The sequence below is a fragment of the Dipodomys merriami genome, unplaced genomic scaffold (genome assembly GCF_024711535.1).
Source record: "Dipodomys merriami isolate MVZ:Mamm:240054 unplaced genomic scaffold, mDipMer1.0.p SCAF_86, whole genome shotgun sequence".
Lineage (NCBI taxonomy): Eukaryota > Metazoa > Chordata > Mammalia > Rodentia > Heteromyidae > Dipodomys > Dipodomys merriami.
The window spans coordinates 1903811-1975899 of NW_027206468.1; the positions used below are offsets into that span (position 1 = coordinate 1903811).

The 72089-nt window shown below is 37.2% G+C and overlaps 1 long non-coding RNA gene and 1 pseudogene across 1 annotated transcript; both read left to right on the top strand.

The window, feature by feature from the left end:
- Positions 1–4168: 4168 nt before the first annotated feature.
- LOC138820317 (uncharacterized) lies at positions 4169–50674 on the top strand. Its single transcript, XR_011369831.1, has 4 exons — positions 4169–4243; positions 5787–5920; positions 24394–24482; positions 50326–50674. It is a non-coding gene; the product is annotated as an uncharacterized lncRNA (long non-coding RNA).
- On the top strand, positions 18296–18392 carry LOC138820322 (U6 spliceosomal RNA; annotated as a pseudogene).
- Positions 50675–72089: the final 21415 nt, after the last annotated feature.

The following is a 72089-nucleotide window of genomic DNA, read 5'->3' on the forward strand; positions in this document are numbered from 1 at the left end:
AGAGAGAGAGAGAGAGAGAAAGAAAGAAAGAAAGAAAGAAAGAAGAAGAAAGAAAGAAAGAAAGAAAGAAAGAAAGAAAGAAAGAAGAGAAAGAAAGAAAGAAAGAAAGAAAGAAAGAAAGAAAGAAAGAAAGAAAGAAAGAAAGAAAGAAAGAAAGAAAGAAAGAAAGAAAGAAAGAAAGAAAGAAAGAAGGAAAGAAAGGAAGGAAGGAAGGAAGGAAGGAAGGAAGGAAGGAAGGAAGGAAGGAAGGAAGGAAGGAAAGAAAGCTGATAGATGAATCTGTTTTTGACGTCAGAAGGAAAGAAGGGAACATTCCCAGTCATAAGGCTTTCTGCAGTGCGCCAGGACACCAGTATCGTCTTCACACAAATGCAGAGTAGGATGACTGTCTCTGTCCGACTTCTCAGGCATCCAAGAGCCCCAGAGTCAAGAGGGCAGAGACAGGTTCTAACTCAGGTGCTTGGAGACAGAAGATAAATGGCCCTGCCCCTCCTTGGACTGGGGATTTGCATTAATGATGTAGAGAATGAAGTAAGGAGAATGGACTGGGAGAGATAGAAGGGCCTTCAAACTTGACAAATTGAGAGTCAAAAACCTACTACCTAAGACCAGAGAGCAGGGTTTTCTACTCTGTTCCTCCCCTCTCCAGCCCTAGACTGGCTCTCTATTGGTAATCTAAAGATAGCCTGAGGCTCCCTTCACATGAGGAAGGAAGGTTAATTAGTCATTGTTTGAATAGAGTGAGAAAAGCCTGATCCTGCTGTAACTCTAACAAATGTTTCAGGTTGCCCCCATTGCTGGCTGTGCCTGGAATGAATGAAGTGGTTTTGCAGCTCACTTCCGTGATGAATGTGTATATTCTGCCTCCTAATCCTGGAGGCCTAGTTCTCTGTACCTAGCCTGGCTTTTGAAACTGTTTTCTGTCCTTCAAATACAGTGTTACACTGGAGTTCTTCCTGCTATCAGAGTTAGGGCTTGGATCCTGAGAACTTCATTTGAACCCTGATTGGGTCAATAATATTTCTTTCCTTCTTCTGTAGCTCAAGAACTCCAAGAACATTTAGAGTGCAAGTAACTTCTCATCACCAAGTGAAACAGGAATTTCTTAAGCATCTGACCTTTCAGAACAGGAAATCAGAATGTCCTAGACTTCCCTGCCTTGGCTGGTTTCACCCTATGAGAGACCTCAGCCTCCTGAGCAAGCTTGATGGGCGTGAGGTATTGGTTCTCTGCTAGGGTCAGAACTGTAATGACATTGAAAATACAAGTCAACTGCTTATCACAAAGTGCTTGGGGAGCATATTAAGACTTTCAACAATGTGCCTTTCAGAACCCTGTAGGACATAAGTTTATAATGCTAGAGTCTGAGAGGCTGGGCTTATGGATGTTCTACACTTGAACCTTGAGGTCTGACTCCAATTCTGGTGTACATCAGCATTCATTTTCCTAAAACTATTTTCATAAGTAGCAAATAGGAAAATTATTTTGATTATCCCTCAATCTTTTTCCAGTTGTGTGTCTCAAACTGAAGCCTGGGTGCTGTCTCTGAGCGCTTCAGCTCAAGGCAAACACTCTACCACTTGAGCCACAGTGCCACATGGGTTTTTTTGATGGTTCATTGGAGGTAAGAATCTAACAGGCTTTCCTTCCCTAGGCTGTCTTCAAACTGTGATCTTCAGATCTCAGCCTCCTGAGAAAGTAGGTTTCCAGAGCCACTGGAATCTGGAGTAATGTTTTTGCCAGACCTGGAGCTTGAAATTAGGGCCTGGATACTGTCTTTGAGCTTCGTTTTCTCAAGGCTAGCACTCTATCACTTGAGCCACACCACAGCTTCTGGCTTTTTCTGAGTATGTAGCACTGAGGATTCAAACCCTGGCATTCATGCATGCTGAGCAAGATCTCTACCACTAAGCCACATTTCCAGACCCAACCTTACGATTTTATCCCTCAACTTGCCTGTCCACCAGAAAAGGCTTCTGAGTATAAATCATCTAAACAAATCCGTATAGGAAGTTGTCCAAAGATAAATAAGATAAAACTCATACTGGGGACAGACTCTAACCATGTGATGACTTGACAAATGCCTCCATTTAATTATTATATTTCAAAACTTAATAAAGTATTAATGAAAATTAGTCAATGTACTGAATTATTGTGTATAATTTTATAATATATATACACAACATAATAAATATTATGTGTATAATAATACTAAATACAATAAACAATAAAATGAGTAAAATGAAAATTAAATACAAAATTAATAATAATAATCATAATATGAAATATACATACATATTTACCTATATATCTTTTTTTTTTTGTCGGTCGTGGGGCTTGAACTCTGGGCCTGAGCGCTGTCCCTCAGCTCTTCAGCTCAAGGCGAGCGCTCTACCACTTGAGCTACAGTGCCACTTCCGTTTTTCTGGTGGTTTATTGGAGATAGGAGTCTCACGGTCTCTCCTGCCCGGGCTGGCTTTGAACCGCGATCCTCAGATCTCAGCCTCCTGAGTAGCTAGGATTATAGGCGTGAGCCAACAGCGCCCGGCTTTTACCTATATATCTTATATTACACATGTACACAAATATTTTTTCTATTGCAGGGTCTTAATTCAGGCCCTGGGAACTCTAGCTTGAAAATTTTTTCCTCAAGGACAGGGATCTTAGCCTTCACCCAAGGTGCAAAAGAGTTACATGGACAGTGAGCTCAAATCCCAGCAATGGCAGAAATACTGGCCCCAGTTCCCAGACAGTGACTTAATATTTGTAACAGAAACAGTTATGTTTATTCAGTTACATAATGAACACTGAAAAAAAATCAGTATAGAATTTTGTACAGCTGTTCAGACATACATCCCTTAACCCCAAAGTGCTTTTTGAGCACTACATAATGGCCTCCATTTAATGAAGGTGATTGTTTAAATGCTTCATAAAGTATTAATTAATATCGACCAGTATCCTATTATGTAATTGTGTATAATTTTATCCTCGAATCATTCAAGTACTGCCCATTTAATCATGACATATATCACATTCCTTTGGTAATCATATGAATAGGAATGAATTTCATAGGATCTCCTGCCATTTGTTGGTGGCAGCCCAGGATTCAAGCTGTGGGCTCCAGCTCCTACCACTTAAACCTGAGGATAGGGAACTCACAGGTCTGTCTAAGATCATCAGCAAAACCAGGCATCAGTGGCTCTCAGCAGTCCTCCTTAAAACTTACAAGGCTGTGAAAGGAAGATCATGGTCAAAGTCACCCTAGGCAGGACAGTCCTTGAGACTCCTGTCCAACTTGTGCCATCAAAGACAGAAGTAAAGCCGTGTGGCTCAAGTGGTAGAGAGCTAGCCTTGATCAAAAACAACTCACAGATTGTGCCCTGATCCTGAGTTCAAGGTCTGGGAACAAACAGACATACACAACAATCTGTGCAGCCATCCGGCTAAAGTGGGTCACTCTCTTGTCCTCAACTGGATTGGACAGAGTTCCCTGGGAAAGGGGCTGCCGTCATTTTGACTCCACCCATTCTGCCTGCATCAGAAGATTCCAGCCACACCTCTATTGTTTCATGGTTCTTTCTGACCAATGGGATACAAGAATGGTGGCCACGCCCACATTCCTTGCTGCCCAGTAGCATCTTGATTCTCTGTTTGTTGACACCACTACCTCCCCTCCCACCCTGACCTCGCCTCCCCTGTGCCCCATAGTCTGGCCCACGCCCTGCCACAAATGTGCCCCAGGGGTGGGGGTGGGGGTTGACCCGAGGATGCCACCCCCATCCCCAGCGACTAGTGTCCAGGATACGGGGAGATGCAGGTTGGGTGAGGAGTGGGCGCCAAAGATCCCCTGGCCTGGAGCAGTGGGAGCCACACAGCAGCACATCTGCGCCCTTCCACTCCCTGGTGGGAGCCCAGTGGCTTTAGTCAGAGGTGGGGAGCAGCATGTCTACACCTGCCTTCTGGGTTTTTTTCCTTTTTTTCTTGGGATGGGAGGTGTTGGATGCAGAAGATAGACACCCTTGCTGTGTGAGCCCTTGTCTTCTGTGCTCAGTCAAACTTTCACCTGAAGACAGAGAGACAGAGAGAGAGAGAGAGAGAGACAGAGACAGAGACAGAGACAGAGACAGAGACAGAAACAGAGACAGAGACAGAGAGACAGAGACAGAGAGACAGAGAGACAGAGACAGACAGAGACAGAGACAGAGAGATAATCTTTTTCCTTGTACAGCCTGACTGTGCTCAGGTGAGTGATCCATTGGCAAATTGCAGGTACTGCATGCAGGAGTCTTCTGTCACCTGTCTGGATGTGTGTGTGTGTGTGTGTGTGTGTGTGTGTAGAATTGGGTTGTAACAAGGAGGCCGAATGCTTTGGTAACTTCTACCTGTTATCTTTGGGGCATGTATGGGCTTCACAGCTGAGGTCTGGGGGCCTGGAAGGGTGAGAGGCTTGAAGTGGACACAGCACAGTTAAATTACAAGAACAAGGGATCTGTGTGCAATGGAGCTGTGTACTCCCTTGGGCCTGGTTGGTGGCAGTGGGAGCTTGGGAGGATCTGGGAGTGTGGCCTGCAGGTGATGGCTTCCCAGGAGGACAGAGAGCATGGCCAACTCTTAGTACGGATATGAGTTCTGCTAGTATGGAGCGCAACAGCATAGGTCAGTCTCTGGGTCTTCTCATAATGATGTCTGATGGGCAAGGCCAACCCTATTTTAAATCTTGAGCTGTGATCTTCAGATCTCAGCATCCTGAGTACCTAGTATTATAGGCATGAGCCTCTGGCACTGGGACTCTGGTTCTTTTTGGTATATTAGGGTTTGACCTCATAGCCTTAGGCTTGCCAGTCAAGTCTTCTACCATGCGAGTCAAGCTTTTCTGTCTTGGGCATTTCTGAGATGGAGAATTAATATATGCTCATTCTGGGCTGGATCATGGTCCTCCGATCTGTGACAGGCCTGAGCCACGAGGCCTGTTCTTCTGTAGTTGGGATGGTAGATATGTAGCGACATGCTCAGTCATTGGTTTAGATGGATTGTTCCAAACTCAGTCCACGGCAGCCAATTCTTGACCAGAGGTGAATCTCTGGGTTGGGCCTCAACCATTGGACTTCAATCTCTTCATGGGACAGTTGTGAGGAAACAAGGGATTGATACAGAGGGATCTCTGGAGCAGGGACAGGCACAGAGGGAGGGGCCATCTGATACTGTTCTTGGCAATTCTGTGAGCATATGATAGGAAGATACCCGGAAAGATCTCAAATGGTGTGTGTTATTAACAGTGCAACAGTTATGGGATTATGAAACAAAACATGGCTCTCTTTCTTTATTACTCTATCCCCATGAGTAACGGGATCATTCACTTTGTTCAGTTTTGAAGCTGGGGAAACTGAGGCATAGAGAAGCCGGGTGACCTACTAATGACTCCCAGCTGACAGGAAGCTCAGCCTGACTTCTCTGCCATGCTCGCTAGGACAATGGGTGCTATTCAGTCCACTTCTTGTGGTGGGAAGTCCACTTCTTTTCAGTCATGAGACTTGAACTTTGGGCCTAGGGCAGCTCCCTGAGCTCCTCAGCTCAAAGCTACCACTCTACCACTTGAGTCACAGCACCACTTCCAGTTTTTTGGTGGTTCTTTGGAGATAAGAGTCTCACAGGTGTTCCTGCCCAGGCTGGCTATAAACCACATTCTTCATATCTCAGCTTCCATTGTACATAGGATTATAGGCCTGAGCCACCAGCACCTGGCTTAAGTGTAATTTTGACCTTCTTTTTTTCACTTTCTCTCTCAGGAACTGATTCAATGGGTGCTGGAGGAGGTGGTCCAGCAACCCCATGTGGCTGGAACCAAGGTGGTCCTCTCATTCTCGAGGTAGGCTGTGGGTCAGGAGCTGTCTCGCTCAGTCTGTTGTACCAGCTCCATGAGGTAAGTCCCTCTGTGCCCTGGCTACACTGTGACAGTTATCCATTGTCCATCTAGACTTACTGGACTCAAGTACTGTGTTCAATGCTCTTTTCTAGCAAAAATTCCTGGCTATAATTATGATACAGAGTTATAGAATGAAAATGTAATGCCATCTTAAGAAAGTCATTTAGGGTTCTGGGAATGTGGCTTCATGGTATGGTGATTGCCTAGCATGCATAAAACCCTGGGTTCAATTCCTCAGTACCACATAAATTGAAAAGGAAACACTGGAAGTGGTCCTGTGCCTCAAGTGGTGGAGGGTTAGCCTTGAGGGAAAAAAAACGCTGAAGAATAATTCCCAAGCACCGAGTTTCAGCCCCAGGACTGCCAAAACAACAGCAACAACAACAATGAACATTTAGTTAGTAAATGCGAAATAAAGAACCCATACTTGGAATATATAATTGCTCCTTCCATACTGATACCTGACAATAGTTCCTAATACATGTACTTTATCTATGTAAGGATACTGTGTTGAAAAAAATGTTTTGTTCATGAGTCATACCAATTAATGCTAGGAATGTGCTTAGATGTCAGGTGAAGATTAATTCTGGAAATTCAAATATTCCAGGCTTTTTAGTGGGGTCACTGCTAATCACAATGAGAAGGATATAGTGTAAGTGAGATTCAGAAACTATTTTGGCCAGTCATCTTACAAACAGGCAGAGGCTAATTAACAGTTGTGACAGAAGAGAAGGAATAACGCCAGATGGAAAGAATAAATGATAGTAACTAAAGTATAGTAGAAACCGTTCTAGGGAACCATTTTTGCTTATTAAAGAACTAGTTATCAACTAGGCTTATTCCTCATTGCCTTTGGCATTCAAAATCTCCTAGGCTAGTTCTTAATCTCTGTGTGATGAATGTATCTCCTTCTATGCTGATCTTTCATACCTGATCTCCTTTGCTTTCTAAAAATCTGTCTTGCTGTATTTATCTATGAACATTTCCTAATATTAAATACACCTACAAAGATGAAAGAGGATGCTAATGTAAGAGTCCCATAGCTCATGAGTCATTTATGTAACAAAATGGAAAAGGAGGACATATTTATTGCTACCTTAATTATTCTGAAAAGCTGCAATGTCACATCATATGGTTCATATTTCCATTCTTTGTCTACATAGTGACATTAAGTGCACATAAATGCAATTATGAGTGGGGTGCTGGTGGCTCATGCCTGTAATCCTAGCTACTCAGGATGTTGAGTCCAGAGGATTGTGGTTCAAAGCCAGCCTGGTCAGGAAAGTCCATGAAACCCTTATCTTCAATTAACCCCAGAAACCCGGAAGTTGTGCTGTAGCTAAAGTGGTAGAGTGCTCAAGTTGTGCTGAAGAGCTGAGAGACAGTGCCCAGGGTTAAGGTTCAATCCCCACAACCAACAAAAAAGTGCAAATATAGGTTTAAGTTTCCCCCAAAGGAATGATGAAATCAATTGTAATCTTCCCAAATGATTTAGTAGTGCACCTACTTTTACTGAGTTATTTGTTATGGCTTCTTTGCTAAACATATTCTCTTCTTTAAAAATTGTCAAATATTAGCTTTATAATAAACTTCATCTAATATTTCTAGGTTCAAAAGAGAAGTCCATAGAGTTGATGTCACTTAGCTTTCTTAGTGTCTTAGTTCAAAGCCAACCCAGGCAAGAGAGTCTGTCAAACACTTATCTGTAATTAAACACCAAAAAAGCCAGAAGTGGAGTTTTGGCTCAAGCAGTGGAGTACTAGGTTTGGGCCAGGTAGGAAAGAAAGACAACTGTTCAGGGACAGGGGCCAGTCTCTAAGTTCAAGCCCCAGAACCAGCACAAACTAAACAAACAAGCAAACCGAACAAACCCTGGGTATTTCTTTGGGACTCTCCTTAAAATAGTGGTGGTCTGAGAAGAGGCTGCTTTTGCTGATCATACTCACTGGATCCTGCTTTTTTGGAATTCTTATTGCTATGGAAAACTCAAGATCAGACTAAAGGAATTGAAAACTGATTCCTGCAACAAGAGAATCATCTCAGGAGTGAAACATCCATCCATAAGACACTTTAAAACCTCCAGGTCTTTGCTTCTTTGCAGTAGAACACTTTTAAAACAAAGTTATTTCCTTTTGTTCTATGCCTGCCTTCAAATGGCATATTGTTTCCTTTTGCAAAACTCTCAACCAGAAGTTTACAGACAAGTTTTATATGAGTAAAGGACACACTCACAAAAGTCAGGGACAGAATTTCCTTCCAGCCTTGGATTCTTTTCTTGTACAGTACAAAGGAAAGCAATAGTTAACTTGAACTTTGTCATTTCTCTATGTTAAATTCCTCTCCTGGGATCAGTTTCCACATCCAGTAACAGTTACTTCCACTTACTTCCAGTAACAATTTATGGTGCTGCTCCAGAAAAAAATGAATGTTTTCTGGCTTCATTGAAATAGCACAAAGACACTTTTGGACATGAGGTAACACGTGTTTCAGAGACAACTTAGTAAAGACAAATGCAATTTAAATTGCTTATAAATACATTATCCATGAGAATATTTTGTTCAAACTTCTCATGTGCTCTGTAAATTAAGGTGAATTTTAAATGGTAAGAAGGTTCTCAGATAATTTTTTGTGAGTCTATATGCTGTGCATTAATTTCCCAACTGTACATGAGTTAACCATAAAAGAAACAATAGCAATTATAGGAGAAAAAGAAGTTCTGTGTTTATGTATAAGTGTTCAATACAATATACAAGACTCTACAAATAAAAAATTGAAACAATAAAGCCAAGTCCCATATGTAGATTTATGGGAGTGATATAGAGAAAGCATTACCCCTAAGTGGAACGTGAAGCATGAGGCCACTCCCTTTCTAAATCACGCTTGCTAATCATGTAAATGTGCAAAAAGGAGAATGGAAGAATGATTCTTTTTCCAATGCAAGTCACATATGTGAGAACAGACTTAACTGGAAAAAAAGAGTCTATCTTGAGGGAACAGGAATTATACTAGCAATGAACCTGGTGGCTAAGATCACATTTCTTGTTCTTTCCTTTTCTTATATTCCTTTTTATTGTTGTTTTTCGTGGCACTTGAAATATGGGACTGGGCACTGTCCCTCTGAAATGCAGCTCAAGGCTAGTGCTCTTCCACTTGAGCTGCAGTGCCGCTTCCAGTTTTCTGGTAATTATTGGAGAAAAAGAGTCTCCAGGACTTTCCTACCCGTGCTGACATTAAAACCCAATCCTCAGATTTCACAACAACTTGGTTTATGATCACATTTCTAACAGTGTACACCCAGGATATGTATTGTATATGCTCATCTAACTTTATATGAATTCTTGAGTTAAAAATCTGGGCTACAGTTAGACTTTACACTCACAAAAGTGTTTGAAGTTTAAAAGTTGATACTCCTAGAAAATTAAAACCTAAGAATGTAAAGGAGTCTGGGAGGTTCAATTTGCATCCAGCTTGGACAGTATAGGATTTGAGACACTACCTATAATTAACCAGCCAAAGCTGGGATACCAGTCACGAGCAAGATTGCTGAATTACAGCTTTAAGTTTTTGCATACATGTATACATACAAACATACACATACACACAAAGGCACTTATAGGTGCACACAAAAATACACAAATGAAACAACTCTCAGAATATGTAGAAAAGTTAGAAAACAATAGAAAATTAGTCCTGAGTAAGACTAGAATCAAGTGATAATTTTTAATATTAGAAAGCCCTCAAGTGAACTTTCCCCCAGAAGTTGAGAATATTACATAGGTAGGGACCAGAGATAGTAAGAGAGTCAAGCAATCATTCTTAACGGGATAGGATACATAGTGGAATGAATCAGGGAAGCCTGCAGGTGCATCAAAAAATGTTCATATCCTGTGTCAAATGTTAAAACACCTTTGAAAATAGTACATAAACAGTCTGAGCAGTCAGTCTAGTGGATAAAATCATAGGAGAAGTTCAGAATTTCTACTCTGTTTCTAGATTAAATAAACAAACTATGCCAGGGCAATGTGATACAAGCCTGGAATTCTAGCACTCAGACAAGAGATAAGAGAGTGGAATTACATAATGATACCTTCCCTGGACCAGATAGAATAATTTTGTCTCAGTAAAACTAACCAAACAACAAGAAAGGAATACACAGTTAGAAGTTTGGCCTAATTTTTCATTATGTTTTGAGAAGTCAAGTTTCCTATTGAATGCACCTCATATATATCCTCACTTGTGTTTTAAATGCTCTCATCATTACAGAACATTCGTAGATGCAAAAAAGCTCATAATTCCCATCCCTCATTCTGTTGGATTCCAAATAAATGTTGAAGGATTACAAAAGCTTAAGACTGGAGAAATAGCAAAGTTCGTCTAATGTAGGATTTTGTAGACCTTGTTAAATTAGAATTTAGATTTAAAACATATTTTTTGGATTTGTTTGTAATTTCATATTCTATAGGATACTACAAAATTCTTTCAAAGTAGAGGAATTAATTGAAAAATTCACAAATAATTCTGGCATTCTATTTGCCTAGATATTCTTTCACGACAGTTATAATTAGAACATAGTTAATAGATAATTCGCAGAGTTCATGTATACCATGTTAATATGAATAATCTAGACAGAGTTGCCAAAAATGGATGACATTAATTTATACATTGAGAACAACCAATTTTTAAAGGTTTGGTTTAATATGGTATGAAGAGAGTAATTGTGTGACATCTTCTTTCTTCTACCTATATGTACCACAGGAAGCCATTTCCTTATTTACGTGCCTTTGTATACATGGAGAGAAATGCTAGCTTTGGGGTTTTTTTTTCAGTTTTTTTTATTGGTTCATCCTAGAACTTGAACTCTTGGCATGGACAGGGTCTCTGATCCTGTTTATGCTCAAGGCTCAAGCCCTACCACTTCAACCTCAGTGCCACTTGGGTCTGGCTTTTGCAGAGAAGTTTTTTGGAGATAAGATTCTAAGAAACCTTCCTGCCTGGGTGGGCTTTGAATCATAATTTTCCTATCTTAGCATACTGAATATCTATTATAGTTAAAAAAGTCTAAATATAAATAATATTTGCAAGTGTTCTGATCTCAAGAATACCAGTGGAGGAAAAATGATGCAGCTCTGTTTATTGTGGTGTTCTTTTCAGAACAAGGAGGGTGTCACATTAGCAGAGGTGTAGTATTTTTTCAAAATAGAGATAAGGTATTCATAATGTGAATTAAGGAATTTTAAGGTATCCCTTACAAGTTGGAAACTGTTGGGCTAGGATGACTTTATGGCATAAATCTTGGGATTGATGGTCATAGACATAATAGCTTACTCTTATAAACAATTGCTTACTCTTGAAGAATTAATTATTACACATGCTTCACAGTTTTATCCTCTACAAGAATGTGGCTATTTTTCTGTTTACTTCTCAATCTGGACACCCCATTGGAAACTGCATCTATTGCAGAATTAATTAACATGCAAACAGGTACTGTTTTGAATCTCTTAGGAATGTTGAGAATTTAAAAATGAGTAGTAGTTAGTCATAGGAATTTTGAAGAACACATATATTCTGTCCTCTTAAAAACTTACTTACTTTTAAAATTATGGGTTTCCATAGTATTAAACTGGGTCCTTTCGTGGGGCCTGAATTCTGGGCCTGGGCGCTGTCCCTCAGCTCTTCAGCTCAAGGCTAGCGCTCTACCACTTGAGCTTCTGGCTTTTTTTCTTTTTGCTTATGTGGTGCTGAGAAATCGAACCCAGGGCCTCAGGCATGCAAGGCAAGCGCTCTACCACTGAGCCATCTTCCCAGACCCTGTTTTCTGTTTTAGAATGAGAAAGTACTAAATTTATTCTTTTTTGAAAAATTTGGCAAGTATATTGTGAAAATAGTGTCTAGTTGGATAACATTCAAGTTGATGAACCTCTGATAAATAAGGGGTAATTAATTCAAATTAGAAGCCAAATATTATTGATTTTTAAAATGTTACTACATAAAGAATAATATTTAGTGTGCCAATACAGTAAAATTACATTTTACACAGCTTATTTTTTCAATTTTATTATCAAATTGATGTACAGTGACTTTACAATAATTGTAAGGTAGTGAATAAAAAACATTTCAAACTTGTTACCCCTCCCTCATTTTTCTCAGTTTTCCTTCACCCCTTCACCCCTCACAAGTTGTAAAGTACATTTCTAACATATTGTCTTGTGAGTATTGCTATTGCATTGGTTTGCCTTTTGTCCTTTGTCTCACCATTGTCTCACCATACAGCAGGGATAAACCATAGGGGAAAACCCCAAAGAAAACAGAAATCACATAGTTCATCAAAAACAACATCCACAAGTGAAAAAAAAATCTGGTTCCATATCTTGGAATTCATTTTGCTTAGCATCAGCTAATATGGTTACATATATGCAAAACAAAGCCACTGGAAAATAATAGGGGCATGGATACTATATCATGAAAACAGCATGTTAACATTTTGATGGTAAAGGTGGAATTAGGATTGGTGAATTTGCGGTTCTGATAAAGGATTTTCAACAGTTTTAAATTTATGACAGGTAAAATTCAATAGTTCAAAATTTTTAATAACTTAGCCTATTAAGAAAATTTAAAATTGCCTGGAAGAATAGGCTCTCATGCAAAGAAATCCAAGGAGACTTAGTAGAGAGGGAGCAATATGGATGAAGATGGCTCTTTTTCAAACTAAACAAACAAACCTCAGAAACCTTGCTGTAATTCCTGTAGGTTCCCTTGGAATTGTCCTTACCCAGGAACTATATTCTCACTGTTTGAAAGAAGGTTGTATTGGAATTTAAATTAAAAGTTCTTTAAAAAATAAGGCATCAAAATTTGTGAATGTACCTTCAATTACCAAATAGTAATTCTCTGAAAAAGATAATTTGAGTCAAAATATTTAGGGAGAAAGTGCCCTCCACAATGAAAGAAGGTGTTGGGATTACACATTTCTGTTTGTAACACTTTCCACAATGTCTTTGGACATGAAGCAGTGAAACACAGAAAAAAAATTTGATTGGATACTTCAAACCAATGATTTCTCATTTCTAAGTGGCTCACAAAAAATAATATTCTTATTAATATGAGGTAGTCTAGACTTCTTTTATTACATATGCCAAAAAGTTCAGAAAAGAATTGAGCAAATGGAAAAATTAATAATAAAATTTTTCTTAGAAGCCTTAGCTAAGCATATTGACTTCAGCAGTGAAGGGAGGCCAAAACTTTTTGATGTAAATTGTGTTAGTATTTTTACTCCCTAAAGTGATTTTACAGAGCCCATTTGGCTCACTACAATGCAGAACTGATTGAATGAAGACATGAAAATACATTCCACATCCAAATGAGGCAACTTGAAGAGTTTTAAAAGAGAAATAATGAAGATGTAGCAGTGGTGGAGCCCGTATGGTCCTTCAGCTTCACTAGACTGGAAGCCAAGAAGCTGTGATTAATTGGAACTCTGGCAAGAGCTAAGAGTAGGACATAGAAGTAGGACATAGAAGCATTTTCCTTTTGTAACAGACACTTTCTTCCAAGGTATGGGTGATTTAACTCTATTCTCCTCCATACATCTTGGTGAACAAATGAAGACCAAGAGAAAAATAATCTATTAAAATAATTTTGCATAGAATAACTTCACTGTTCCTGATATGGTATCTAAGGAGAATCTTAAGAGAGAAGATTAAAAAATGCAGTATTTTGTGGTTTCCTCTAAGCATCTTCTTAGCAAAATATATCTTTGAGGTTAGACAATTCTGATTGAACCAACAAGTGATGGAGTACTTATTTTGTGGGCACTTTAGACACAAGAAGTCTTTCAAGGTAAAAGAAAAAAATATATAGCCAAATATTTGTGATCACAGCATCTTGGACTGTTTTCTGGATACAAAATTTTACATTAGATTTCTCCTTATTAACATAGATGTTGTTTCATGGCAACCAAATACAAGAGGGGAGTTTTATGGACTCGCTTGGCCAATTAAACAGCATGAAAGAAGAAAATGGCAAATAATATTTAATGAAATTACTTTGACCAATTACTTTGCCAGAAGAAAGAAGGAAAATATAATTCAAAATCAATTGACTTAAAAGTATGAAGAAAGAGTAGGGAAGAGAGATTAGAGAAAATATAGAGGATCGTTTTCTCTCCAGTGGAGTAATGCGTTCTTGATCTTGTTTCTTCCATTCTACCTCACAAGCTACCAAGTGTTTCTCAGGACTGGATTATCAAGATCAGACAGAAATCTCGTAGAAGTAAGATACTGTATGCAGCAGATATAGGTGATTTATAACCTTAGACAATCTATTTAATTCTGTTGAAAATTCTCCCCTATCCCAAACTTCCCTCTTTGAACAGCTTTGTTTGCTTTTCCCGACTGCCATTCATTAACTGATTAAAATTTTGAGTGGTCATATACATACTCTCTAGAGATTGCTGTTTGGTTGTGAGTTTTGTGTGTTTTTGTTTCTAGATGTGTTTTTAACTGAATTTTAAAAGTTTGTGCAATTGTGTTACAATTAAATATATCCATCTAATTGTCCAATGCTCCTAGATCAGAGTCACTCCTTCTATCATTCTCAACCAACCCTTTCTCCAAGATTTATTTCCAATTTACCACTTCCTTCATCATATGTGTACATTCAGTATTCTAGCTGTATTTGCTCCTTGTTCATTTTTCATTCATTTTATGTCTTTACTATAATTCCTCTTTGGTTTCAACTTCTGATATTCATTCTGTTAAACTGTCTATTAATACTTTGAAAGGTTTATATACATTCCATGGAGTTTCAATCCTGCATATTCTTGAAATGATGTCAGCTTATATTTCCATAATTCATTCATCTGCAGCAACAATTTGAATGACTGGAGACGGGAAGCACCTAAACATGATTTTTTCTCAACCGTTTGAAAGATTAATCTTTCGTCAAAAAGAAAGTTAAAAATGGCTTAGAATGTATTCCTAACTATGCATTTTTATAAATGGCTTTGTAAAATCGTGTAATTCTTTTATTTTACATGGAATAATATTTTCTACTACCTATAAGTTTTGGAAAAAGAACATTTTAATTTATTCCTAGATAGGAATATGATAGAAATAGAAGACAGATATTATGTTTGTCATATCTCTGATTAGTACCCATATTCAAGACTTAAAGTCGTATTTCTTACTATGTTAGACAGAGGGAAAACATAAAATAACATATGATGAGGCAACTATTTGTGATTGTTTAAAATGTACCTTATTAAATGATGAAATTTATCAGCTAAGTTTGGATTTGAAATTTAGGAGGCTGACATATTAAACACATTTCTGAAAGGCCCATACTGAAAAACACAAATTGTGGGTGGTACTATTCTACACTTTATTGAATGGTTGAACATGTTTGGCATTAGTGCTGTGTAAATAATTCAACTCTATTGTAACTTGCTCCCTACACTTGAAAAACTTGTAATGTCACTAAGTATCATCAACTTGTCAAATGTTATTTTGGCGTAAGTGATTTTTTTTAATTTAATTTAATTTTATTTGTGAACATACTGTACAGAAGGGTTACAATTACATGGGCAGGATAATGCGTACATGTCTTACCAAGCATTGCAGCCTCCTCCTTTGATTTACCCTCTACATCCCTTCCCAGCCTCCCCCCTCCCCCCCCAATCCCAATCCTTCTCCTTCCCCCCCCTTGCCCCCCCCGCACCGACGTTGTAAGGCTCGTTTAGGACATGACAACTTGTAATTCTCATTGTTGCAAGAGGTCCACCTGTATCCTTAAACACTGGTTTTTCTCCATCTCCTCCACAAGTTATACTGACATCAAGCATAGTGAAAGCAGGGGTTATACTGTGGGGGAGGGACATACAAAGCAACAAAGAGATAATCTTATAAATGCGTTAGAAACACATGCATGAAAGAAAAAAACATTAAAATACATATCTAAGGGTTCATTTTCCTGACCTCACATTATCTGACCTTTTCCGCTTGACTCATACATATACTAGATATTGCAAATAAGGGAAACCATGGGACCTATGCTTCTTTGGGCCTGGCTTCCTTCACTTAATATAATTTTTTCCAAGTTTTTCCATTTCCTAACAAATGGGGAAATGTCATTCTTTCTGATGGAGGCATAGAATTCCATTCTGTATATATACCACATTTTCTTGATCCATTCATCTACTGAGGGACATCTGGGTCGTTTCCATATCTTAGCTATGGTAAATAATGCTGCAATAAACATTGTTGTGCTGGTAGCTTTAGTGTTGTCTTGTTTGTAAACATTTGGGTAAATGCCCAAAAGTGGGATTGCTGGTTCATAGGGGAGATCTATGTGAAGTCTTTTGAGGAACCTCCATACTGCTTTCCAAAGTGGTTGAACAAGTTTACATTCCCACCAACAATGAAGTAAGGGCGAAATGGTTTTTTAAAGTTTATTTGAAAAGGAATATACTTTCAGGAGATTAAATGTAGATTATCATTGGTTTGAGAGTGACATTTTTATACCACAGAACCATGTTGTACTGAACTCCCAGAGTTTTGAAGCACTCCTTAGAGCTTCAAATGTTTTTCTGAATTACATTTGACCTCTAAATCAAGTTTTCGGGCTTTGTTAGACCAATTATAGATCTATCCTTCTAGGAACTATTTTTTTGGCCCACTTATGTTGGAATAAAATCTTTCGTTAATCATAGGTGAGGGATATTAAAAATAATCTTATGACAATTTGTGAACTTTTTCACTCATATGGGCTGGTTATCTGTAAGTTGAATGTTTGAATTACAGTACTTTCTCTCAAATTTTGTGATCTCATCCTTCATTTTAAGTTGCCTTGCATTTCACAATTGCTTACTGCTAATTCCTGCATCTCAAGGAATTGGGGCCCTGAAATATAGGAAATGCGAAATTGAGATTGGTCTTCAATTACTTTGTGTTGATATATTGCATGGGCCTTGGTGAAAAGTCTTGCCCCTGTTATCTGATGATGCAGGTAAATGGGCTTTGGGATCCTAGGACCCATGGGTACTGCAGAAGAATAATATTTTTTAGACATCTTAGCAAAATTTGGGCATAATCAGTAAGAATGCTTCAGAAATATGGACAAAAACAGTTTGGAACAAGCGAGTTAAAACAATAAACAGAGCAGCAGAGTAAAATCCATTACAGATTAGAGGAAAACATTGTTTTATTATCATGTGGATTCAGAAGACCAAGAAGGGTTATAATGTATCACAAGTTTATACTAAAAAGATTGCATTGATACGTTTTCTAGTCTAATACATATTTGAAACCTAAATATTTATATTCCAATTCTGTTTATTGAAGTAAATAAATATCAATTTATTTGTCAAATTATCAACTAATTCTAGTAAGTTTCATTGTGTGAAATATAAAATCAGCACATATAACTATATATAATATGATTAAAAGACACACATTTTGTATTGTTCTGTTGTAGTTACTGTATCAAAGGCAACTCTGTTTTAAAGTATGATTCCATTATCTCTACTTCTGTGCTTGATAGAGTTAGATCTAAAGCTTTATCATTTGTAGATTTACAGCATGGAGGCAAGAGGAAACACTGTGATTAAAACATTATCAATTTAATGCCTAATAACGAGGAGAAACATATGCACTTCTCCTGCAACTATGAAAATATTTGGTGATAAAAAGGCAGGAGTGTAAGTTCCTGCTAGGAACTTACAGACAGGCCAGGACATTAAGTAATCATGCATACGAACAATTTTTTCACTTCTTGGCTTTAGCTACTTTTAAATGGAAGGTATAATAAACAATTATATTTTGATAAAATACCTTCTCGTCTGAACAGTTCTGTTTGAACTGTTCATCTCTCTATGATCCCTTGTAACCAAGATTAGTTTTGTTCTAGTAAGAAAATCTTTGCTGTCAGGGTAAGGTATTCTGGTTGGTCTGTTCCCACATGGAAGAAGGGTAAAGGCTCAGGTAGACATTTGTTCCAGTAACACCTCATTTGGGAAAATGTCAGCTGAAGAAATTTAGAAGTAGCGCTTAAGCAAGGCTTAGTTTGAATCCATTAGGTCCACAAAGCTGGATAAATAAGTACTTGAAAAAGCCATCACCTTTGGACCTAACTATAAATAATAGAGAGTATGATCAAATTCCAAATAAAAAGACTTAAGATATTCATTGGCAAAAAAAGTTTGCAAATGTGAGCAATCGACTGATCAATATAATTTTTCCCAATATTCACAGAATTTTAGGGAAATAAGATCGATAGCATTGTTAGGAACAATAAGGTTTCCTTCTTACAAGTAGGCACCCATAGATATAAGCCTGTATAAAGATTGCAGCATTAACTATTAAATTTAGAGGATACTACATGCTTCAGCAGCGCGTATACTCAAATTACAATACAGAGATTAACATGGCACTTGCACAAGGATAATATGAAAATTTGAGAAATATTCCATATTTTTCATTCTTCAGATGCAAGAAATGAAAAAAGTGATTAAAAAGTTGATTACAAAATTAAAAGTGTAACAATACACGTAATTCATATAATTAAATTTAGTTTGACATCAGTGTATTAAATCACCTCAGAAAGGCATTTACATAGCATAAACTTTACAAAACTTTTCAAATTAGACAACATTGTCATTTTATCCCAAAGAAAAATAATATTAAGACCTAGAAAAAAAGGAATCAAACTGTTTCTATATCGAATACAATCGGAAAGGACACATTAATGAACGTATATATTATAAAATAATATAGAATTCAATGCATATCTAGGAGAAAATAAATTATGAACATTATACAAACATAGAATATAGAATATTTTAAAATATACTTTTTCAGAGAAGCACCAGAAATATTTTAGTTTCTTTACTACTCATTTCAACAGGTAAATTAAAATTATTTCTTATTAAAAAATCACAAACTCTGAAGAAATTATTATACATGTTTACAAAATCTATTGAATACATTTTTCCATCCAAGGCAGGCAATTCACTTGGAAGAATTCCGCAGAATCCATGAATTTTTACAGTAAAATATTGGTGCTGCCAGGCACTGGTGGTTCATGCCTATAATCCTAGCTAAACAGGAGACTGAGATCTGAGGATCATGGTTCAAAGCCAGCCTGGGAAGGAAAGTCTGTGGTACTCTTATCTCAAATAAACCACTAGAAAACTGGAAGTGGAGCTGTGTCTCAAGTGGTAGAGGGCTCACCTTGAGCTGAAGATCACAGGGATAGCTCCAGGCCCAGAGTTCAAGCCCCATGACCGACCAAAAAAAAAAGATATTGTTCTTATTTGGATTGTGAAAATATTTTGTACGGACACAAAAGATGAACTTGCATTTTTGAAATTTAAGAAACTTAACCCGACCATTAGGACTTCAGTGAACAATTTGTACAGCCTTTTACAACTTCTTAGAAGTAGTGATACATACTTATGCTTTTGGCAATGTCAAAAAGAGTTTCTTCTATGTTGTTCTTCAGGCCTGGATTTATATAATGGTTCAACAGAAGGCGATCCAGTGTATCTTTGCTATCTCAATTCTCAACAGCAAGATATAAGGGTGTCAAGAGTCCTTTAGTTTGGGGAAGTGTTACTGTGGCTCAAGCGGTAGAACACTCTCCTTGAGCTGAAGAGCACAGGGACAGCACCCAAGCCCAGAGCTCAAGCCCCATGACCGACCAAAAAAAAAAAAAAAAACCACAACAACAACAAAAATCAAACAAACAAAAATATTTGGGCTGGGAAAGTGGCTCAGTGGTAGAGCGCTGGCCTTGCATACATGAGGCCCAAGGTTCGATTCTTCAGCACCACATAAGCAGAAAAAAAAGCGGGAAGTGGTGCTGTGGATCAAGTGGTAGAGTGCTAGCCTTTAGCTAAAGAGAAGAGGGACAGCGTCCAGGCCCAGAGTTCAGGCCCCACGACCAGACCAAAAAAAATTTTTTTTAAAAAGTCCGTTAGTTTGGCCATTGGTATCTGTATCATGATGAAGTAAGAAAGAAGCGTCTCTGGTATTATTCCACGTGTATGCACTGTTCAGGGGTGTCCAGTCATCTACAGTTATTGCATATGCCGCTTGAGACACCAACTCACTGACAATGTCTAAGTGTCCACCGTAGGCTTCTTGAAGAGGGATATACTGATCATCATCCCTACTATTCACATAAGTGGCCTTTTGAGAAAGAAGTCTCCGCACTGTAGTAAGCTGAATATTTTCGACAGCCCATTGAAGAAATATGGTTGGATGCTTCTCCAATGTTTTTTTCTTGCAAGTGATAACATTCCTTACTTTTTCATCCTGTTCCCCATATTCCTAAGAATTGCCTAACCAGAGACTTTGAGTGCCAGTGGGAATGAGATGTCCATGTATTTCCCTAATAGTTCACATTGGTTGAACTGGTCAGAAATATCTGGTGAATTTTCTGCAACTGTTTATTCACCATGATTTATTTTCTCTTTTTCCAATTTTACTATTCGAAATTATTCTAACTGGAGAGTAGGGAATTGATGGAGAGCAGAGGAAAGATATTCCTCCATATTCAAATGTACACACTGAAAATGAGGACAAGTGATGTCTTCATGTGCAGCTTATTCTAGGCATGAGAAAATAGGAAATAATGCCTTCCATATAAATGATTGGGGAAATGGCAGAGCAAAAAGTGAAATGATACAACCAAAAATATAAAAGCAAAATAAATTAGGATAATTATGGAGCAATCGTGTTATATATGAGAACCATGAAAGGGAGAGAGAAAGAAAGAGAAAGATGTGTAAATACGTAGCTAGCCACATAATCCATGCCTCTGATCAATTTGTAGAGCAAACAAAATTTTATTTTTTAAAAGAGATGGAAATCTAATTTATGTATTTACTTGAAGTTAGTAAATACATTTTTAGTAGCCTACGTAAAGAGACATAACTTTACCAAACTACAGACAGTAAAATAAATCCTTGATAGTTCTAGTAACAGATCTGACTGAAATCAGTTGAATCATACTTTTCTTGTACAATGAAGGAATAAGAGGGTAGTAAAGCAGCTAGAGAAGGCAGGGAGATTGTATCTGTGACAAAACTTTGTGGAAATTGGTATTGAGGATTTCTTACTGGTGATCCACTTGCACTGGAAGCATGATTCTGAAGTATTGCTTGCCGATTCTGAACTATTGATTTGATTATTATATTCTCCAAGAAGAAAATGAGAATTGATAGTGAAGGACTACTAATACATTTTGACCTTCTCACTAAGCACTTTCAATCATCAAAATCACATGAAGACAATAGACAGGCCTACTTTTTAGATGAAAGCAAGTGTCTTATAAAAACAAGGAATGTATGTAGTCATGCAAAGGACTTCTATTTTACCAATGCCGCATACATTTTTCTAATGTTGGGTACCAATAAATAATGGATCTATTAGAAAGCTCTTAAGGCTCCTATGTTTAATAGTGAGTTCTCTTACACTATATCATGGTATTTTTTGTGTATGGTTTTAAGAATAAATTTACATTACTAACTTGAATTTCTGACAGGACAGTATCATCACTGTACATCTTGCTTCTATACTCTCATTTTAAAATTACCATCTAAGTATGTGCATTAGATAACTATATAGGAAAAAGTAGAAGCCACACTGATGGCTTATGTCTTTAGTAGTAGTTAATCAGAAAGATGAAATCTGAGCATTGTGGTTTGAAAGCAGACCAAGAAAAAACAGTCCATTAGATTCTGATTTGAATGTAACCAGCAAAACCTAGAAATGGAGCTGTGGTACAAGCAGTAAAATGCTAGCCTTGAGAAAACTGAAACAAAAAATAAATTCTGGGACAAAGCCAGGCCCTGAGTTCAAGCCCTAGTAGTAGCACCAAACAAATAAATTAATTAATAAGGTAATTAATTAATTAAAACTAAATTAAGTGGTCACATGTGGAGAGGCAGGTAAAATGTAACATGCGTGGTAATGGTTTATGTATTATTTTGTAATAAGGCATATTATCATTTGTCCTAATCACTAATATTTTATGTGGACTTTTTGGTACAATAAACCCTGAATTTAGCATGCGTGTATATGTGTGTGTACATGTGCGAACATGTGTGTATGTGTATATGTGTGCGTGTGCTGTTGCAATGTTGCTTGCCAATGTGGACAGGGTGAGGCTGAAAAAAGCTAACTGTGTTGCAATGTTTTTATTTATCAGTGTTCTGTCATGTCATTTCAGTGGAACCAGCCTTTGTACATATTATTTGTCTAATAATAACATCATAATCAAAGCATTTACAATATTAAGTTAGAAAAAGAGACAGCTTTCAGCTCTTATTGTATGTTAGGTAAGAAGATACAGACATAATTAGTTAATAAGTTGTTGCTATAAGATGATTGTCAGTACAAAATACGTATTTGACCTCTTAAATTGGTTATACTTTTAAGATACACTCATAGAGTGATTTGGACCGACTTGACCAAACAGGTATTACTCTCTGATTATTCCTGTGAAACACAAGTTGGATAAACTCTTTCCGGATTTCTGTTGAAAATCACTTTCTTTGCAAGATTATATCTATTCTCACTAAGAGATAATCCAACCCATATTATATTTGAATATCCCATCTTATTCATTGAAAATAAGTATTGTGGATATGCTTGTTAGATATTCCTTTCAAAAACGAACAAACAAAAAGCAAGTGTTATGTCCATATTGTGGATGCATTTGAAGGTGTTTTGTACATGCACAGGTATCTTTACTAATGGCTTTTTTGTGGGAGAAACTACGGCAACTTTAACAAATAAGGCTTTTTGAATATCTGTTCCAATATACATAACATCTCAGAGCAAGTCTTGCAATTTCTGAAAATCCTTTGAATATTTTAGTATTATTTCAGTTCATTGACTGTAGAGCTAAAATTTCTGAAATATTGTGAAGATCTGAAAAAGTAAGTGGGTATATATGCTTTTTTATGCTTCATTTTATGAAAACCCAGTTTTTATGAATGTAAATGGAATAGAATAAAAGAATTAAGTGAATTGGGTAAGCTAATTATTAGTATAATTTTGTTTTCTATTAATAGTCCATTGAATGTAGATGATGCAGTTAAATTATTTCCTCTCTATTTCAGTTAGTTTTAGAATCTTTATAGTTTTGAGTGAACTTTTAAATAAAGGTCTTTTAAAATAATTAGGATTAACCTTGTGCTTTTCTTCCTACTCCCAAGAAAATGAGTTATTTTTAAGTGTTAATAGTTTATCATTATGATGATCATAACGAATCATTATCATTATCATAGGGACTTAAAAATGCAGTAGTATTGATGTCTTTTTAAACCAATTGTATTCACAAGTTGGAGAGTCTTTAATTCATAATTAGGTCTTGGTGTCAATGATTTTTAACCTCTCGTTCCTAACATTAATGATAGGTAAGACTGCATTTTTGGGTATATGAAAGGTAAAATATTTATCTGGGGTCAAATGTGATTTTATATCATTCTTTCTTTAATAACATTTTAAAGTAGTACATTTCTCTCAAAATGGTGGGTATAAAAAGCAATCAAAATACTTCAAATGGTAAAAAATTTAGGTGAGCTACAATGTGGAAACGATTGCTCCAAAAGGCCTGCAGTCTGTTTCCATCAGGAATTGGGCAGGTCATTCTTTCAGTAAGACTGTGTTAACCAGAGATGGGGTCCCCAGGCAGTGCAGTGTTGAGTGAAGGCATAAAATATGATTTCTACTATTTTGAGCTAGAAATCAAGAATGTTATAGTTTAGCAGTTCCTTTCACTAGGGAGGTATAAATTGATTATGAACATGGAGTTTTCTTCTTACAGTTACTTTTTGTCTTTTTTTGTTGTTGTTGGTCATGGGGCTTGAACTCTGGGCTGGGGTGCTGTTCCTGCGCTCTTCCACTCAAGGCGAGCGCTCTACCACTTGGACCACAGTGCCACTTCCAGTTTACTAGTGGTTTATTAGAGATAAGAGTCTCACAGTCTGTCCTGCCCAAACTGGCTTTGAACCACAATCCTCAGATCTCAGCCTCCTGAGTAGCTAGCATTATAGGCGTGAGCCACCGGTGTCCGTCTTAGTTACCTATTTTCTAACAAAGATAAAGGAAATATTATTAGAGTGTGCACAATAATTTTGGGAATTTTCCTAGAATTAGTAGACTGAGTGCTGGTATTTAGTTATAAAATAGAATGAGGTTAGTTCATATAGTGGGAATGGAACGCAGGCTAACACTTACCGTGTGTAGAATGTTGTCCTAGTAATTCCAACTCTGAAGACTTAAATATCATCATCTTAGAATTAAAAATAGAAATAGTTTCACTTTATGGGATTATTGTGAGGATTAAATTAGATACCAAAGGTAAAGTACTTGGAAAAACAATCAGAGTTTGATACTTTCTACCTTTTATTTTATCATGTGATATATTCTAATATTTTTACTGTGATTTTTATATTGTCTATTTAGGATATGCAAAGTGATGTATTGATATACATTGCGTTGTTCACTTTTCTGTCATTATGAGGAAAATACCTGCAAAGAAAATTTCTGAGAAGGCAAGTATAATATTGACTCATGGTTTAAGATCAGATGTCTCCATTGTTTTTAATTATATTTTTATTAAATAGGTGTACGAAATGTTTTCCATTCAAAGAATCAGTTTATAAATACAATGGATCTCTACATAACTTTCTCACATCCTTCCAAACCTCAACCCACTTTCGTTTTTATTAGTTTCATACTATCTGCATTGAATATTATAGCTTCACTCTCTACTTCCCTAAGTGTCTTTATTTCTTCCCTTTGATTTTCCCTCACATTTTCCAAGTGGTAGCCTCCTGGTATTCATTTTGTTGGATTAAAAGTTCAATTTTATAAGAAATTACACCTGTTAAATACTCCTCTACAAATAGCATGCTTTGATTAATACTGTTTTTTAACTTGCATAAAATTCTGGCTTCTAAATACGCGTTCTTTTTGTGTCTGGCTGTGACTTCATTTATTTAACATAATTTTAGTTCTATCCATTTCTTTGCAAATGCTGTAACAGTCTTTATAATGGATGGGTGCAATCCAATTGTGTATATGTGCAACACTTTCTCCAACCATCCCTCTGCTAAAGTGCATCTGGGCTGTTTCCATAAATTCTCTACGGTGAATAGTGCAGTAGTGAACATGATTGTGAGAGTGATTTTACTCTAACCTTTTGGGAAAATTCATCACTTTTTTTCTGGGAGCAATCATCTAGCCAATTTTCCAGAATTAGCACATCCCTTCATTCATCTACATCACAATGTTTTTCAGGTCCTCAAAAACACACTACCCCCGACAGGTACCAATCAGCTAAAACCAGACTGTGCCCATATTCTTTTGTTGTTGTTATTGTTTTCTTTCCGGTCGAGGGGCCTGAACTCTGGGCCCCTCTGGTGCTGTCCCTCAGCTTTTTTGCTCAAGGCTAGCAATCTACCACAGCGTCACTTCTGGCTTTCTTCTTTTTGCTTATGTGGTGCTGAGAAATCAAACCCATGGCCTCAGGCATGCAAGGCAAGAGCTCTACCACTGAGTCACTTTCGCAGCCCCGATGTGCCCATATTCTTTTAATACATTTTTCATAATTTTCCACATAATTTAGTGAGAACCTTCTATGTACTTTCCTAATGTGGGAATGAGGTATATGACAATAGAGCAAAAGTAAAAAATATGGGATTAAATTAGCTATTATCATATTTAAAATAATTTTCAGCTCTAACTCATAGCCTCACTTAGTATCATTTTAATCTTTATTTGATTACTTCACCTATCCCCTAAATTATAAAGTGTGATTTAAATACAAAGGCAAAAAAGTGTGGTTTGACTTTGACACTCATGTGTGAGGATGCACAATATGGGCAAATAAAGGGATTGGAATTAATAGCCATTATCCATTTTGTTAAATGGTTTTCTCAAACTGATTCTCACAATTCATATTTCATTCAACAACAAGAAACATGTGACAATTCCCTTTGTTTTGCTCCTCATTAAACTTGTTTCCATGTTATTTTATAATGAAGGATGATTTCATAAATCTACTGTAGATACAAAATATGTTAAAATATTTCTATATGTATGCATTGATATAAATATAAACACATATATTATAAAGGTTATAATGATAAATTATAACTTCTGTAACTGTACAATTTACTAAATTATTAAAAACATGGACGACTCAGGCCTGGAATCCTGGTTACTCAGGAGGCTGAGAGCTGATGATCATGGTTTGAAACCATCCTGGTCAGGAAAGTCCATGAGCCTCTTATCTCCAAACAACCAACAGAAAATCAGAATTGGAACTGTGACTCATAGTAGTAGAGTGATAGCCTTGAGTGAAAAGACTCAGAGATATCACCCAGGCTCTTAGTACAAGAACTAAAATCTACCCCCAAAAAGTATTTAATTTACACTTATGTAAATAGAGTATTTCCTTCACCCAAATGCACATCCATGCTCATTTGCAAGGTAACTCTGTTATGTCTGGAGTACCACATAATATTATCACTTAAGTAGAAAGTATTACAACATGGGTAAACTCTACCTCTCTCATGGATTTTTCTCCACTCAAATATTCAAATCTTGCAATTATTCCCATTATTTAAAGTCATAGCTTTTTTTCTTTAATACACATAAGATTGGAATTTGAATTGAGTGTCTTGTGTCTCCTAAATGGTTGTTCTTACCACTTTGGCATGCCCCCAGCCCTAAATTATCCTGATTAACTTTCAGATAGAATCTTCCTTCCTACTTGTGTATGATCGTGGGCTCAGTCTACTTTATGTTATGCTTCCTGGAATTTAGAATAACAAGTGCCTGGCATTGTGTACAGATCTTTCTGTCCAGTCTGAGCTTTAACCACTATCCTCACAATAGTAGACTCCCTCGTAGTCAGGATTTTCATAAGCTTATCATAGCTATTTTTTAAAAAAATCTTTGCATTTCCTGCAGGTTCTTGAGTACTGAATTAATTGGTGTTTTCTTGGGTTTTGTTTCTTTTGAATGTATGTGTTGAGTTGTTCCTCATTTTTCCTTTTGTTTCTTTCACTCAAGTTCTTACCTATAGTGCTGAGAAACCAATTCTTCTTTCTCAAGATAGTCAAGGTGAACATTATTTATTCCAAAACAATTCCAGTAATATTTAAACACCTTCAGAAATTTCGAGAAAATGGCGGAGGAGAATCTGGTGGCTAAACAAGCTCTTGCAAAGAAAGCAGTTCTAGTGTTCCAATGAACAGTCCTAGGCACACCAAGTGTGCCATCACATTACAGAGAGTTTGGGCAGAGAGGAAAAATCCAGGTAAGGAGACAGATCTGAGCATTTTCCAGCAGCCATGGCTGAGGTTGCTGTGGTGGCTGTGGTGCCATCCATAGCTGCCATAACTACAACCCAGAGAGTCTGGGACAAATGTGCCAGATGCAGCGGGCAAGCAGATTTTACTCAACACGAGCAAGAACTGACAAGGAGCAGATATCTACATCCTGCAGATAGCAGACGAGAGGCTACCCAGGAACCCACACTCCAGCGTGAGTACAAAACTAACATCCTCACTCCTTCTCAAAGGGAGCAGAGGAGGGAAGGACACCCCTCACCCAAACACTGGAGATATCCACCTTTGATGTAGACAAAAGCCTGGCTAAGTAGCTAGATCCAACTCAGTTCTTTGATGAAAACAAAAGAGTCATTTAGCTAGTCACAAGTACCTACCCTGACCTGCCATTCTCAACTCCACCCATGGGAAAGTCACAACAACAAGGCAGAGAAAGCTAATCCCACAAAGGAGTGGCTTTCTTCACTGGGTAAACAGAGCCAGAGGCTGCCCCTCCCTACAACAGCCCTGACAATCAATTGAAACTCAGTAAAAATAAACCCTGAGAATGGCTCCAGGCTGGGCTTTGTGAATGTCTCAGAAGCTAGCCCCTCAGGGAAAAGCTACTGTTTGCTGAAAGGCCTCAACTTTACCCAGAACCCAGCCTTATTACAGTAACTCCAAACTAGAGGAAACAGCCACCTCCCTCTTTTGTGATACTGAAAGCAGATCTCCCTCCCACTGAACTAGCCTGGGAGGCGATCACAAACTTCTGGGTAAACCAACAGAATTTTTTCTGCCTGCCCAAACAAACTGACTTAAGAAACCAATCAAGCCACAGAAAACCAAACACCACAAGCAAACCAGAGACTCCACCAAGAGACTGGTTACTGACACAAGGGAGATACAGGATCTTCCCATCAACCCCCCAAAAACAAAATCAAAGAAGTCTTTTTTGTATCTTTTTAAATTTTTACTTTTTAATGATAAAAATTGTTTTCATTAATCTTTTTTTCTTCCTCATATAACTTTTATTTTAGGTGTGTGTGTGTGTGTGTGTGTGTGTGTGTGTGCGTGCTTTTTTAAAAAAAATGTTTACTGACCTGTGTGTGTGTGTGTGTGTGTGTGTGCTTTATAAAAAAAAAAAAATGTTTACTGACCTGTTGGTCTTTTTTGTTCTTTCTTTCTCATTCGTTTTACTTTTTCATCTTTTGTTCTTTTTGCATGAATTATTTGTTGTTCTGTTCACCTCCTATATACCTGTCATTGATTATAAGACCTTATCCACAATTGTGTACATTCTTAATCCAAAAACGTATCACTCAATTCAAAACCTCTTAGGATTAAATTCCTTAATAACAGTATTATTTATTTATACCTATAAATTATTTGAAGTATTTTTATTTTTTAGTTTTTCAGGTCTCCTTTCTATCCCTCCCCTCCTCTCATCCATGTTCATCTCTCAATTTTACTTCTTTAAATTTTCATTACTTTTAAGAGTTTCACTTTTTAAATTTAAATATTTGTCTTTCCATTTTTTCTTGTCTCTTTTTAAAAATTTTTTCTTCTCTCTTTTCTATCATCCTTTCCAATCCATTTCCCTCTGTGAGATTAGGACTTGGTTAATTTCACTTTCCTTTTACCTTTCCACATTCCTCTAACGCTGTTTTCCCCACCTTTCTCCCTAAACATAATAATTTCTGGTTTGTCAAATTATTCTTTGGTATTCTTAGCCCATTTAAACATAGTTGTTTAATGTTGAATGGACTGTATCTGTTGAACTAGATTGTATCTTCAAACATTTGACTATGCAATTACAGGACTTTGGTTGATGCTTGCCTTAAAATGGTGTTCTAGCACAAAACTGGCATTACTTTCATCCCAAATGGGCAGAACAAGCAAGAAAAACACAAGGAAAATGGCAAGTCCGGGTATCTCAATTCCCACTCAAGATAATCAGGTGACAGAACAGATAATGAATAATCCAGACGAGAGTTCCCAAAAAGCTCTACAAACACTACTGGTAAACATGGTGAATGAAAAGATTGAAACCCTGCAAAGGACTCAGTGTGAACGTGTTAGGGAGAGAGAGGAGGCAAACCAAAGATCTAAACAGGAAGCTCATGGGCTTGAGAAAGCTACTCAAAGATTGATACTGGAATTGCGTGAGCAGGTTGAGAATACTCAAAGAGAAATAAAGGAATTGTGTGAGCAGGCAGAGATCAGTCAAAGAGAACTAGAGAAGTTACATGAACGTGAGAAATCTAATCAAAGAGTAATACAAGAATTGCAAGAGCTGGATGAGCATAGACAAAGATCAATAGAGCCATTCATGGAATCCATAAACAGTCACCTGAAAGGAGTCAGGGAGACCACAAAGGGAATGTTGAATAGATCCCAACAGAAGGAATGGGAGTCCAAGGAAACCATAACCAATCAACTAAGTGATTTGAGAGTAAACACTGAACACCAAATTAAGGAAGTAAAGAATTTCATACAAGATCTAAAACAAAGCTCCAACAAAGAATTTGAAGCCATAACAGCCAACCAATTAAAAGGAAAAGAAATGAAAAATAAAGTAGAAAGTCTTGACATTAGGTTAGACTATGCAGAAGATTGAATCTCCAGCATTGAAGACAGCCTAGGTATTATAGAGAAAGAACATACAACTATCCAAGACAAATTCAAGAAATATGATAGATCTATTCAACACTTGGAAGACACCATCAGAAGGACTTATCTGAGGGAAATGGGTATAGAGGAGCATATAGAGACAGAAGGTAATGGTCCAGAAAATTTGTTCAACAGGATCCCAGCAGAGAACTTCCCAACACGCAAAAAGATAGGCATATTCAGATACAAGAAGCTTTTAAAACTCTAAATAGACCAGACAAGAACAAGACTTCCCATCGTCCAATTAATTATAAGCCACACAGGATCAATTCAGACCAAGGAAAAGATCCTTAACGCTGTCAAGGAGAAAAGATCAGTCACCTATAAAGGAAAACCAATTAGAATCACCTCAGATTTCTCAAAAGAGACAATTAAAGCAAGAAGAGCCTGGAATGGTGTATGCCATGCTCTAAAGACAAACAACTATCAACCAAGAATAGTGTACCCAGCTAAACTTTCAATCATAATTGAAGGTCTAATAAAAATCTTCCATAGCAAAGAAAAACAAACAATATATCTCCACCAAATCATCTCTACAAAAGATACTAAAAGATGTCCTAAACATAGAAAACCAACAAGACCACAATAAAGGCCAAGAAACCACATACAAACAGAATCCATGAACCAGAGAAAGAATCCAGTAGGCGCAGTACCCAAGAAGGTGGATAAAATGGCAGGAGCACCCAAATACCTCTCAGTCCTCTCTCTCAATATTAGGGGATGTAACTCTCCAATTAAGTGACATGGACTGTCTAGTTGGTTTAAAATGCAAGATTCTTCTATCTTCTACCTTCAGGAATCACAACTTGCCCATAAAAATCAAACACATTTTGAAAGTGAAAGGCTGGAACAAAATCTACCAAGCAAACGGCCCCCAAAAACAGGCAGGAGTTGCAATCCTAATATCAGATAAAATAGACTTCAAATTAACATTATTGAGAAGAGATAAAGAAGGTTACTACATACTAATTAAGGGATATCTCTTTCAGGAGGATATTAAAATTCTAAATATTTGCCAAACAATAGTGCACCCAAATTTATACAAGAAATACTACTATAAATTTCACATAGATCCAACGACATTAATTGTTGGGGACTTTAACAAGCCACTATTCCCACTAAATAGATCTGTGATACTCGGCAAAAACTCAACAGAGAAATCGCAGATGTAAACAAGTGCATACATCAACTGATTTAGCAGACATCTAGCAAATATTCATCCAGCAGCATAAGAGTACACTTTTTACTCAGCAGCACATGGAACATTTTCCAAATCAAACTTGTCAAAATTCAGAAACATTGAATTCATATCTTGCATTCTATCAGACCAAAAGGGAATAAAATTAGAACTCAACACAAAAAGCCACCAAAGAAAGTCCAGTAAAAGATGGAGGCTGATAAACACACTGTTCAAACACCAGTGGGTCATGGAAGAGCTTAGAATCGAAGTTCAAATGTTCATATTATTCAAGAAAAACTAGCACAGAGATTTTCTGCTCCTCTGGGACACAGAAAAGGCACGATTCAGAGGCAAGTATATAGCTCTGAGTTCCTATATTAACAAATTGGAGAAACCTGGAATCAAAAATTTAATGAGTTCTGACACTCCTTGAAAAAGTGAATCAAGATAAACCCCAATCAAGTTGATGGAAAGAAAGAATTAAAAATCAATCAGAATTAAATGAATTAGAATCAAAAAAAAAACATATGAAGAATCAACAAAATCAGAAGGTTCTTCAAAATAATTAACAAAATTGACAGACCCTTAAAAAAGAAAAAGAAGAGAACACACCCAAATTAATAAAGTCAGAGATGAGAATGGAAACATCACTACAAAAACAACCAAGATTCAGAACATTATAAAGGAATGGTGCTCAAAACTTTATGCAAATATGTTTGAGAACTTGGCAGAAATGGACATTTTCCTGGCAAATCTTGACATGCTGAAACTAAGATGAGTTAAACCATCGTAACAGGCACATATCAAGCATTGAAATAGAAAGAGCAATAAGATAACTCCCATCTAAGAAAAACCCAGGAATAGATGGTTCTACAGCAGAATTCTACAAGGCCTTCAGAGCAGAACTCACACCAATACTCCTCCAAATCATCAATGAAATTGAAAGAGAAAGTTCACTACCGAGCTCTTTCTATGAAGCCATCATAACCCAAATCCCCAAACCCTCATCAAAGAAAGAGAACTATAGACCCATTTCTTTGATGAACATTGATGCAAAGCCTCTCACCAAAATTTTGGCTAATCAACTTCAACAATTCATGCAAAAAATCATACAACATGAGAAAACAGGATTCATTTCAGGGATGCAAAGCTGCTTCAACATACACAAATCAATTAACATAATTCATACATCAACAAGAGCAAAGATAAGAACCACATGGTTATCTCAATAGTTGCAGAAAAAGCCTTTGACAAGATCCAACACCCTTTTATGGTGAAGGTCCTGGAAAAATTAGGAATCTATGGAACATTCCTCAATACAATAAAGGTTGTGCATGACAAAACTACAGAAAGCATTATACTCAATGGTGAAAATCTAAAGCTATTCCCTCTAAACTCTGGAACGAGACAAGGAGGCCCACTCTCTACTGCTCTTCAATTCAAACATAAAGAGGAACCCAATAGGGAATGAAGAAGTATAACTTTCCCTCTTTGCAGATGACATGATCTTGTATTTAAAGAATCCACTTCCAAGTTACTCAAGGTTACTCAAAACTTGGGCAAACTAGAAGGGTATGAAATTAACCCTCAAAAACCAATGGTTTTTCTGAATGCCTACAATGAGAAAAGTGTGGCTGAAATTAGGAAAGCACTCCATTCGTAATAGCCCAACAAAAAATAAAATACCTACGAATTAACTTAATCAAAGTAGTGAAGGACCTCTATGATGAAAACTTTAAATACCTTTAAAAGGATATCAAAACAAACTTAGAAAGTGGAAAAACTCCCATGTTCCTAGATTGGAAAGATCAAATCGTGATAATGGCAATACTTCCCAATGCTATCTACAAATTGAATGTGATACCTATCAATATTCCAACCTCATTCTTCAAGGACATAGGAAAGGCAATCCAAAAATTCATATGGAACAATAAAAGACCGTGAATAGCAAAAACGATCGTTAACAGAAAGAACAGTGTTGGAGGAAAATCAGTACCAAATTTCAAACTCTTCTACAAAGCCATAGTAAGCAAAACAGCTTGGTACTGGCACAAGAACAGACCTCAGGACAAATGGAATAGAATTGAAATGAACCTAAAGACCTACAGCCACCTAATCTTTGATAAGGGAGCTGAAAAAAATAGAATGGAAGAAAGACAGCCTCTTCAGTAAATGGTGCTCTCAAAATTGGTTAACTACTTGTAGAAAAATAAATCTAGATCCTTATATATCACCCTGTAGCAGAATAAACTCCCAGTGGATCAAAGACCTCACAATATAAAGACACTCTGAAAACATTACAGGATGGAATAGGAGAAACCCTAGATTTCCTTGGTACAGGCTGAAAATTGCTTAATAGAGACCCAGAAACACAACAAATCATAGAAAGGTTGACAAATGGAACTGCATGAAATTGCAGAGCTTCTATATGGCAAAGGACATAGCTAGCAAGATCCATAGAATGTCCACAAATTGGGAGAAGATCTTCACTAGCCATACAATGGACAAGGGTCTCATATCTAAAATATATCTGGAACTCCAAAAAATTAAATCCCCCAAAAACAAATCCTAAAAGAATCAACAGCCCAATAAATAAGTGGGCTAAAGGCTTAAAGAGAAACTACTCTGAAGAGGAAGGAAAGATGGACAATAAACACATGAAGAAATGCTAAACTTCCCTAGCTATAAAAAATGCAAATCAAAACAACATTGAGATACCACCTCACCCCAGTTAGAATGGCTATAATCAAGAACTCTAATAACAACATGCAGGAGGAGATGTGGATAGGGGAACCCTACTGCATTGTTGGTGGTAGTGTAAACTTGTTCAACCACTTTGGAAAGGGGTATGGAGGTTCCTCAAAAGACTTCATATGGAGCTCCCCTATGACCCAGGAATCACACTTTTGGGCATTTACGCAAATGATCACAAAGAAGACCACACTAAAGCTCCCAGCACAACTATGTTTATGGCAACATTATTTACCATAGCTAAGCTTGGAACCAACCCACATGCCCCTCAGTAGATGAATGGATCAATAAATTGTGGTATATATACACAATGGAATTTTTGCCTCCATCAGAAATAATGACATTGCCCCATTGTTAGGAAAATGAAAGTCTTGGAAAAAATTATATTAAGTGAATTACGCCAGGTCCAAGTACACATAGGCCCCATGGTTTCCCTTATTGGTAATAAATAGGATATGTCTGAGACAAGCAGAAAAGGTCAGATTCGTTGATGTTAGGTGAAATGTACCCCAAGATAAGCATTCAAATATTTTTTCTTTCATGCGATTGTTTCTAACCTATTTATAAGATGAATTTTTGTTGCTTTGTATATCCCTTCCCCACAATATAGCTCCTGTTTTCACTGTATTTTATGTTGGTAGAGTTTGTGGAAGGGAAAGAAAAAAAATCTTTTAAAAAAGGATAGAGTTGGACCCATTGTAACAATGAGATGTACAAGATGTTTTGTCGAAAAATGAACTTTAAAATTTTCGCAAGGAGGGGCATAATGGGGGGAGGGGCAGGAGGGATGAGATGGAAAGTGATAGGAAGTGGAAACAAAAGAGGAGGCAACAATGCTTGATAAGAAATGTACTCATTATTTGCCCATGTAATTGAAACTCTTCTGTATGGTATTTTCAGAATAATAAAAAAAAACCATCATACCTATTAATGGTATACGAATTCTATGTGCTTAGAAGGGTCTTTTTATTTTCACAGCCGTTTTTGGCATACACAGACATATCATTGATTATATGAAGATAATAAATTTCCAGATGCTTGCCAGGAGGAGTAAAACCTATAGTTTATTTTTTTCCAGAGGCTTCCCATTTCATGAAAGAAATATGTTGCTTGATGTAGGATTTCACAAAATTATATTGCTAGGAAGAACTTAAACAATCATCTAACATTACAGAGATGAGGGAGATGAATTGATCTCTTGAATAATTTACTTTTGGGTCAAATAAGAGCAGGCTGCCCAAAAGGGAGTAGACTTTAGAGAAACATGATGAGTTGTATGTAAATAGGTGCTTAGCTGATTTTGTTAATTTGTGAACTAATACAGGGAAATAAAGTACAGCAAGGTAAAAAAAATAAAGAACTCTGCATTGAAATACTCATTTGTGTGTGTGTGTGCACACACGTGCCTGTACACACACGTGCATGTTCATGTGCTCATGCATGCATTCATCATTCCTGCTCTAAGCATCTGTGCCCAAAGTAGTGGTCTACCACTTGAGCCACTGATGCACTTCTGGTTTTTTGGAGATAATCACATGTTTTTTCATGATTGTACTGGCTTTGAAAAGTGGTTTTCAGATCTCGGCCTCCAGAGTAGCTAGCTAAACTGATTCACCCTCTGAGTAGCTAGCTAAAATTCTGTTTGTCCTCTATGCTTCATTGCTCTTTTATTCCTTTCCTGAGGTAATCACAAACGTGTCATATAAATGTCTAATTGCTTTAAAAATACTGTTACTGTTTGGCACCAGGGGCTCCAATCTGTACTTTTAACTACTTAGGAGGCTTGAGAACAGAAACCAGGCCAAATTTTAGGGGAGTTCCTTCTCAATCTATAGCTGGGTGCATTAGATCATTTCCACCATCCTGCACTATCTAGAGACTAACATTGGAAGGACTGCAGGATCCAGGAAGCTAGACAAGTTGGTGTGCAACTCTGATGCAATTGATGATGGGAAACTTAAAAGGACAGATCAGGTGCATGTTTTTGTGGAAAGGGAACCCTTATCCTAAAATTAACCACTGACATAATGCCAGCCTAGCAAGAACAATACCCCAATTTGAAATCCTCACAATTTTCCAAAACCAAAATAAGTACATACATTGACATCCCAAAACTTAGTACAATCTGTTCTTTGCTCTAATATCATCTTTATCTGATTATCATATGACATGACAGAATAGTTTCTTCATTAAACTTATGATATGTTTTAAAAGACCTAGAAAATTCTTTCTCACTTATTAAGTGCAAACAAATGGCATATTACCTCATTTCTTACATGTTTGACTGCCACTAAAAAGCCATTCAATGATTAGTATAGTAATATATTCTGATTTATTACTTTATTTTTAACAGTTGTTAAACATGTTGCTTTTCTGCTGAAGTATAAGTATTTAAATAGTGTTAACACAGGGTGCTATATGCTGAGTCCTGGGAAAGAGTGCTATGTGCTGAGTTTTTCAAAGCATGCCATGCACTGAGTCCTATACAGGGCGTGCTATGGACTCCCTCCTTCAAAGTGTGTTGTGTGCTGAGTCATCCCAAAGGCTACTATATGCTAAGTCCTTCAAAGGACAAATTGTGCTGAGTCTGTTACTTAGTGTGCTTTGTGCTGTTTTTTGAAGTATGCTGTGTGCTGAGTCATCCCAAAGTGTGCTATGTTCTGAGTCCTTGAGAGGTAGTTTTCCCCAACAATCTCTCTCAGTCTCTCAGTCTCTCTCTCTGTCTCTCTCTCTAACTGGGTCACTGTGCACGTTCTTGATATGTGGAGTGGAGAGGCTTGGAGGAGAGTCTCCTCTAGAGGTGGGGCTGAGGGGAGATTCGATCCCCTGAGCAAGCTCTAGGGTTGGCGGGGAGTGCAGAGCTGAGGTGAGGCTGTAATTCCCATGGCCTGGAAGCCTTAGGGCCCAGTCAGGGCTGATCTTTTGGGCAAGGGTAGGGGGCGGAGCCAAGGGGAAGAGGGGACTGGGCACAGGGGAGGAGGAGAGAGGGTCAGGGGCCTCAATGTGGTGTCAGCAGTGGCCAGGGTCTCACAGGGGCAGATGTACATGCACAGAGGATGTGAGGCGGCCTGCAAGAGGAGTAGAAGTAGAGAGAGAGAGCAGAGAATAGCAAGGATAGGCACGAGGGTAAGTGGCTTCACATGCTCTGTTCGTGGATCAATAGAAAAATAGCCAAAACAAGAATAAAGGAAACAAATGTACAGCCAAGAAAAATATAGTTAGAATAAAGGTAGAGGCAATAAAGGTGCAGCCAAGTATAGAGGAAGCCTTGAACCAACACCCCTTCCTGCAAGCATGCTTCCATGAAGCTTATGCTTTGTCTGGCATGATCTCTCACGCAGATTCAGCAGGAGGTGTCATGGCATTTCTTCCTTTTTTATTTTTTAATTGAAGCTCATGAATGTCTTGGTGCACAGAAGAGATAAATCTAAAGATCATCCGGAAAATGACTGGAAATATAAGAATAAGAATTAGAAGAATTGATCTGACAATGGTATTTATTATTATTACATTAATCCAATCCAGAGGATTGAGAGCCTCCACGTAATGCTGCCAAAGATTGTAAGATTTTTACATCTAAATGAGCTTTACTAACTGCTATAATTTTATCCTGTAAAGCCTCCATAACATGAGAGATATCTTTATCTCTCCAGACTCCTAACAAATGATTTTTGGTGGCATTCCGATGAAAAGAAAAGCTATATTTTAGAACAGTAACACAGATATATTTCAAACTAGCATGACATTTAACTGAGAGTTGTGTTTTTAAATTTTTAACTTCCTGACCTATAGCCAGAACCACTTCCTCCAGAGGATTTATTTTCATTTCTAACTTTTTATCTATAATTTGTTGTTCTGCTAGGGCTAATGAAACATATTTGTTTAAATCAGTAACAAAATGAGCAGTGTTTACTTCATTTACTAAGGCTGCTGTAGAAATCGCTAAAGAGCTAATTATTGTTAATAAAGCACTTATTCCTAAAATCAAGGCCGCAACAAAGTGTTTTGGCTGCAACATAATATCCAGAATTTTCAGCAATTGTAAAGCAGAATTTTTAAACCAAGGGTCATTTTATAGATCTACACGTAACATTACATATGAAGGTCTTTTTAAAATAAAAATTACAGAATATGTTTTATCCAGAGAAGAAGTAAGACAATTAGTAAAAATATAATCCTTACAGCTAATATAATAAGATTTTCCTTGATTAATACTGATTAAATTATCTAGTTTTCTAGATAAAATTCCCATAGGATAATCTACACATGTTCTTACCCCAATTGCAGTACTCTTAGTTCTTTGGGCTTTTTCAGTAAAATCATGTTTGCAAAAATTCTAAACAAATACAGATGAATGCCCATTTTATTGTGAAAGAGAGAATGACTCACCAAAACGGAAGCCACCCACGCTGGAGTGAGCCGTCTTTTCAGGGGTTCCCCGTGCCTATCAGGAGCATAGCCATTAAACTTTCCTGAATTATGTTTTAAGTAGGCGGCATAATCATAATCGGGGTTAGCAATGGAAAAATAAAAAATACTATCTGGTGCCCCAAAGGCTTGTTAAAAGAGGCCTTTAGAAATCCACATTCTCACCATTTCAGTGAGGTAATTAATACATCCCCAAACTGATCTTTGTCATGATATTTTGTAGGCAGTTACCTAAATGTATATTCCTCTTGGGAATGAAAAAGGATTCGTTATAAGTATGAAAGCCTAATGTCATCATGCCAATTTACCACATCAATCTTTTTTAGAACTTTTTATCATTGGATTGATCAAGGGTATCAGTCAAAAAAGTTCTATAGTTTATAGGCCAACACCCGTGGAGATTTTCTCCTGATAGCGTTATGCAAATTGGAGTGGTATCTGTCATTCCTTCATAATTAATTGTTTGAGAAGTCATATGAGAATTAGAATAGTCCTCCAAACCCCCTAGCAGGTCACTATTATTTGTCATTACTTGTATTATATCCTCATCCCCCCACCCCATCCCATAGGATGTAGAAGAGGAGGATTAGGAACATATGTCCAGTATTGTTCTCCTGAAACAGACACTGCCTGCACAGCAATAATGGCAAGCATAGCAAGAAACCTATTTTCAACAGTGATAGTCTTTCCTGTAGAAACAACAATCTCCTCCGCAGAATGGATGAGTTTCTTAATTTATTCCCAGGTGGGTGGTTGGCCTTCTTTTGTTGTCTTCGCCTGTTGAGGAGAAAGGGGAAGACTTTTGAGCTTTGGCATCGCTTTCTTCATTTGCATCTTCTGTTTTGTTTTTTATCCCTGGGTTTCTCTTATTTTTGTAGGGGACACAAGTCGGTTGCGATTCCAGATGGGTGACGCGGCTCCTGTGGAAACACACATGTATACCCTCTTCCCGAGGTGATTAATACATCAGGCCCTTTCCAGGTGCCTCTGAGCAAATCTTTCCTTTTAACTTTTGGCTGAACTTTAAATCCAATTTCGCTCCAATGTTTTTGCATAAGTGTAAGATTTTATTGATTAGTATTAAGGTGATTAATTACAAATAAAGCATGATGGTTTCTCTAGTTAATAAGTCAGCCATCATATTTCCAAATGAACGAGGACCTGGTAAATTTGTATGTCTTTTATGTGTTCAATAAATAATTTTTCTTTTCTAAGTTGAATTAATTTTTGTAACTGTTGTAACAAGTCTATAATTTTTAATTGTCCTGATAAAAGAGCTGTCTCTATGGCAGGAAATAAGTTAACCATATGCTTAGAGTCTGTGTAAATGTTATGCTGCTGGCGAAATATGGTTAAAGCTAAAATTACAGCAATAATTTCTTCCTGTTGCTCTGAAATGTCAGATCCCTTTTAATAATAGGGAATGGTCTGGAATGTATACCACTGAAGTTCCATTTGAGAACCCATCAGTAAAAACTGTTAGAGCTCCTTCGAAAAGTGTTGTTACCACTAATGGAAAAATGGTTTTTACCTCTTCCACAAATTTTAATGAAGGATGTTGAGGAACATGAAATTTTATTTGTCCTGTATAATTTAATAATGCTAATTTCCAATTCTCATCATTCTGTAATAATATTTTAATTGTTTTTATTATAAGTTATAAATATATTATACATTTCTTTCTCAAGTAACTCTCAGGACCTACTCCTTGCCTTGCCAATGAGTTGGCTGCACAAATATACATAAGAAGCTATCATTCTTGTCTGACTGTGAGGCAAGTGAAGCCATTCCAGGACTCCATCTTGCCATAAACATCTTGTATAAGATGTCTTTAATATTATAATATCCCAGTCTTTATTATAGTCCAATTGGACCACTTTTGCTTGTAACTATTCTTCCACCAATGAATTTTTTCTAACATTATTGGAGTGAATTGTCTCTTAGATTTAGGATTAGAATCCCCTTTTAAGGCTTCAAACAATGGGTGTAATTCTCCTGTGGTAATTTTCAAGTAGGGTCTAAGCCAATTTATGTTTCCTAGTAATTTTTGAAAATAATTTAATGTTTTTAATTTATCTAGCCTAATACTCATTTTTGTGACATGATGTATTATTTTTCCTAAATAGTTTAAAGGTTTATTATGTTGAATTTTATCTGGAAAATAAGCAAACCAAAGTTGGTTAATTGCTCAATGGTTAATTGTTAAAATTTGTTCTGTTAAATGTTTACTTTCAGCAGCTATTAAAATATCGTCCATATAATGAATAATATAAGCATTAGAAAACTCTTCCCTAGTTTTTTGTAAAGCTTTATCCACAAATTTTTGACACAATGTAGGAGAATTTTTCATGCTTTGTGGCAAAACCTTCCACTGATATCTCTGCCAGGACCTTTTCAAATTACATGAGGGCACATGAAATGCAAATCTTTGAAAATCATTAGGATACAATTTTATTGTTTAAAAAATCCTGACAATAAATGATTATTATATAATGTTCTTTAGGAACAGCCACAGGAAATGGAAGTCTTGGCTGAAGAACCCCCATGTCATACATGGTGTTATTAATGGCTCTGAGGTCTTGTAACAACCTCCATTACCCAGATTTCTTTTTAATTAAAAAATTGGAGTATTCCAAGGGCTATTGGATTCCTCTAAATATCCTTTCTGTATTTGCTCATTTACCAATTATCCTACAGCCTGTATCTTCTCTTGAGTTAGGGACCACTGATCAACCCACACAGGCTGTTCATTTTTCCATGATATTGTATCAGCAAACTTCTCATCAGCGGCCCCTATGAAAAATTTTGTACGGTAAAGGAATCTGCAGTAACGAATTTTAGTTCAATGTTTTGCAAAATGTCTCTGCCCCATAATGTAAGGGCAAAGAAGATATAATATAAGGTTGAAAGTTTCCAAATCTATTTTCACACTCCCACTTTAAAATTTTTGAACTTGAGCAACATTGTTAGCCATACCCAATCCCATTAATGTAGATTCTGTCTTCATAATTGGCCAGGATGAGGGCCAGTCTTTTCCTGAAATACATGTTGGGTCTGCCCCTGTGTCCAAGAGATCTTTAATAGGCTTTCTATCCACTTTTATAGTTTTCATGGGTCAATCCTTAGAAATAGATTGTACCCAGGCCACAGTTTCTGTGGAACTGAAACCTCCTGTACCTCGATCTTGTTTTAGGATTTGATTTGGAAGATGGACATAATTTAAAATTAAGATTTGAGCTAATCTTTGATCCATAGGTATTTGCATATTTTTTAAAGACCTTACCGTTACGTTAATTTTCCCTTGGTAATCTGCATCAACTACTCCGAGTAATACCTCAAAGTTTTGTTATAATTTGAGCTTCTACCAATTATCAAGCCCACAGTTGCTTCAATTACAGAACCATAAACTTGAGTTTCTATTAGCTGAACAGCATGCATGATAGAGATGATGTAATCTCTTTTTTCTGCCAGATCAAACCCTGCACTTCCTGGAGTAGCTCTTGGTAAATCCCATACTGTAAATGGAGGAGACAAGGGGATTTAATGGAACTGATCCCGTAGGGGATTTTTGTGTAACAGTATGTGTTTCCCCTCTTTCGTTTAAGGGGCGGAGGGAGCACCCCTCTTCTTGTTTTTTGTCTCCTTTTCTTCTGCTGTTAGGAGAATTCTATCCTTATAATATTTTGATCTACACTCATTTTTCCAATGATTGCCTTTCTTTCATCGTGGACAAAGTCCAGGCGCTTTACCCTTTTTATTTTTACTAGGTTTATTTTGCTTTTGTTGAAAATCTTTACTCATGTGTTCTGACTGGCCACATGAGAAACAGACCTCATTTCTAGCCTGAGGTCGTGTCTTATGTAATTTTTGTTCATAAGCACTGAATGATTCTCCTTTCATTGCTGCAGCATATGCCATTCCTTGAGTGACTGCTGGTGAGGCATCTATGCATGCTTTAACAATATCTTGCAATGATCCCATCAGTAATTGAAAAGTACTTAATACATAACTTTTCATACTTGTTACCTCCTCGCTCATTTTTCTCACAGTTTTCCTTCTCCTCAATACTTCTCACAAGTTGATATATACATTTCCCATATATTGTCTTGTCAGCATTGCTATTCCATTGGTTTGCCCTTTGTCTTTTTTCTCACCATTTTGTTTTTCCTCTTTCATTCCCTAATTAAGGTAAATGTATACACAAAATACAGGGTACCAAAATCAGGGGGATAAACCATAGGGAGAAAACCCAAAACAAAATAGAAATCATATACTACCTTAAAAACAGCAACCGCAAAAAGAAAAAAATCCTCTGTTTTCATATCTTGGAGTTCATTTTGCTCTGCTTCAGCTTATATTGTAATATATATGCATAACAAAGCCACTGGAAAAGAATCGTTGCATGGACACTATATCATGAAAACAACATTAACTGTTTCTGATGGTAAAGGTGGAATTAAGATTGGTGAATTCACGATTCTGATAAAGGAATTTCAAAAGAGTTTTACAATTATGACAGGTAAATTTTAATTCTTCAGGATTTTTAACAACTTAGCCTATTAAGAAAATTTAAAATTGCCTGGGAAAAGAGGCTTTCATGCAAAGAAATCCATGGAGACTTAGTGGAGAGAGATCAATGTGGGTGAAGTTGGCTCATTAAACAAACAAACAAACGAATAAACCTCAGAAAACTTGCTGGAAATCCTCTGGTTCCCTTGAAAATGTCCTTACCCAGGAAATATATTTTCAGTTTGTGAAACAAGGTTGTAGTGGAATTTAAATCCAAAGTTCTTAAAAAAAAAAAAAGACATCAAAATTTGTGAATTGACCTTTACCAAACTGTAATTCTCTGAAATATATAGTTTGAGTCAAAATATTTAGAGAGAAAGTATCCTAAACAATGAAAGAATGTATTGGGTTTACATTTTTCTGTTTGTAATTCTTTCCACAATGTCTTTGCACATGAAGCACTGAAACACAGAAAAAAAATCTGATAGGATAATTCAAACCAATGATTTCACATTTCTATGTTGCCCACAAAAAATAATATCCTTATTAAGATGAGATAGTGAACACTTCTCTTATTACATAAGCCAAAAAATTTTGGGATCAGAAAAGAATTGAGGAAATGAAAAATGTAAGAAAACTCTTTTTAGAACCCGAGCTAAGCATATTGGCTTCAACAGTGGAGAGAGGCCAAAACTTTTTGATATAGATTCTCTTAATATTTTAGTTCCCTAAAGTGATTTTACAGAGCCTATTTGCCTCACTACGATGAAGAACAGATTGAATGAAGACATGAAAATAAATTACACATCCGAATGAGGCAACTTAAAAGAATTTTAAATGAGAAACAATGAAGATGGAGCAATGGGGGAGGCCGTATAGTCCTTCAGATTCACTAAAGATGAAGCCAAGAAGCTGTTATTCATTGGAAATCAGGAAAGAGCTAAGAGGAGGACATAGAAGTAGGACATAGAAGCATTGTCCTTTGTAACAGACACTGTCATCCAAGGTATGAATGATTTAACTCTATTCTCCTCGATACATCTTGTTGAACAAATGCAAGACCAAGAGAAAAATAATCAATTGAAATAATTTTGCAAAGAATAACTTCACTTTTCCTGATATTATATTAAGGAGAGACTTAATAGAAAAGATAACAAGTGGAGTATACTTTGGTTTCCTCTAAGCATCTTGTTCCCAAAATATATCTTTGAGGTTAGAAACGATTGAACCCAAAAGTGGTGGAATACTTATTTTTGTTGGCAATTGAGACACAAAAAGACTTTCAAGGTTAAAAAAAAGAAAAAAAAGTATAGTCAAATATTTGTGATCACAGCTTCTTGGACTGGTTTTTGGAGACAAAGTTTTACATTAGAGTTTGTCCTCATTAACATAGAAGTTGGGTATTCATGACAACCAAATTCAAGAGGGAAGTTTAATGGACTCACTAGGAAAGTAAAAAGAAAACCATTAGAAAACCCGAAAGTGGTGCTGTAGCTCAAGAGGTAGAGTGCTTGCCTTGAGCTGAAGAGCACAGGGACAGCACACAGGCCCAGAGTTCCAGCCCCATGACCAACAAAAACAAAAACAAAAAAATAAATCAAATTAGTAACAGAAACTGAGAAAACCTTGATTGTTCATCTTATATAATGGGTGGGAGAAGAAGGGTAACAAGAAATCTAAAGGGTTCTACATCTATGGCCAGGCAAATGTGTTAGTCATGTTCTTGGTGATAAGGATTACAGGTGAAAATGATCAATTTAGGGGAAAAAATTCTCTGATAGTTCTAACTGAAAGATTAAAAAAATTGACCACTACTATTACTAACTTGCTAACTGCTGATTCTGCTTCTGTAAACTTGCTTACGCTAGCATTGACCCTTCCCTTCCCAGAAATGAATGAAGACGTTTCAGGGACCAGATGCCGGCCATAGGACAAGGTCAGTGGTAGTAGATAAAGAACAGACAGTACGTGTTCCTCAGTTCCCATTTAGAAATTCCCCAGACAGGACCTTGAGATAATGACCTCCTGGCAAGACCATAAACTAAGCCAAAGGTCAACCAATCATAGGCCTGTAACCATGTAAACCCCCCCTTAAACCAACCATGGGCCAGTCATTTTACAAAGAGTGTTACAAAATTTCCCGCGTGGCAAAGTGATTGTTGGTGTATATGGTGACCTTTAAATGTACCAATCATGGGATGCTTTGTGTTATGCATTAATCTTGTGGTTTTTGCCTTTTAAAAAGGGCTTGTAACCGCTGTTCGGGGCTCCCTGTCTGCTCGGGACAGAGAGTCCATTTGCGCAAACGTCGAATAAACTCCTCTTGCTTATTGCATCTCCCGGCCTGGAGTCTGAGTTTTCTGGGGCGCCCTCCCATTGATGAAAGTATCCTAGGGGACTAGGGTCTTTCATTAACATTTATATTAAACAGATGCAAAGATTGATCTGTTTATATATCATCAAAATAACCATGACCATGAATATGAAAAAGAATGATAAAATTGGGGGCATTATTAAAGAGAAGAAGAAAAGAAAAGTTATGACATAAGTGTAGCAATGTGAGCACCAGTCTGGACAAGATTGGAAGAAAGAGATAAGGAAACAAAAAAGTAATCGAAACAGATTTACAGAAGAAAAGAAAAGAAAGAATTTGCACGAAGAAAAGGTCAAAACTGTTACAGAGACATTGAAGGAAATATGCTATTTGGATTTGAAAACTAAAAGGACATAGACAAGTTCAATAAGAACAGTGTTTGGTGAACTGCTAGAGATGTAATTCATATTGATGAAATTTTGACATATGAATGTGAAGCCATAAAATTCTAGATCCATTAATTCAACAGATCCTTTTTATTTTAAATGTTGGGAACAAATGCTTTTATTCTGATCTTAGAAGAACTAATGAGCTCCAAGAAAATGTCTCTAAGAAGCCTTTCAATTCAAATATCACTGTTTGTCTCAAAACGCCTTAAATTCTACATCTTATAATGTTGGCATAGAGTTACACTGTGGAACTTTTATACGCAGAGAGTGAGTACTACCCTATTGGTTAACATGGACAAAGTACCTTCATAAATAGACTGGGTGTTTGGAAACAAGAAGTGGTAGCTGAACAATGTTCTTAGCAGTTTGTACAGATGAAATGGAAATAGAGCAATCAAAAGGAACATGCAAATAAACAAAGGCACAAAATAGAATGTGCCAAGGAAATGCTGATGTACAATTTCAAATAATGTGCTCAGGTGTGAGGATGTGTTCAAAGTACAGCATCAGACTATATACTTGTATACCTTGAGAAAAAACTGCATTAAACTATTCTGGGATTATCATACAATAGAAACCAGTTACACTGACTCTCTATTCAGTCACAACATCATCAATTTAGGGAGTATTTTCCAAGAGCATACTGAGAAAAAGAGGGCTCATCACAATTAGTGTTCAGGTTGAAGTAACTACAATCACATAACGTTTCATATAAGTTTTCAATTATTTTGGAGCATTAAAGTGGGAAAAAGCAAAGTAAATATTTTGCATGTATCTGAATTAAGTGGGATGAATTATATTGGTCTCTCTTTAACTTGGAAGTTATAGGTTATGTTTTTTTTATACTCTACGTTGGGACAATGATCTGCTTTCAGTTATTTTCTTCTCTTCCCCTTCTTTTGCCCTTCCACTTAAAGAGACATACTTGAGCTTGCATTTCTAAATCCTTCAAAATTATCCATACTTCTGTCAGCCTCCTATATCTTTCTCAAGGGTATATCTTCTTACTACCATTTTTTTATCCCATATGATATTGGATATCTTCCTGCCTAATTCAGTGAAAGATACACATTAGACTCATCCATATATCTCAACACTTGTACCACCATAAAATCCTATCTTACTTAGAAATCATGATTTTAGTATGTCTGGGTAGGTGACATCTGTCATTTTTGAATGACCATAATTGATACTTACATGCAAGCATGTTTTAAACCAATATGCCTCTCAGTAGATGAATGAATTGGCATGTCCATTGCGGTGCTGTGGGCTGTGGCGGGGACGAGGAAGAAAAATGGTTGGCTACCCTCAGTTATTAATCCTGGGTCCCAGGGCTGGCCAGATGGAGAGTTTCCCTGCATAGGGTAAGCATCTTTATAGGAATTCTTTATTGTCTATTTTTTATCTATACACTCTTGCCCAGTGCTTTCCTTTTTATATTTAGGGCAAATTCCTGGTCCTCTCTTGTTAACATCAGTAGCCTTTTTACAGTTCTTCTTTATATGTCCCATTTGACCACATCCAAAACATTTTAGATTAGATGGTTTGTAAAGCATTCCAGGCAGTGGGCATAATTTCAGCAAACAACTGCAAACGCCGGGATTTGGATGTAATGTCTTTACACGCCCTTAAATATGTATTTACATCCCCAGATTCTTTAATAGGCAATAGGGCTCGTTGACAGTCCTCATTAGCATTCTCATAAGCCAACATGCCTAGTAGTTGTTGCAGTGCAGCCTCTCCCACAACAGTATGTTCCAAGGTCAGTGTCAATCATGATAAAAATTCAACATAGTGTTTATTAGGTTTTTGAATTACTTTAGTCCAGGAGCCATAATGCTCTCCTACCAGCCGAATCCTCCCATGCCTCAATACCTATGTCTCATAACTGCTCATGGATCTCTTCAGGAGAGTTCACTTGCATATGAGCATCTGCATATGGTTCTGTTCCACTCAACATAGGACAGGTTATGATCTGCAGGCGTGGATTATTGCTCTGTGCATTTTGTCTAGTCCTTTCTGTCTATAAGTCAGTAAACTACATTTGCCATTGTAGGTATTCTGGTTCCTTAAGCAAGGCTCTACAAAGCATCTTCCAATCCTCGGGAGCAAAATTATCGGGCAAGCCCATTAAGTAATTCCTTAACATAATGAGACTGAGGACCATAAGTCACTGATTGTTAAGTTTACCAATATCATCGACAGCAACACCCTCATATCTGGTTGGTTGAGCTATACCATTCATAGGAGGTAGTCAAATTACAGGATAAGAAAAAATAGGCATTTCTTCATCAAACTCACTGAGCCTTCTGTTTTGTGAAGGAGTGATGCGGTAAAAATTGCTTCCGCAAGCTGAGGAGAGGAAGGTTGTTTTACTTTCACCTTCTCAGATTATCCTTTCACTCTGCTAATTTCTAACTCCATATGTAGTAATCTTGATAAAATCAATTCCATTTGCTCAGACATTCTATTTACGCTTTCAGTTTGTTCATTTTCAGCTTTCTTTACCTCTTGTTTTTTCTCCTAATTGTGATGCAGCCTTATCTATTGCATCCTTAACCTCCGAGTCCAATAGTAAACCTACAATAGAAGGCACTGCCTCTTTCTTTAAGTCTGCTATTAATCTTTTCTCATTTAAAGCTTTAAAAAGGGTATGTAAAGTAGCCTAAATGGACCAAAATCTAACAGGAATCCTTTCCCCTTCTCGAACATCTCTTTCTACAATACTTTACTCAATTCCAATTACCAACATCTAATGCCCCATCAACGGGGAACCAATGATTCCATTCCCTAAATACATTAATACACATTTCTATGTCAAAAGAAGAAATAGTTACACCACAAGCAGCAAGTAAATATTTTAGCATATGTAAGTACGGAGTGGACTTAACTTGTTCCATCACCCTGTAATTAAAAGTACTTACCTGAATATCCCTTCCTGTATTCAACACTGCAGGGTCCCTGTTTGTGTGCCAGTTGTCAACGTCTCAGGCATTGGGGTCCCTGGGTAAGGGTCGCAAAATCACCAGGACACAGGGGTTGCAGAGTGCAAACAGCAATTGCCACTGCATGCTGTGCTTTATTGTTAGTGGGTATTTAAAGACAAGGAAGTATTATCTTTGCCAATATTTATTCAGCAGACATTCACACAAAGAATTTCAACAGATACAATTTTGCTTAAACTATGAGATAAATCTTTGTATATTTTTATCTAAACTATTTTAGAGCAAGCTCAAACCATTTCCCCGTACTCTGGAAAATGCTTGACTAGCTGTTCGTCTATGTGTAAGTAAGCAGAAGAGCTACTTCCTCAGCTTTGAGACATGATAGCTTTGAGACAGGGAGAGAGAACATGTTCCCTCTCTAGGCTGGTATGCCAAGAGCTTTCCACATACACAAACACAGTCCTCAGATAATCCTGAGGCCGGAGCCAGCATCATTCTGCCAGTCCAACACAGACCCTGAGTCTTCACAGAGATTGTCTCACCAAGTCTTCTATTACTTTAAGCAAAAACAAAGCAAAGCAAAGCAAACAAAATAGACATTATTGTTAATTAAGCTGCTATTAAAGATTCTAGGCACAATTATACTGTTAAATGATGTTAGTAAATATGTTTTGTAGATACTGATCTCATATGTGTCACAAAAATATCCATGGATTCATAACTAGAAACTCTGAAGTGTAAAGTATATTAATTTGGTGAGTTTCATTAGGTAGCCAATGAAGAGAACACCACAGGGTTTTCAGTCAGGTAAAGAAGTTTATTTACTGAACTGCTGCCCATGCCATACATGGTAGAAATGCATGTAAAAAAAATGGGGCAATCCAACCTCTGGCAAGGATGAATCTATGTGAAGGACCAGATGAGGTGTGGCTGTTTGGGGGAAACTCTGGCCACACTGTATCTGGATGTGACTTCAAGTTCTGGGACTCACTTCTGGTCAGATGGAAAGTGGGACCAGAGGCTGACCAGGTTGTGACTTAACAGGATGGGGAGGTGGCTGCCTCCAGGTGTGCCAGATACTAGGCAACACATAAAGGGTTGAAACTTAGCCAAGAATTGGCTGCATAGGGTCTGCATGCCCTGGGGCAGACCTAACCTAACAACAAATACAGGTAGTACTTCTGACATATGACTCCTGACTCCAAACAATTCATTCTCAGTCATGTTCTTTCTTTCTTTCTTTCTTTCTTTCTTTCTTTCTTTCTTTCTTTCTTTCTTTCTTTCTTTCTTTCTTTCTTTCTTTCTCTTTCTTTCTTCCTTCCTTCCTTCCTTCCTTCCATCCTTCCTTCCTTCCTTCCTTCCTTCCTTCCTTCCTTTCTTTTCTCCCTCCCCTCTCTCTTTTTTGTTTTATTGGTTGGTCATAGGGTTTGAACTCTGGGCTTGGGCAATGTCCCTCAGCTCTTGAGCTCAAGTCGAGCACTCTACCGCTTGAGCCACAGCGCCACTTCTGGTTTTTGAGTGGTTTATTGGAGATAAGGGTTTCACGGACTTTCCTGCCCAGGCTGGCTTTGAACTGCAATCTTCAGATCTCAGCGTACTAATTAGCTAGGATTACAGGTGTGATCCACCAGCGCCCAGGTCTTTCTCTCTCTATCTCTCCTCTCTTTCACTCACCCTCCCTCTCTCCCCTACCTCAACTTTCTCAACTCTCAAATAATGAACACTTGCTGAGTTGAACTCACAGGCTGGGAGAGCAGCTCAATTGGCATATGTGAAATTTATTTAATGTTTCCTTCTACTTCTACCACAGGTCACTGGGATCAAATAATGAACACTCAGCAGCATGGCTTCTCAAGCCGTTTGGAGGAGGAAAGCAAGCATGCTCACTTCATTCTGTGAGGTTCACCCTGGGAAGGTGGGGCAGACTCCTCCCTCCTCTTGCTAAATCTCAGCCCAGATTCTGCATCCATAGAGGTGACTGCCTCCAAGAGTCCCAGTTACTCAAGTGAAACAGTTACAAAGCAGAGACTTAGCTTCTTGTGGTGCTGAGATTAATGGCAGCATGATTCAACATGACTCACTAGTTTATTGAGATTGGGACTTCTTAAATTTTTGGTTAGGCTATGTTCAAATTGTGATCTATTTATTTCTGATTGCTAACCATGATTATAGTTGTGAACCAGCACATCAGACCATTCAAAGTTCTTTATGCCACATGGACAACATGAAGTTTATTTTGCCAAATGACATACAACTAGACAGACAGCAAAAGTAAGTCCTTAATTCTGGTCAAGATGTGTTGTTAATGTGAAACAAAATTACTTAGCAAAATTTCTGACTACTGGGATTATACTTTCAAACTTACCCTACACTTTAATATCAAATCACTTATATTTAGCCCATGATTCACTCAAATTACCTGTAATCATTTATGTCTGGCCTATCTTCTAGAAGTAGGGAGAACAGGAGCTCACACAATTAACTAAAGTGGTAGAATTTGAGAGGATCACAGTTCTGAATAGGTCTAGGAAGGAAAGTATCAGCCATATCAACCTACTAGGTAGGGATATTGGAATGCAATCCTGATCCCTGCTTTTTGGGCTGGGTGCAAAAATTGCTACTCTATGCGTAAAGTAACTTAAACTAGAAAGGAGTGGTGGAGTGACTCCAGTGGTGGAATACTTATGTAGCAAACAACATCAAAACTCAAATCAACTTCCTAAAGATAAAATAAGACAAGGAAAGAAAGAACAACTCATACTGAGCTTGTGTTCATTGTAAAGATTTACTCTAAATCATTGTAGTTATAAATGCCATCATTTATTTCTAGGAGCACACACATTTTGTGTGAAGACTAAATGAAAAACTAACACCATATATATAAAGCTTTGGTAGAACACAGGTGTAGCTTACAATGGTGACCACTTAAGTTTGCATGTGCAGTGGTGTTGCAGGGTTGTTAAGGTTTATGGAAGTCCATCTTTTTGATGGACTTGACATGATGAAATTACCTAAACATAAATAACCATACAGTTCACTGGACAGATACTGCTGATATATATATATATATATATATATATATATATATATATATATATATATATATATATATATATATATAGCACACACATGTATGCATTTATATATTAAGTGACAGGTAAATAAAAATTAAAAAAATATAATGAATAAATTTAGTGAACAGATAACTTTTCCAAAGTATTACTTTACCTGAAACAGTTCATTTCATAAAGTCTACAATGCTATATCACACTTTCATGGCTGTTTATCCCCTTCAGCTTTTTTATGAAATTGTTTTTTCTTTGTTTTACAGGTGAAAAGCCTGCCAATAAATATACTTTCATGACATTCCTTTCTTTAGAAAATGTAAAGCACGTTGTGTTATCTGGCTCTTTATGTATCATCAATATAAATTTTTTATAATTTCAAGTACATATTGTCTAAGATCTCACTCATTCTCTTCCAATAGTACCTATGGGAAGGAGAAAATGAAGGATTATTCTGTTAGTTTGGGAGTTTCTGTTATTAATAACTGCAATCAATATGAAAATGAAATTCTGAAATTACTTAGAGAGGTAACTTGAAAGTTAAATTTCTACACACTTATGTTACTCCCTCAACTAAAACACAGAACTTAAAATAAGTAACATTTTTAGCTGGGTGCCAGTGGCTCATGCCTGGAATCCTAGCTACTCAGGAGCTGAGATCTGAGGATAGTAATTCAAAGCTAGCCCTGGCAGGAAATCCATGACACTCTTACTTCAAATTAACCGCCAGAAAACCAGAAGTAGCACTGTGGCTCAAGTGGTAACATGCTAGCCTTGATCTGAAGAGCCAGGGACAGCGCCCAGACCCAGAATTCAAGCCCCTTGACCAAGAAAATTAAAAAGGAAAAAAGGGGGAAAAAGTAATATTTTAATGCTAATGTGCATGTATACACAAAATTTGTCTAGAAATAAAACTATAACAGCCCCTGGACTGGCAAAAAAAAAAAAAGAGATTAAAGTGAAATTGCCTTCAATAATTCATTTAGACGATCTAAACTGAGGGCAGGCTACTGGAACTCACATCACTAATTGAAGAGGTAGAATTTGAGAGGATCACAGATCAGAACCATTGTGCAGAGGATTTGGAGCTTGGGGAAGATGGCGGAGGAGAAGCTGGACTCTGAACAAGCTCTTGCATAGAAAGTAGTTTTAGAGTTCCAGTGAACAGTCCTAAGCCAGAGAATCACACCAAGTGTGCCATCACAGGACAGAGAGTTAGACAAGAGAGGGGAAGCCAAGGCAAAAAGACACAACTGAGCGCATGCCAGCAGCCGCCGCAGCAGCGGCGGCAGGGTCGCGGTGGAGAACACAGCCCCGGGGCCATAATTGAGCTCTCACAGAGAGAGTCCAGGACGAAGGAGCCAGACGCAGCTGGAGAGCGGATTCTACTCAACACCAGCAAGAACCAACAAGGAGCGGCCATCTTCATCCTGAAGTTCCCAGACCAGAGACGACCCAGGATCCAAGACTCAACGTGAGTAGAAGGCCGACATCCTCACTCCTCAGGGAGCAGAGGAGGGAAGGCCACCCCTCCCCCCCCAACACCAGTGATCTTCATCTTGGATACCGACAAAGCTCAGAGGAGCTGCCAGCTCCAACCCAGTCCTTGGAATAAAACAAGTCATTTAGCAGGTCACAAGAACTTAACGGCGGCGAAGTGACTTGTCAGACTCGGCTCCATCCAGGGAAAAGTCACCCAGCTCAGGCAACAGCCATTGGAGTGGCTTTCCTCACTGGGTAACAAGAGCCAGAGGCTGCCCCTCCCTCTAGCAGCCTCCACAATCAATTGAAAAACAGAAACCCTGAGAACGGCTCCAGGCTGGGCTCTGGGAGTTTTTTTTTTCTTCACAAAACAGCTCCAGGTAAAGCTACTGATTGTTGAAAGGCCTCAACTCTACCCAGAACCTAGCCTTACCACTGCATCCCCCTCTTTTGTGATTCTCAAAGCAGATCACCCTCCCAGTAAACTAATCTGGGAGGGGGATCTCAAAATCTTGGGTAAAGCAGAGGATTTTTCTGCCTGTTCGAACAAACTGACTTAAGAAACCAATCAAGCCACAGGACCTCAAGCTGACCAGAGACTCCAACAAGAGGATGTTTACAGACAAAAGGGAGATACAGGATTCTTCCCACCCCTCCCAAAAAATCAAAAAAAAAATCAAAGAACTTGTTTTTTCTTCTCTTCCTCTTCTTTTCTTTTTTTTTCTCTTTTTTTTTCTTTTTTTTGGTACCTTATATATATATAATTTTTTTCCTTTTCTAAAAATTGTATTAATCTTTAATTTTTGCCTTTTTTGAAAATATAATTGTTTTCCAGTAACTTTTTTTCCCTCTTATAATTTTTATTTTAGGAATACATGAATATGCGTTTTCCTTTCTTTTCTTGTTTTCTTTCTCTTTTTCTTTCTTTCTTAACTATCTTTTTGTTTTTTTGTCTAGCTCTACTGAATTTCTGAACTTTTTCTCTCCCTTTCTAATCCTTTTCACCTTTTCCTGTATTTTGATCTTCTGTATGTGACTTAACTCTTGTCCTGCACATCCTCAGATAAACCCGTAGTTAACTAGTAGACCCTATCCCCCATTGTGTACACAATTAATCCACAAATTTATTACTCAATTCAAAACCTCTGAGACTTTAATTCCTTAATAGCAGTACTACCTCTTTATACCTATATAATATTTTAAGCATTTTCTTAAGTTTTTCACTTCTCCTCTATGTCCCTACACTTCTATTAATATACTCACATTCCTCTCTAAATAGATGGTCTTTTAATCTCCATAATAATATTAATTTTTACGTTTCTATTTTTTTCTGGTCTCTTTTCATTTCCCTTTCCCTTTCTTCCTTTTCTCTCTCTCTCTACTTGCATCCTACCCAACCTATTTCCTGCATTGAGATTAGGACATAGTTAACTCTCCCTGTGCCTCCCCACACCAATCTATTCCTATTTTTTACCCACATCTCTCCCTAACCCTAAAAATTTCTGGTTTTCAAAATTCTTCTCTGTGGTTCGAAACCCATTAACATATATTTGTTTGATGTTGAATAGATGTATCTGTTGAACTAGATTGTATCTGTAGACTATTGACTGTATAAATGCAAACGTTGGTTGATGGTTGCTTTAAGATAGTGTTCTAGCACAAAACTGGTGCTATTTTCCTCTCAAATGGGCAGAGTAAGCCGGAAAAACACAAGAAAAATGCAAATCCGGGTATCTCAATTCCCAATCATGATATTCAGGGGTCAGATCAGATAATGAACAACCCAGAAGAGAGTTCCCAAATAGCCCTACAAACACTGGTGGCAAACATGATAAATGAGAAGTTTGACAACTTACAAAGGACTCTGTATGAGCGTGATAGGGAGAGAGAGGAGGCATCCCAAAAGTTTATACAGGAATATCATAAGCGTGAGGAAGCTACCCAAAAACTGATACAGGATTTGCGTGAACAACTTGAGAATACTCAAAGAGAAAGGGAGGAATGGCGTGAGCAGGCTGAGAACACTCAAAAAGAACTGCAGGAATCCCACGAACGGGAAGAAAGAGAACTGCAGGAATCCCACAGACGGGAGGAAGCTAATCAAAGAGTAATTCAGGAATTGAGAGACAAGGTAGAGAATACACAAAGATCACTAAAGGCATTCATGGAATCCATTAACAAAGAGCTGAAAGAAGTCAGGGAAACCACAAAGGGAATGCTGAATGGAACCCAACAGAAGGAATGGGAGTCAAAAGAAACCATAACCAATCAACTAAGTGATTTGAGAACAAACACTGAACACCAAATTAAGGAAGTAATGAAATTCATACAAGACCTAAAACAGAGCTTCAACAAAGAACTTGAAGCCATCAAAGCTGACCAATTAGAAGGAAAAGAGATAAAAAACAAAGTAGAGAGACTTGACAGCAGGTTAGACCATGCAGAAGATCGAATCTCAGGGATTGAAGACAGCCTAGATATTATAGAGAAAGCACATACAACCATCTAAGACAAGTCCAAGAAATATGATAGATCTATCCAATACCTGGAAGACACCATCAGAAGGCCTAATCTAAGGATAATGGGTGTAGAGGAGCACCTAGAAACAGAAGTTAATGGTCTAGGAAATTTGTTTAACAGGATCCTAGCAGAGAACTTCCCAAACATACAAAAAGATAGGCCTATTCAGATACAAGAAGCTTTTAGAACCCCAAATAGACCAGACCAGAATAGGACATCCCACCATCACATTATAATCCACACAGGATCAACTCAGAACAAGGAAAAGATCCTTAAACTGTCAAGGAGAAAAGGTTAATCACCTATAAAGGGAAACCAATTAGAATCACCTCAGATTTCTCAGCAGAGAAATGCAAATCAAAACGACATTGATATATCACTTCACTCCAGTTAGAACAGCAAAAATCAAGAACTCTAACAACAACAGATGCTGGAGGGGATGTGGACAGAAAGGAACTTTACTTCATTGTTGGTGGGAATGTTAACTTGTTCAACCACTTTGGAAAGCAGTATGGAGGTTCCTCAAAAGACTTCACAGAGAGCTCCCCTATGACCCAGCAATCCCACTTTTGTGCATTTGCCAAATGTTTACAAACAAGACCACACTAAAGCTACCAGCACAACTATGTTTATTGCAGCATTATTTACCATAGCTAAGATATGGAACCAACCCAGATGCCCCTCAGTAAATGAATGGATCAAGAAAATGTTGTATATATACACAATCTAATTCTATGCCTCCTTCAGAAAGAATGACATTGCCCCATTTGTTAGGAAATGGAAAAAGTTGGAAAAATTGTATTAAGTGAAGGAAGCCAGGCCCAAATAAACATAGGTCCCATGGTTTCCCTTATTTGTAATATCTAGTATATGTATGAGTCAAGTGGAAAAGGTCAGATAATGTGATGTCAGGAAAATGAACCCTTAGATGTGTATTTTAATGTTTTTTTTTCTTTCATGCATGTGTTTCTTACGCATTTATAAGATTATCTCTTTGTTGCTTTGTATGTCCCTCCCCCACAATATAACCCCTGCTTTCAATATATTTGATGTCAGTATAACTTGTGGAGGAGATGGGGGAAAACCAGTTGTTTAAGGTTACAGGTGGACCTGTTACAACAATGAGAAGTACAAGTTGTCATGTCCAAAACGAGCTTTACAACGTCGGTGCGGGGGAGGGGGGATGGATTAGGATTTGGATGGGGGGAGGGGGGAGGCTGGGAAGGGATGTGAAGGGTAAACAAAGGAGGAGGCTGCAATGCTTGGTAAGAAATGTATGCATTATCCTGCCCATGTAATTGTAACTCCTCTGTACAGTATGTTCACAAATAAAATAAAATTTAAAAAAAAGAACCAGTGTGCAAGGAAAGTAATGAGTGTCATATCATCCTAAAGGTTCGCATGTTTGAATGCATTTGTGATCCCCGCTACTTTGCAGATAGAGGTGAGGAACTTAGCCTGTGTTCAGCCCTCAGCAAAATGGATAACCTATGAACAAAGTAAATAAATCGAAAAAGGATTATTCTAATGGTAGAATACTTGTGCAGCAAACAAAATATTTAAATTCATACTCATTTCCTAAAAGAGGAAAGAAAAGGGAAGAAAGAAAGAAAGAAAGAAAGAAAGAAAGAAAGAAAGAAAGAAAGAAAGAAAGAAAGAAAGAAAGAAACAAAGAAAGAAAGAAAGAAAGAAAAGAAAGAAAGAAAGAAAGAAAGAAAAGAAAGATAGAGAGGAAGAAAGAAAGGGAGGAAGAAAGAAAGGGAGGAAGAAAGAAAGGGAAAAGGAGAGGTATAAAGAAAAACCTCAGCATGCGTTAGATGTTAACAATGACCCTAAATCATTTTAGCTATAAATGCCTTCATTTATTTCTGGGCAGAGTCATTTTGTATCAAGCCTGAAAGAAACCATAGCATACCGCATACAAAACTTGGGTTAAATACAGGTCTGCCCTACACTGTTGGACCAATAAGAATGTATGTCTAGTGCTGTTGCAGGTATGTTAAGGTGTGTGGGAGTTTATCATCCTGATGATCTTGCAATGATGAAATTGACTAACTACACAATTACCTTGACAGATCCCTGCTGAGACCTATATTATGTCAGAGGTTAAAAGGAACAATATATACAATGAAATATATTGAACAACCAGGCATTGTGTCCAAAATTATTTTTACCTGATTCAGTGTATTTTTATATTATATATCACATGTACAAGTTTCTCATTCCCTTCTGTCTCATTATGTTGTCTTTCCTTGGTTTTGTTTTGTTTTCAGAACCGTGGTATAGGAGGGCATTTCTTATATTTTTGTCTTCTAGTGTTCAGAAAGTCTGCAGTTAAATATGCTTAAGTTCCTTTCATTAGAAAATTTAAACCACATTGGGTAGGGTCTTTATCATGATTTTGTTATGATCTCAAATACGTTTTTATTTCTGGCATTCTACCTGTATAATCTCACTTCAATCTTTTCCAAAGGGCACTTTAGTGGAAGTAGGAAATTCAAAGGGGATTCTGGTAGAGAATTTCTGTTACTAAAAACTCTGGTACATAGTAAAGTAAATAAGTCCAAAATTATTCATTAGAGAGATGATTTGAAAGTCATCTTTTTACATCTTAATACTCTTTCCTCAACCAAACCAGAGGATTTAAAATAACTTATATTTATAAGTTAATGGACACAAATGTGGATGAAAATTCTAGAAATAAAATGATCACTCACGAAACCTTACTGATACTTCAAAGAATGCTTTCCAGTTAGAGGAATCATCTTCACACATTTTCACACAATGTGAATCTGCCTGTTAACCGAACCCCAAACTAGAATAAGGCATCTAATAGTTATCTAATTTTTGTTGTCTTTTGTCAATACTGCTTTCTTATCATATTGACTAGTATGAATTCTGTGACCATTATAAAATCACATTTGTAATAAAAGTTCCTAGGTGGGAACTTCAAGGATGAGGTGGTGTGGGGTTTCTGGTGGAGCCCTGTCTGGTTCAAGGGAGGAGTTGGTATTGGCACAGCCTCTGTGGTAAAGCAGGGCGGGGCTTTGAGGGTGAAAGCCAGTCTGTGTAAGGCTTTGAGACAGCAGGGAGGGGACAGGAAAGACTAGACTTGTTAGGAGCAGGGTCTCTTGTGGAGTAGGTGGGACTTTAGGATGGAGACTGGCAGGTGGATGGGTTTCCAGTGGAAGAAGGCAAGGTCACTGGGGAAGCGGTTGTTTGGGGCAGAGCTTTGAAAAGGAAGAACAAGGCTACAGAGGAGGAGGTTACTTAGAGGAGGGGTTGTGGTGTAGCACTGTGAGCCCTGGTGGGATATGTAGGGTGAGGTTTCCCATAAGGCAGGGAAGATAATGAAGGCAAGAGGCTGACAAAAGGTGGGGATTCTGGTGCAGGAATGCAGAGCTATGAGGGAGAGGCTTTTCAAGGTCTGTGAGAGGGCAGATTGGTGCTAGAAAGAAGTGGGCTAGTAAGGGGCGGGCCTTTGGGAAGTGTGTTAGGGTGGAGGTGGGGTTTCTGGCAGAGCAGGATGTAGTAACAATGTATGGAGGAATTTTTCAGGACCAGAGCTTTGTGAGAGCAGAGATAGGATCCAGTGGACTAGACTAGTTAGGACAGGGTTTCTGGTGTAGCCAGTTACCACTTCGAAAAGAGCAGTAAGTTTGGGTGAGGATTTCAGTGTTGCAAGGCAGGACATTAGACTTGGACAGTGTTTCCAGTGGGGCAAAGCAACCTTCAAAAAACGGATTATGAAGGGACAGGGATTTACAGTTGAGCCTGGCAAGGCTTCCAGAGGGAGGCTAACAGATGCAGTAGTTTGCAGTGGAGCAATGTGGGTGTCGAGAGATGGGATAGTGTGGTGGGGGTTTTCTAGAGCAGGTCAGGGCTTGGAGCCATGGGGTTAATTGGAAGAGGGACTTTGAGAAGGAGTGAAAGGTCTACAAAGGTTTAGAGTAATTATGGGCAGGGTTGAGTAGGGCGTGGCTCTGTGGGAGGAGCCAATAAGGAGAGGATTCATCACGGGAACAATGAAGCCATTGAGAGAGTAGATATGGGAGGTAGAGAGGCCTATGGTGGAGCAGGGCTGGCTTTCCAAGCAGGAGATGGGCTGTGTGAGAAGCTTCTGGTCAACTAAGGTGGGGCTACAAAGGCAGTTATAGAGAGGTGGAGGGTTTTTGGTGTAGCATGAAGGGAATTGTGGGAAGAAGTAGGTTCAGGGCTGGGCTTGAAAAGTTCGGCTACTTAGACTAGTTATGGATCGAGTTTCTGATGAAACCAGGAGGGTTCGAGGGAGAAGTTTGGTTGGGAGTGGGGTATGAAAGTGACGGGAGGATCTTGGAAGTAATAGAATATGGGAGCAATGGGACTCTGAGGGAATAGAATTGTTAGGGACAGGGTACCTGGTGGATGAAGTTAGGATTAGAGGGAGGAGCCCAATGTACGCAGAGTTCTTGTTACAGCAAGGTGGATCTTAGGAGGAGATATGGATGTGGCTTGGTTTCTGGTGATGCAGAGCAGGGATTCCAGGAAGGGGTGGAGTGGAAGAAGGATTTCCCTGTAGCAGAGGAGGACTTTCAGGAAGGATTCTGGTGGCAGTCAGGCCTTTGAAAGTTTATAGAAGGACTACCAGGGGGTAGGTTAGTTAAGGTTTGGCTTTTTAAGGACCAGGCTGACTGGAAGTGGGTTTCCAGTGGATCCAGTCAAATTTTATGGGAAAGGGAGATAGGAAAGGGACAAGACTTAGTGAAGAGTGGGGCTACAAAAAATAAACAATTACTCTAATAGGAACACCATTTTCAGTCAGTGTAGAATTATATTACTTTTATGTATGTGAGAGATATTGGAGAAAGTAAGCAAGTAATAATTCCTTCCTATTGAAATTTTTTTAAATTCCTGTTGAGTGAAAATAAAACCACAAGTCACATCAGGATCAGATGCCCACAGTAGACGAAGAATATGAAGCACTGGACTGTATTCCCCAGCACAACCTTTAAGGACTACAAAAAAAAAAATTAAATATCTCACTTGGTCATAATGGATACTCTATTATCTTAAAATTGTGAATGAATAGAACTTTTACTCTGACCGTTTTAGAAATCCTAAAACTAAGTAAGTGATAATGTTTTAACTTTATATAATATGGGAAGTATATTAAAATAATTAGGAAAATATAAAATTGTTCACAGAATATTTGTTGTCCAGCATCAATTTTAATATAAAAGAATTTAAAACCAGAAAATTGCCATATAGTGAGATTGCAGCATGGTTTCTTTTCAGTCATCAAAATGGTGACTTAAGGAATGTGTCTTCATAATTGGATGCATCGATGTTAAAACATATTTAAAAATGTGAAGCACTATACAGACCCTGAAGAAACTCAGAGGGATCTGTGCAATGAGGTTGGAATTAAATTAATGAATAGTTACAGTAAGAATTGATCTTCACTAAGCACATAAATATTTTCCAGAAGAAAAGACTACATTGAAAAATAAACAAAACATTGAAAAGGAAGCAGGCAGGCAGACCTTGAAATACACATTATCCAATGAAGAATATCTATTGAAGCATGATTGCAATAATCTTTTACCTAAGTTACAGTACTGATCTATGTTCTTCCCTAATGCCAAATAACAAAGCCATGAAAATGCAGTAATAATTTTCAAGACATTAGACTTTACAGAAGGAATTCAATGAATGTATTTCTAGAAAGTAAAGATAGATGTCTGAGATAAAGAGTAAAACAAATATCCCCAATTCTTAGCCCTTCGAGGTCAGAGGGGTACAAGCCGAAGCACAAGGAGAATGGACAGAAGTACAGTAATGCATACCAGTAGTTCCCAAGATGCAATGATGAATATAAGAGTGTAAAAAATGAACCTATCTGCCAGGACTATACTAAGCATATATTAATTAATAAAAATGAGGGAAACCATAGAGCCTATGTTTCTTTGAGTCTGGCTTCCTTCACACAATGATTTTTTTGCAAGTCTTTCCATTTTCTTAAGAAAGGGGCTATGTCATTCTTTCTCATAGAAGCATGAAATTCCATTGTGTATATATACCCATTTTCCTGATCCATTCATCTACTGAGGGGCATCTGGACTGGTTCCATATCTTAGATATGGTAATAATGGTGCCAAAAACATACTTGTGCTGGTAGTTTTAGTGTTTTATTTTTTGGAGTCCGGTCGTCTGTCTTGAACTATGGACATGGATTCTGTCCTTCAGCTCTTCAGCTCAAGTTTAGCACTCTACCATTGAGCCACAGCGCCTCTTCCGGGTTTTTTCTTTTTGCTTATGTGGTACTGAAGAATTGAACCCAGGGACTCTTGCATGCAAACACTACCACTGAGCCACCATCCCAGCCTGAGAGAAGATATTTTAACTTATTTTCTACATGTAAATTAATATTAAGCAAAGCTAATTAAAATAATTACTTATTTACTCTTCAGAGGATGAGCATATTACTCTTGGATATCTTTGAGGAAAAGACTTTAGACTCATTACAACTGATGCCTTGCATTGAAATTACAGGATAAACTTTCTTCATTAAACAAAAGCTTCAGTTCTTTCGTATTAGAATTATAAAATCATAATACCTGAATGTTGATTTGTTTTCCTTTGCTATTTTCAATTCCATTTTTCATTCATTAGCTATCTAGAGATAATTTCGACAAATGACCATGAATGGGATTGCTGGCTCTAGAGCTATGTACATTTGACCATACAAAATGATGCTAATTGAAATGAATCCAAGACATGGAAACAATTACTTTTTTTTTTCCAGATATCAACCTTGATGTCGGAAAAGAAGTGTAACTAGATGTTATTTTATTTCATTTGTCTTTTATTTATCTCTGGACATCTCTGTCTTGATTCTGGTACCTTCCATCTTGTATATACATTATCTGATTTGGAGAAGGAACGGGAAATAACATAATGATGAAAGAAGTGACCCATTGCAACAATGATATTCACAAGATAATATACCGGCAATGAACTTTACAACTTTGGGGTGGGGGGTATGGTTGAGGGTGGGAAAGGATAGGAGAACAACAATGGAGTGGGTAACAATATTCATCAAGGAATGTACCTTACTCATGTAACTGTAACCACTCTGTACAGTACCTTTAAATAAAATACAATTTAAAAAAGTGACCCTACCCTAGAAAAAAATATCCCTTTCCAAATAACCCATCTGTAATAGTACTTTTGAGGGATTCTAGAGTCAAACTGTTATACCTGGAAAGGGATATATTGGGAAGCCATCTCAAACAGCAATCAAAAGGCTGAGAGCTGTCCTGTGGAAAGGTCAAACAGTTAAGGGAAGACAGGGGTATGGTTTATTACCTCAAAAGTATTTAAGTTAGAGCTGTTGGACACTAAAAGTTTAAGACTTTGGAAACAAGATGGATGTCTGTGCTATGCTTGTAACGATTATTGCTCCCTTCTGCTCCTTAAAAATAAGGGATTCAATTATCACTATGTATACAAACAATACATCAGTTAATAGTTGTAACCACAAACTAGATTGATGTCTCAGTTTGTGGACATACCTGTAGCCACTCATTACCCCACACCTATAGTAGAATGAATATAAAGCATTTTAAATAGGATTTGGGGATCCAGAAGCTGGCAATGAGGCTTTGGGTCCTCTGGTGTCTTCTTTCCTATCACTTCCTTTGATTTCTTAGTTCTTTGGCCAGGTATCCCATCATCTTTGCTGTTTCATGGTTGTGGTGAGTGACAGTACTTATATTCAGAACACCTCAAAACAAACTATGGAAAACACTTCCTCAGAGATGATTCACAAATGTATAGGAGCACCTGGAAAGAAACCAAACATCAGCAGTCATTCTGTGATCCTCTAACAAGAAAGTATAATTCAGGTGTATCTTTACTTCGGATATATATAAGAGATGGACAATTGTCCCTTTTGTACATTTGGTATTTGGTATTGCATAAATTTTCAGAAACACATATACATTGTGAAATAATGTTATTTATTTCATAGGTCACAAACCTTGTCACTGGAGTGATGACCCAAATGTCTTATCTCATTTGCCTGATTCAGACTAAGATGAGTGTGAATTGCATAATTGTAAACATTTTTCCATGAAACTTAACAACACAGAATGAAGTTTGAAGGTCAGTTCACTCCATACCTCTAAAGATTTTACATATATTACAGTAATACACACCTAAACTGCTCAGCACTCACAGCACATTGGTGTGTTATAATTGTCTTCAGATCAGAAATATTCTAGAGTTTAAAGTAGAATGATGGGCTGTACGTTTTCAATGGAAGAGTGATGATCACCCCCTGCAATCATTCTTAGTGGAAAATCCTTCCTATACATTTTACTGACTTAGCTTCTACTCTGGGCTTTACCATTATCAGGGAGGGTCACACTGTATAGAGCTACAATACTGCAGCAACCTTAGCTGTCTTTGAATTTTACCTCTAATCTTAATACCAAGGTCAACTCTGCAACTCTAATCACATCATTAGTGGACACCTGAACTTTCCAAGCTTGGTTAAAAATTCAGCTATCATTGCTCATTGCCAGTGTTAAAGATCTCACTCTATTAGATTTATTGTGTTTCTTCTTGTATTTCCAACACTGCCTTAGATGTTGGTTTTTGGTATAGAGCTTTTAGTTTGCATTTGATTTATGGAAGTGTTAGTAATGCCAGTTGAACTGCATATATTATAATGTAAGTAATTTGATGTTTTGACATATGAATTTAATTTTCGCAATTGAGGAAATCAATGCACATCACTCACAAAAGTTTCTTTATGTGTACTGGTATTGCTTTATTGTGAACTTCCTAAAAGCCAGTCATAGGAGCACATGTCCTAATCCCATCACTTCTGTCACTGAGACGAGGCTTGAAATGTCCAGACGACTTGGCACTTCATACTGAGAAAGTTTCTACAATGAAGGGTGAGAGAATAGAAAAAAGAGCAAATGAATCTTCCAACTGTTTTGTTACATGTTCTTTACACTTAGCCATTAAGACACCATAATAGTATTTTTATAACTTCTTACCTACTTTTTTCCTGTTCTGAGATGTTTTATTTATGGATCTCTAAGAAATCATATAAGAATCATAAAATAAATCTATAAATCATATAAGAAATCTTAAAAAATAGTTTGTTAGGGATTTATAACCTAAAAGGAATAATTTCAGGAAAGTATTAAGCACATAAAATGTAATGCACACCTAAAATTGTCTCTTTATTTAAAACTTCAGCAGTTGTAGTTTATTTATTCTAATAACAAAGATTATAAACTAAGTTACAATAGTATTCCAAATGGAACACAGAATTAGAAAAATGAAGGGGAGCACTAAAGAATGCTACTGCTACTACTAATAGTGTAAGAATAAAATTTAGGCAAAACTCCTTCAGACTAAAAGCCACAGGACAGCCCCAACATTACTTTGTTTCATATGAAGACAAGACCTTTTTTTGTAAAAATAAGTTTTCACAGATATTAACATCAGTTGGGTATATATTTCTTAAGGCCTTCAGGAAGGATGCTCTGACAATGTTGATGGAAGCTGACTTCTTTTGGACCTACTACACAATGTGCAGACACCATTCCAAGCACTGCACCTGCATTAGGGTAATTTTCGTGCTCAAGATATTTCTTCCAGTTAGGAAATGAATTAAGTATTTTATTAAAAAAAGAAGTAGGCAACAAGGCCAAACAAATTTAACAAGTACCCAATACAGATCAGCTGTAGAACCATAATTCAAATCCAGGTTTCCACCAGGCATATCTGAGGATATTCTGTAAGTTTCACATTCATTACCTTTCAAGATGTATGGAGCAGATGAACCCACATTATCTTCCTAATTATGGTTATAATAGCAATAACATTGCTACAGAATATACATATTTTTAAATTAAAAGGGTGTGGGTAATGACATTGTAGGTGATCTTTATACCAAATAAAGACTGAACCAAAAAGAAAAGTAAGGGGCTGGGAAGGTGGCTCAGTGATAGAGCGCTTGCCTTGAATGCATGAGGTCCTGGGATCAATTCCTCAGCACCACATAAGCAAAAAGAAAAAAGTTGAAAGTGGTGCTGTGTCTCAAGTGGTAGAGCACTATCCTTGAGCTGAAGAGCTGAGGGACAGCACCCATGCCCAGAGTTCAGGCCCCACGACCGGACCCCCCCTCCAAAAAAATAAAAGAACCTAGGCCGCAAATTTTAGTCATAGTACTAGCACTCATATACCATATATATATTTATGTATATATATATATATATATACACACATATATATATACACATATATATGCTTCCTAAAATATACAGTGAGTTAATTTTTCGAAACCTGGTCATAGATTAAATATGAGGTGTGAAAAAGTATGTATGTCTGAAATGACTCCAAGTTATTTTGAGAAGACAGCTGGAAGAGTTATCACTTAATCAAATAGTAATTAGGGATTGGTTTGTAGATAGAGATCAAAGCTCACTTTGGGATATTTTGAGTTTGTTAAAATCAATAGTTAGGAGTTGTCAGTAGACAGGATGCTATTAAGGACTTGAATTAAAGTAAACAGAGATGGAGAAAAATACAGAAATAATTACTGTACTCAGTGGTAAAAAAATATGAGAAGGAATATTACAGAGCTAAGCCCCGGGATACACAAATATGTAAAACGTAACAAATGAAGAAAAACAGTAATAAGTATGTAATGCAGACTTATATGGGTAGGTGTTTTTAATGTTTAAGGGCTATGAAGTGATTGTGTGATGACCTAAAATTTAAGAAATTCGTAAGTTCAACTATCCTTTGGGCCAACTGTAGCTGATAGGTTAAGTAAAACGGGGCCACAATAGTGTGTCTTGACTTACCAAAGTGAAAATAGGCCAATATTTGGAAAGCCACTTTTTGGACAGGTGGTTGGAGTGGCAATTACTGCAGTTTGTTCAACTGTCAGTAGAAAGCTACAGGTTTAGCACAATGATAGAAATCTTTCAGGGATCTGGTAGATTTTCCCTCTGTCTTCAATTTCCCTTTTATTCTGAGAGCTAAAATATCACTACTGGAAGCCTGTCCAAATTGTGCCTTTGGCAAGTTAACAGATAGTCAGTCTATCACATGCCCAAATAAAAGAGAATTGGAACAGGTTTACATTGAGCACTCACAGTAGACAGGTCTCTGGACTTTCTCAGGAAAATCCTTCTGCCATTGTGGGATGGATAGGGCTGGATAATATGCAAAATAGACACCATAGATTGAAAGTATTCTGCTAAGTTAACACTTGAGATATCGGAAGTTTTAACTGCATTGTATTGACTTTTATGAATCAGTTAATTAGATTCTTCATGCCATATGATTTTACTAGACTGTAAAATGCATGCTTATCGCATTTCCTTTGTATAACGTATAGTATGTTTTGAAATTTGGTATAAAACATTTGTCTTTTCATTTATTTATTTTTAATATGTATTACTCTAGTTTTCATGAGTAGGGAAATGCCCTGGAACTTTGTAATTTGATGTCATATGTAATTTATTTTTTTAAATTCTTATTTATTGTCTATTGCAGCCCCCGGCTATATGTAATTTAAACTGTAGTTTTCTTCAAGTGTATCATCCTACGTTGAAGTTTTTTTCTTACAAGCTTTCTAATAAATATGTAGTCTATTCAATTTTGAAAAATACTGCTGTACCTCCCACTTATTTGTGGCATTTCTGAAATCCAAGTTCCTCTGTGTGTCAGGGTGGATACTTTTGCTTGTAACAGTTTTGTTATTGAACACATAGCATCTGACTACTTAGGGAACAAAGGATGTGAAGTTACAGTATCCCAATAAAGAAGTTCCAGGACAATTCAAGGGCAACTCATGTACTCTCTATGTAGGTGAATAGGAGCATAGAAAAGAAAGTATTATACATGAAAGTGACTGAGAGTGTGTGCACATAGGTATTCACTTATTTATCTGTTGTTATAGTTTTACATATTCAATATTATATATATATATATATATATATATATATATATATATATATATATATATATATATGATCACAATTTCCAAAATCCAGAGAACCACATCCATGGGCATCGCTTTCCTTTGTTGCTCTTTGGGTAATAAGAATGAAACCTGGTATTGTACTGTGGTAGAGAAATAACTCAGAGATTCAAACATTTTTCTTTCAATATGTTGCCTGTTCCTACATCTAAAATGAGGAAGTCTGTTAATACATAATACATTTTATAATCTATTTAATATATTTATACAATGTATAATATATTCTATATTATAATATGTATTATATATAATAACTGAGTTCATAAGGAAAAATACAACAAACGTACCTATGTCCATACTTTCCCAGCCATGATTAGGTTCAGTAGAGTTAGGTGCATTACATCTCAACAGGAAAAGTCTACTGAAGTTTTGATGACCTTGAGCTAGATAAGGAGAATTTCTGTAAAAAGAGCCTCTCTTCAATTATGAGAAAAGATAAGTTTGGAAGGTTTTTTGTTTTTTTTTTTTTGTTTTTATTTAGGCCGGACAAGAAGCCTGAACTCTGGGCCTGAGCACTGTCCATCACCTCTTCAATTCAAGGCTAGTTCCCTACCACTCAAGCCATAACAGCACTTCTGGCATTTTTTGCTTATGTGGCACTGAAGAATCGAACCCTAGGCATTGTCCCTGAGCTCAAGGCTCGTACTCTACCACTTGAACCACAGCACCACTTCTGGCTTTTTCTGCCTGGGATTGCTTTGAATCATAATACTCAGATCTCAGCCTCCCGGGTAGCTAGGATTACAGCTGTGAGCCACCAGTGCCCAGAAAGTTCCTCTCTTTTAGATATTATTCTAAAAGCCTCCTATCCAAGGTCACTCCTAAGATAATAAATGGACCTATGTCATTAGTTCCTTCATACTCTTATCACCTGTTATGGCTATGGTGTGTCTTTTCCATTGTATCCTGAACCTACTTCACAGTTCTCTTCCTAATCCATGATTCTAGATATATTACTAATAATTACCTAAATTTTGTGGCTATAAACCCTAAATTACTCAACTATTAATTTAATTTAATTTTTTTCAATATGATCGAGGTTCTGTACAAATCTGAGCTTATATTCACCTCTTGCATCTACCTCTTGGCATGAGCAGAGCCTGGGCCTAATCTACTTTAAATGCAAGATGTTAGCCAAAGAACAGCCTACAGTATTCCTGCCTAGGAGTCAGTACAGGTAGTTGAGTGCCTGAAAGAAGCAATGCATTCCTGACATGAGAAGGGATGAGAGAGACAACAGCCTACAGAGCAAACTGGCAGTCACAACATTTAAAAACTACTCCTTTGGGGAAACTGACCTCCTGCAAAGTGGCAGTGAGATAACTTTAATTTTCTTATATGAAGGAAGTTGTCATGTCTCACTACATAACTCCCTTGTAATCAAAGAGAGGGTCATTCTTTTGTTTCGACCTTAGGCCCAGTCTCAGTTTATGTGAGACTTTGCTCAGACTCTATTCCTACCAGAAGGTTCCTGATGAGGAGGAAAGTGTGATCTCTTGGCTTCTGACTGGCCCTTTGGGACCTGAGGCCAGTTTTTGTTTTCAACCTGTTCCTTCTGACAATGGGAAAGTTCATTCTCTTCATTGTGGCCTTGTATCGAATCTCTTCAGAGAAAGTCAAGGAATGACAGATTCTGTCTGAGTGAGTGAGTTTCTCCATTTCCAAAGATGTCAATTAATATCTGATTCTGAGACCCAGGTGAAAGTCCTTTACCAGATCCTCCTAGCTGGAGTGGATGTTAGCTCAGAATCCAAGCCATCCTCATATTTCTCTAGCTCTTTCTCATGAACCAAAAGGTTACAGGAGTTTAGTTCAGAAACAAGGAGAAATGAGAGAAGCAGAAGAACCATTGGCAGGGTGAGGAATTTAGAGATTTTGGGTGAAAAAAAGGGCTCAGAAAATCTAGAATCAGGGGGCTGGAAAGGTTGCTCAGTGGTAGAGCACTTGCCTTGCATGCATGAGGCCCTGGGTTCGATTCCTCAGCACCACATAAGCAAAAAGAAAAAAGCTGGAAGTGGTGCTGTGGCTCAAGTGATAGAGCGCTAGCTATGAGCTGAAGAGCTGAGGGACAGTGCCCAGGCCAGAGTTCAGGCCCCAGGACCGGACAACCCCCCCCCAAAAAAAAAGAAAATCTAGGATCACTCACATCATTAGGGAATCACATCATAAGATTAGGGAATAAATGTAATAAATTACTACCTAAATTATTAACTCCACTACTCTACATTACAAGTGTTCTGTCAAAAGTTAGCTGTCCTAGCTCTATTTTGATCAGGAAAACAAAGTTCTACTGAGTAGCTTTATCCATACCCCAGGTTGTTCTTACTCTCTACTTCTCTGTTACTTTCCTTTGCTGCATTCAATCAATGACACTTGAATGTGTTAGCATCTTCTAATCCATTTGTTACAAAGTAAAACAAATTATGGGGAAACGTATATCTATGGTACACTTTCTTCTATGGCATATTTCTTTGATGTTATTAAGTATTATTTTAATTGTTTCATTGTTAATACTTGAGAAAAATATTTTACTATTAGCAGTAATTAGTTGCAAATTTTTTTTGGTATTTTTCCACGTCTGTGTATTTTTTAAGCTTCTAACATGATCTTTTCCCCCAACTGTTGCCTTCTTAAAATTGCTTCAAATTATAAACTATATATGATGGTCCTCTATGTGTTCATTGATATATTTAAATTTTGATCTAATATCTACATATTATAGGAAATCTTCAACCTATTGTAATTGTTCTGAAAATCAATATGGATGTTCCTCATTAACGCAGAAACACAATGCCACAAAACTTTGTGAAAGTAGGATTAGGTATATATTCAAAATATTTAGCAATGATATAGTAGAAACATTCACTTCTCATATACCAGAACATGTTTATAGCTATGAATAGCACATTTTCTTTAATCCCTCTTTCTGGTGCATCTAGGTTGATTACACAGCTTGGTTGCTATAGAATATTGATGGCATAAACATGTATGTTCATGTTGATTTATATTCCTTCAATATGTATCCAATTGCAGTAAAGGTCATCAACATATCTGTCTTTTTGGTATTGTGTAAACTTCCAATAAGATATCCCTATGGGTTGCACTAGTTTACAATGCCACAAAACCAAATATAGTTCCTGATTTATTTACCTCTCCAGCAGTTTATTTATTTGAGTGGTGGTAGCTATTCTGGTGTGTAAGATAGGATCTCAGTGACTTTCCTCTTTATTTTCCTTCATATTTGCTATGTGGATATGAATCTCAAAATTTTCATTTATTTATTAAACACTTACATTTGTACTTCATTCCTGATTAGTGTCTTTCTTTTTCTTTGGTATTTGATCAATTTTTAAGATTTATAACATTTGATTTTTTCCCATTACAAATACTCATTTCAGTTAGTAAAAAGATTTTTTTTTCATTACAGTGGTGCACAATTAACTAAAAACAACAGATTGTACATTTATATCACTGGATGTTTTGTTTGTATTTACAGCCAGGAAATTGTTTCAATAAAGATGCTGAACTTCTTTCATTGATATATTGAAAGTATAGTATCTCATATTGGCCTAAACTAATCTCAGAATTAACAGTGAGAGCCTGGGCCACCACAGTCTGGGCTAAGTAAAACCACTAACACAGTATAAACTGCATTTAAAGAGAGCAAAGGGCTTCATAAAAGATCGAAGAAAGGCATCACCTTCATGAAGCAAATGTTGAGGTTCACAAGCAGACCTTAGGAATCTGAATATCAAGAAGATCAAAGGATAAAAGTATTTAGAAGGACAACTTTAGAACTCAAAATTGGGGAGGTGGGACAAACAATAGATACCAAAACTCAATGCTGAAGGGAAGGAGAATTTTACCCCAAACTTCAGCTGTCTCTGACTCTCTCACACAACACACACAGAAACACACACAGACACACAGACACACAGACACACAGACACAGACACAGACACAGACACAGACACACACACACACACACACACACACACACACACACACACACACAAACACACACCTAGTGAGAGATCTTTGCCAAAGCACAGGCATTCTGGACTTAGACACCGAATACTCTGAAACTATCCATTGTGAAGGCCTTTACTGAAAGTACCCATTGTAAGTAGACATTTACTGAAAGTTAGAACTCAGGTTCCTGGAAAAACCGTGAAATGTCACAATAAAGTTCTGCCCATAACTCCCCTAGCAATAGCCATCAGCGGATGACAGGAAGTACCTAAAGCTACAAATTATTTTTAATCTTTTAATGTTTGTTTTTTACTTTTTTATTGTGAAAATACTGTACAGAGGAGCTACAGTTACATGGGCAAGATAATGAGTACATTTCTTATCAAACATTGTAGCCTCCTCCTTTGTTTCCCCCTCCCATCCCTTCCCATTGTCCCCCCAACCCCCCATCGAATCTTCCTCCCCCCTTCCCCTCACCAA